General features: G+C 38.3%; 3 protein-coding genes and 1 long non-coding RNA gene across 6 annotated transcripts in view; 2 read left to right on the top strand and 2 right to left on the bottom strand.

Annotated features, from left to right (window-relative positions):
• Positions 1-7,224: 7,224 nt before the first annotated feature.
• LOC117430293 (lysophosphatidic acid receptor 4-like) lies at positions 7,225-25,226 on the bottom strand. Of its 2 annotated transcripts, none has more exons than XM_034050179.3 (2): positions 24,953-25,226; positions 7,225-10,033 (listed from the first exon to the last, which is right to left on the bottom strand). In XM_034050179.3, the coding sequence occupies exon 2, from the start codon at positions 9,804-9,806 to the stop codon at positions 8,742-8,744; it is 1,065 nt and encodes a 354-aa protein (XP_033906070.3). In that variant the 5' UTR covers positions 9,807-10,033; positions 24,953-25,226; the 3' UTR covers positions 7,225-8,741. The 2 variants fall into 2 exon arrangements, with proteins under 2 accessions (XP_033906070.3, XP_033906071.3); XM_034050180.3 differs by lacking the exon at positions 24,953-25,226 and adding an exon at positions 13,823-14,115.
• A 5,737-nt stretch (positions 25,227-30,963) lies between these two features.
• Positions 30,964-34,194, top strand: LOC131701723 (uncharacterized). The gene is made up of 3 exons (XR_009308971.1): positions 30,964-31,214; positions 31,961-32,293; positions 33,541-34,194. It is a non-coding gene; the product is annotated as an uncharacterized LOC131701723 (long non-coding RNA).
• Positions 34,195-39,065: 4,871 nt separating this feature from the next.
• Positions 39,066-42,361, bottom strand: LOC117430197 (cysteinyl leukotriene receptor 2-like). Its single transcript, XM_059001580.1, has 2 exons — positions 41,774-42,361; positions 39,066-40,230 (listed from the first exon to the last, which is right to left on the bottom strand). Exons 1-2 carry the CDS (start codon positions 41,938-41,940, stop codon positions 39,534-39,536), a joined length of 864 nt encoding a protein of 287 aa, XP_058857563.1. The 5' UTR covers positions 41,941-42,361; the 3' UTR covers positions 39,066-39,533.
• Positions 42,362-52,125: 9,764 nt separating this feature from the next.
• The window catches only part of LOC131701713 (cysteinyl leukotriene receptor 1-like), a 12,403-nt gene continuing 3,580 nt past the window's right edge, over positions 52,126-60,948 (top strand). For both annotated transcript variants that reach the window (XM_059001361.1, XM_059001360.1), the window contains exon 1: positions 52,126-52,368. The gene's annotated coding sequence lies outside the window, so the exon portion shown is untranslated. The remainder of the gene's footprint in view (positions 52,369-60,948) is intronic.

Genomic DNA, 60,948 nt, shown 5'->3' with positions numbered 1-60,948 from the left:
TACCCGAATAAAACTGGACTATTATATGTATTATATATATTTTTCCCAAGCTAATACTATGCATTACAAGATTTACTGTGTTTTTTTTTCTTTATCGGTCACTATGCTTTTACTCTGTCTACTACATGCTTTACCATGGTTTACACTTCTGTAAACTTTACACCATAGGAGACATTTATTCTGCCCCTCATCCAACACAGTGACAGTATCTTCTGTTTTCTTCCAATTTCTATTTTTACAATTGCGCTATCCGGTGCCACAGCTGAGTTTGTATATGACTGTATCACATTCGAGAGGTACAATGTATGTATTTATGTAGGTCAATTAAGTAAACGGTTTGTTTTTAGAGTGTGTTTATTTAAATTTCCTTTTTGCAGGGTACTCCCTTTACAGCTGTATTTCTATTTATGACCACTAGTGGGCACCTGTGTCCTATCCAGTACTGTTCAGGACCAGCTTTGACTGTTATGCTTGGTTTGTGTAAATGATCAGCCTATTGGGGGTTACATTTGCCTAATTGTCATTGCTGACTTCCAGCAAATACTAAAAATACCTTTATTAAAAAGGAAGCATTTACTGTGTAGCTTGTTTTGATTTTGAAACAATAGCAGTTGATTTGACAGGGAATAACAGGGAACAAAGGACAGAAGCTTCTACCCTCATTGGCAGAGTTAATATTTTGCTGAATCCACGGGTCTAAAGGACCTGTCAAAGTGAATGAATGTGATGCTGAATGTTGATATCTAGTGGTATGACACAAAGCCTTAGTGGTAACCAAGATCAGGGATATGAAACACAAGATAAGGTATAACAAATGCATTTGAGAGTGAGTGTTAATTGTTCTGGCAGTATCCCATGGGACCTTTTTCAAACAAATCTGATCCAAAAGGGGGATCAGCAGGGGGTTCACCAGTTGTTGTCTGGGTACCAGTTGCAGCTTTTCTAATTGAACTATAATACTGTATTAAATAACCATGTGGGTATGCATTTGGAATGTACATTAGTAATTAATCTAGAAGAGGATTATTAGAATCTCGGCTGGTCTGTTCTGGCAGAGTCCCAGGTTTGAGTGAATTAAGAAAGACCCAACTCTCCTAGACAAATGTTGCTGTTTTTTCACCATTTTGAATCTTTGTAGAACATACACCTGAAATCTTTGATGTTTATTTAATTAATTGTAGCTAGCAAACTAATTTTCCATTAACTATTTCTATAATAAATGTGCGTTTTGAAATAATCAAATATCAAACATTACATGTTAATTTCAAAACATGATATCTGATACTAGATTGAAGAAAGTTCTCAGTTCCCACACCCTAAGCTCAGGAAATCTGTTAAACTTGCACTTCATCGTCACTGCACCTCAGCGGTGTCCTCCCGTTCAATGCATGTTACTGGCTGAAAGCGTGTCATCAGTTGGTTGGTTAAAGACAGGAAGGGGTCATTGAAGGGGTGGGGACAATTTCACCCTCCAGAAACACTATCTGAAAGTAAGGCTTGCAAACAAAGATATCTTTAAACTGGTGTAGTACCAAAAATCACACTTTAAAAGAAAGATACATATTCACTTTAACATTTTGTTCTTATAAAATCTTACCTGAAAGGGCACAACAGGTAAGATTTATTGAAATATTTTGTAAGCTACAAACACTTGTATTCAGATTGTAAACTGGTAAATATTTACTGTCTTGCTAAGCCATTGTCACAGTACTTATTGTCCAGTAAAGTTTTTCCATTGTTTTTATTTTTTATTTTTACACAGCAGCATGTGTTGCTGCAAACTACATCTCTCCTATTGCATTGCACTGGTCCTGCGCTAAGACTGTAGAGGCAGTGTAGACCATAGTACTAGACTGAGGGGTAGGAAGAAGTACATGATGGATACAAACTCTTTGTTTGCATGTTTCTTGGAAGCAGGTTTTGATTTGAGTTTCCCTTTAAAAACAGACCAGCTGAATCGCAGTGGGAGTTCCGTAGCTTCCGTATCATCTTTGTGCCTTGTCTGTCGATGCTGTTACGCTGTTTACAAGTCACACTTATAAAACTGTTTATAGGTGGATGCATGTGACAATGATTTAGGCAGTGAAGTCAGCTGTTTGGCACCAAAGATCTTGCTAATTTAAACCCACTTTATCTTGTGATCACACAGTTGACACTATGATGCTTATGTAGGAAAAACCTGAAAGCAAATCTCCATATTTTATGACCATCCCAACCAGAGTTTCCAGCCACAAGTACAGTCCATTCCCTAAAGGAACATTAAGACATGCAAACTAGAACAATAGCACTTTTGAATTCGATCAATCTGAGTGTGACGACAGTTTATCACCCCAAGAAGGAAATCAATTTGAAGGAGGACAGCTTGGTACAGCATTGGTTTTCTGGAAGAGAATGTTTATCCCATAAACACGCTTTCCCAAGGTTCAGTAACATGGTTTACTTTGTAAAGGTAAACAGAAAGGTTGATGAGGTAAACTTCCTGTTTATAATATAACTCGAAGGGGAGTTTCAAAGCCTTCCATTTGAAGAAGAAAAAAAAAAACATCAACTGTTCATTCTTTTCATATAGCAGATTTTATCTGTACATTAAAAAGAGAAATAAAAATTAATTATTTATATCTGAATCTCCTGTTTTGCATTTCCTTCCCAATGATCTTTCATGATGATGCAGTTGTGTCCCACCAGTGGCAGTGCAGTGTTTTTGCATTGAGGGACATGGTCATACAAAGCCAGCAACAATCGAATATGCCATTGGTAAAATAGTCCTAGAGCTGTTCCATATTGTATCACAATGGAACCAAAACACACTGGGGATCCAATGCAGCACCATGGTTTTTGATAAGTCCACGTTAAGGTGCTCTGCCGAGGAGTTCCAGGGGGCATCTCTTCAGTTCTAGTCACCTGCTATATATGTAAAGTATGCTAGACCAGTGTCTTTTAATAGTGGGACCAGCACCATCTAGCACACAGCAGTGTATTGCCAGGAAAACCTCCAAAATGACACATCACTAGATGGCGCTGGGATTAACTTCTATAAAGACACTTTGGCTCATCTAGCCTAGGTTTGATATATCTATGGCAGAAAACTAAAACTGACGAGCACCTCTTAACACAGACATATACATGAACAATGGAAAAGATTAGGTTACATAAATATTAAAGCAGAAGATAATCCAGGAGAATGAGGCAAGAGTGATCAGTTTATGCAAAGAAGTGCTGTAGATGCTTCAGCTTGTCTGTAGATACTCCAGGAGCCATAGCTGATCCCAGTGCCTTTTTCAGTGGATGAATCAATCAGTTGTATTATGCAAATCGATGTTTGGGTTAATTGACAGAAAGAAAATGTGTACAACAGGCACTTCATTCAAATTAAAAAAAAAAAAGAAACGGAAATCCTTAAGAATGCAAATGGCAAAATATGCTGTACATTCTAACTTTGCACTCATCACCAGGTCAGTAACAACTACCTACTGTCTAACTGGAACAGCTGTGGAGATTACCCTGGCTTTTCTTGCAATTCTTTCAAATACACCCCCTCCCCCACACTTGCATGGTGCCCCGTTGTATTAGAGGTATTCCAAGTCTCTCCGGGCTTTGTCAGCTGTGTATTTATTTCACTTCCATAGAGCCCCTCAACTATATCAGCCTGACCCAGAAACGCAACTGCCAGATGTGTCTGTCAGTCACCTTCTGATCCCTATAAAAAACAGCTATTGAATTACAAAATAAGTAGAACCCATTCACTGGGGTTCAGGGGGGTGGGAGAGGACTGCAGCTGAGAGCAGTGTTATCTGCTGTCGCATCTAACTGGCAGTGCTGTATTTCTGAGCATCGTTTCTCAGTTTTGGATGCCTTCATGATTGATTTGAGATAACTGAGGCTGTTCTGAGGCACACTTCTATTTGTACTGTATATCCATTCAGAAAGCTGTCATAGGGTAGCGCTTTTAATAAAGGGGTTTTGAGTGTACAAGGAGACTCCTGCATGGATAAAATCCCATACCAAGTGGGAGATTCTGCTATGAATCGGAATCTTCTTTTAATTCAACAAAATAAACTTATGTGCTGCTTTAATTCTTTAATATTTTTTTACACTGTAGCCAGAACAACAACTCAATTACAGACCATATGAAAAGCTTTGGCCTCGATTTCATTTTATTCATGACTTCTACATAACTAAAGTAAATGTTCATTTATTTTCAAACTGTGCTTTTTATATGATCAGTATCAATAACCAAAATGTGTTGTAATAATATTTGAAAAGATACTGCTATGTAAACAAAAGGCTTTCCCTTCCCACCTGGCCAGTAGGTCCGTAGGCAATGACACAGAGTGCTGGGAACATGCCCATTCTGCACTAACAGACTGAAGCTGTCATTATACCCACAGTACAGTTGGGCTGTGTGTCTGCACCCTGGACGCTATCCAGTCACACACAGGAGTGTTTGTAGAGGTTTGCTGTAGTTGCCGGGAGCCAGAGGTCTGGACACAGAGACAGAGCCAGCAACTCAGCCAGGTTCCACAATTTGAAAAATAAATAAATAAACAAATCAATAAGCCAATGAAAATCCCTCACAATATGCCGTCTCACCAACTTCAGTCTAAGCCGCACCAAGATCAAGCAGAAAAGGGCAACAGGCAGACTTTCAAAGCTTTTCTTTCCAGTTGGTACATTTTTGATGTTTTCCAGTTTGTATAAAATAGTAGGCTGTCATAAACAGCTGCAGTTAAAAGACCCCCAAACTAAACTTGTGAATTGTAAACTAAATACATACGAATAATTATAATGATCTGATATTCACTCATAACCTGTGAGTTAGTTAGGAATGTTTTGATGGAATAGTTTAACTTCTATTTTTATGGAAAGGTTCTTCTGAATCCCATAAATCCCAAACTGTGCTGCTAAATGAATAGACCAGAGGTATTGTTGCTCCATGCTATGTTAGCAGTGTGGTGGCCAACAAGCTTACATCTTCCAGCTGGGCAGTATTCTTTCCAGTCAGTGGAAATAGTTACCTCAAAGTCATTCTCCTGTGTCTCAGTATCAGTAAAAAAGGACAGCACCACACGTGTTAAGTACAGTTATAACTGGAAATCTTGAAGAGGGGTTCAAATATTGTAGGTGCAGAACAACACATAGTGCTGTAATAAAAATGAAAACTAAAGTGGTCAGAGAGGGGCAGTGAACATGTCTTTTTAAAAATGTAGGGAATAAGCCTTAAAGATAAATTCTATTAAGCACAGAAGCTGGGAAGTGCTTAACTCCAGCAGAACACTCATAGTCCTTTTGGCAGCTTAGCATTTGAAATGCACAGAGGAACTCAGTAATTAAAATCCACTGCCTAATGAATAATGCTTGCCAAATCTCTCATACCAACATATCTTTAAGAATTAAACCAGCATGACCTAATTAGCAAGATTAAACCCCTCATTCAGTGCAAGGCAATGGCTGATTCATCTACTTGAAAACATTTTAATGAGTACTTGGCTGCAATGGGGTCTACAATCTAAAGCGCCAAAGCATGCTTCCAGCCGTGAAAGTAAACGCACATTCATTAGTTGCATGATTAAAATGAACTAACATCGATTACCAAGTTTATCACCCATTACACGTTAAATAATATTCTATAAAGCAAGTGGACTATTACACAGCAGGTAGAGATAGGGAATATTGGTTTGGAATAACAGGAATAAACATTATTCTGAGCACATTTCTGAGCACTTCTCTCCATTAAAGTCCCCCCTACTTTATTATTATTATTATTATTTATTTCTTAGCAGACGCCCTTATCCAGGGCGACTTACAATCGTAAGCAAATACATTTCAAGTGTTACAGTACAAGTAATACAATAAGAGCAAGATAAATACAATGACTTTGGTTCAAGCAAGTACAAGTGTGACAAAATACAATTCAATAATACAGCAGATAACAGTGACAGTGATAGTTACATCAAAATATGATTAAATACAAAATACTACAGATTAAACACTTGGCAGATTACAGTACTCTGAAGTACAGGATTAAATGCAGTAAAATAGGGGGCAGATAAGAGCAAATAAAGCGCATTTAAGGAACGATGATAGTGCCCCAGGGGAAAAACAGAGGAGTTCTACAGGTGCTGTCTGAAGAGGTGAGTCTTAAGGAGGCGCCGGAATGTGGTCAGGGACTGGGCAGTCCTGACATCTGTAGGAAGGTCATTCCACCACTGCGGAGCGAGGGTGGAGAAGGAGCGGGCTCTGGAGGCAGGGGAGCGTAGCGGAGATAGAGCCAGTCTTCTAGTGCAGGCGGAGCGGAGAGATCGAGTGGGGGTGTAGGGAGAGATGAGGGTCTGGAGGTAGCTTGGTGCAGTCTGGTCAAGGCATCTGTAGGCTAGTACAAGAGTTCCACCTTAATCCCCAGCTTTCATGCAGGGACAGATTTTCAATGGAAACCCATGCAAATTTGGGAAAAGGCTTTTTCTGTATGATGATAAAGCATAGAAATGATTTGAGCATGTTAGGATAGCTCCACTGAGATACAGCATCTAATTGTTAGGGATCTCTTGCTCCCTGTTCTCATGGATTGAAAAATTAGAAGTTTTTGTAAATTTAGCTCTGGCGTTCTTAAGCCTGATGCATACCAGTAGTATTTAATGTCAAAACAAAATAGACAGATCATCAGTGGGACGTCTCATCCAAGGGACTTTTTAAAGCGTTTTTCTTCTAAAACCTCCAAGGAAGTTCACTGGCATTTTTCATTGAATGGAAACCACTTGATAGGAGCTTCTAGGAAGAGTTTTGTTTGGACAGACCTGCTTGGAAATCAAGGCCAAAGTATATGACAGTTTAACAAATTGCAGCAATATGTATAGCGTAGCAGGAGCGATGAGTTGTAAAAACTACACTGGGTGCGTTAAGTAAGTGAGCTGCTCAGAGCAGCTCAGTGAAAGAACGCACTGAAAGGCATGCAGACACCCACAGTGTTCTCTACTGCTGTACAGGGCTAATGAGCAGCGCCTGTCCTTTATAACTTCCTTATCACAGAAATATGACATTCAGAAACCTGCAGTTTTACAATATGAATAAAATTGCATCTGTTTAATAAAAATAAACCTGCGTTGTTAAGGAAATCGAGGAGTTAATGGGCATGACAAGACACAGCTAGGTTTCCAGATAGTGCTTGTTATGAATGTACGGTTTGTTGATAAATACTCAGAAACACAGACTGTCTACTGTCACAAAGAATTTAACAAAAAAGTGCTCTTTTATTCCGAGTTTATGGATATCCACAGTGGGAAAACACTCATCTTTAAATATTTAATCTTCTGCCCGTTTATGAATCCCATTCACAAAATGTAGAGCTCTACAGCATATGCAGCATTAATGTCTTCAATACATCAAAAGCAGTTTATCTACTTTTCTGTTTTAACTTGGGGACACATCATCAACATATATACTTTGTTGCACTTTACACATGCAAATACATATACTGTATATAGCCCACATTTGCTGTTAGGTCTGTTGCTTGTGGAAATCGTTTATTTCAGTGGCAAGTAAATGAGAAACTAGATTCTATGCAAGACACTGCTCTGGGTGTGGGCTGCTGTCCCCAATCAGCTTTCACTGGTTTTGTTTGGGTGGTTCCTCCTTCATAGCAGTTGCCATGGAAACAGCCTTAGTCACACTTTAAGCCACATTGCGCAATAATGTCATGCTTATCTGTATTTCTCAGGGTGTTAACATCTTAAATATTTTTCTTATTGCTGTATGGTATAACATGTTAAAATCATAGCAAAATGAAATCCAAGTGCACTACATTATAAACACTGGGAAAGCACTCACACTGTTAATTGACCATAGTAAACTTCTATGTATGCAATTAGATATTTAATGGTTGAGTAAGACACTTTATACTGTATTTGTTGTGTAATAATCACCTGTAAAAAATACATGAATCACATGCTAGTTCCAGTGAAGTTACAACTTTACTGTACAATGCATTTATTTATAACAGTGCTCTGCAGCATTAAATATTAGCCAAGCATTTATAATCCCCCAATGTTTGTACAGAGATATAGAAATACAGGTCTTTCTAATAGCAACATACACACATGTGCTCAGGCACTAGCAAGTAAACATCTTCTGCATGAGTGGGTTAGCTTAGTACCCTGCTGGCAGCCATCAAACACAGCTCTAAGCTAGAAGGCAGGAGACCTTTAAAGACCTATAAAGTTATTTAGTAAAAAGACTGTCAAAACTTACCATAGGATTACATTTTAATAATGGCAATACCATCCTTAGAACAGCTTACAAATGAACCAAATATCAAAACAAATAATAACAGCGATAAAAGATAATTGATGGGTTCATTTTTAAAAAGACGCTGTAAGTATAGCAGTGCCATAATCAAAATGTAATCCTAGGGTTAGGTTCTTTCAGCATTGTTGTTGTTTTCTGTTAAACACACAATTCTTCAACACATACACATTACTTGGCAGTTCACACACTGCTGTGGTCTTCAATACAACTGAAACTGCATTTGTGACTCAACACTTGTCATACATGGATCTTTACAAAAAGTTAGCAGTTAAAGGGCTTTCCTCATCCCTTTCTCCCTTCCCCAAAGAAAGTTCCTTTTAATGTACTCATTTTGTTTTTGGCCAGGCCTATTTGCTTCTCAGAAAGTCCATCCTGTCTTGTTTTTAATAAATCTTTCCTGTTGTGGAAGAATGGGCCTCACCATCCCTGCTTAACATTTGGGATCAGAACTGTGACTCTAATACTAATTTTCTGCCATTGACTTCTGTCCTGTCAGCTACCACCCCTTCCTCCTGAATGGACGGCAGACTGTCCTTGCTGGAGAGGGGAACCTCGCTCCTGAACGCATTGTCCATCTTGATCTGTACCTTCCCGTGGCTGAAGGACTTCTGGAAGGACTCAGAGGTGAAGTAATAGACAAAAGGGTCGAAGCAGCAGTTGAGGGTGGCGATGCAGAGTGTGATGGGGTAAAAGGTCCGGACGAACCTCTCCAGTCTGCAGCTGGCCACTGCCTGGGAGCGCACCATGGCGTAGAGAAAGAGGATTGAGTTGTAGGGAACGAAGCAGACCACGAAGATAGCCACGTGCACCACAATCATCCGGAGCACACGCTCCTTGTTGGTTCCAATCTGGCAGAGGGTGGCAGGCTTGCGAAGCGTCCGGAGTACCATTGAAGAACAAGCCAGGTTGAGGAGCAGAGGGATAAGGAAGCCAACCAGCTCAATGAAGATCGTGATCTTGGACAGGTATGTCCGCCAGGTTGACTTGGAGAAGCCCTCAAAGCAGGTGGTGCTAGTGTTGGACACATTGGTGGTGGAGAAGAAAGAAACAGAGATCCCACCTCCCAGGACAAGCAGCCAGACCCCGGCACACACAATCCCGGCATTGCACCTGGTTCTTATGGAACGAGAACGGAAAGGGTAGACGATGGCCAGGAAGCGGTCCACACTGATGCATGTAAGGAAGAGCATGCTGCCGTAGATATTGGTGAGAAAGGCCGTCCCTGATACCTTGCAAAGCTCATCTCCAAAGGGCCAGTGGCGGTTCAGGTTGTAGAAGATCTTGAAGGGCAGAGTGAAGACGAAAAGCAAGTCTGAGACAGCCAGGTTGGTCATAAAAAGGGTGGTCTCATTGCGGAGCTTCATGCAGAAGCAGAAGACAAAAAGGGAGGCACAGTTGGTGATCAGTCCGAGGGCAAAGACCACGCTGTAGACAGCCGCGTACAGGTTGTACTTAAAGGAATCATCAATCAGGCAACTGCCACTGCTGCTATTGTTTGTGCTCGCCATCCCAGGTCTCTTGTCAGAGTCTGACTCCTTGAAACCAACCTTCAGTAGCTGTATCCAAAAAGACACCTCAAGAATCGGCACATGACGACCATCATCTTATAAAGGCAGAATATACATGGATCCAAAGCAAACAGGACTACTGTTAAACAGACATTCCTACTCTTAGATATCTTTGAAGAACAACTTTCAGCCTCTCCAACTGCTGTGGTCTGCTGGTTGTCTCTATCCTGCAAGAAAAAAAACAAAAAACAAAGCATGTTAGTAGAGGTGGATTAACCCAGCCACTTTACTGCATTTCCCGTGTTATTGCCTCTGCGAGATCAAAGGCAGTTGGGGCCACCTACATTTCTTATGACCTAGAAATGGCATGGTGGTGGATGCAGCAAGGAAAACTTTTATCATGACCACCAGAGCTAGACCACTTCCTGATGCTAGTTTTAAGGGGTTCAAAGCTGTTTCAAGTGTCTTGTTGCCTCATGCTTCTTTAAAAAGTTCATATGAATGCATTTTGTTGTAGTTTTATGTTACACACTCCATTATTTAGATTTCATACACCATTGAGTTCAACTGATAAGTCAACCCTATTGACCCAATAGCAACCCAAAACATATTCACCAATGCCAAAACTTTAAAAATGGTAAAACAAAATAAAAATATAAATATGTTCATTCATTTACTAAAACTGAAAAGCTGTCAAAACAGAAAAAGATCACTTTTACTGGACCACATGAAATTGTTATTCTAATATTACACTAAATATTATAATACAAATGTGTTAGTAATAAGACATAGTTAAGCAATCATCCCTTAAATCTATAGTTTTAAATGCTTTAATATTTTATACTGATTAAAGATCGACCTAACAAGTAAGTGTGTTGTGTTCAAGTAAATGGACTTTTAAAAAAACATAATTGAAAAATGAAACTTAATGTGAGGAAACTGTCTTGTTTATACTGTTTTGATGTCTAAAAAGTACATTTTGTTTATACTAAAAGTTCACAGTTTTTTTTAAACGCAAGCCTGTGAACGTGAGAGTATCTGAACACCTGTTTTAAGTACTCGCCCACAGGACTACTGACACAAAGACAACTAGTCCTCATTTAGTTTGAATTTGCCTCGAGCAAACTGGCGAGCATTAGTTTCTAACCCTGCATAGCACTTCAGTATCTATACCTTCGTTGATTGTACAATATGCTATCATTTATTCTGGCTGTGTGGTTGTGTATCTTGCTAAACTGTATACCGCATGTCTGTATTTGTGTGTGGTTTGTGTGTGTTGCGCTTGGCTGCATGATGTCGATGCTCACGTGGTTTGCGTGTGTCTGTATATGCATACTTATGGTCGGCCTAGATTTAGATCAACAGTAAGGACTGCAGTACTGTCTGTCCGAAAGCCAGATACTGGAAATGTGACTGTTACAAGAAATTACAAGAGTGTTTAATGAAAAGGAATGACTGCACACATCAAAAGTTTAATGAACTGCCCAGCTCCCATTTTATAAGAAATCACAGCAATTCGGTTACAAGGAGAACTGTCTGTACTAGCTTGCCTGGAACTCCAGCTAAATGATCCTTGGGGGGAAAGGTATCATTTGAAGTTGTGGTGGTCACTGACCCAAATCAGATGACTTGAACTAATCCATTCATTACTTCCATTTAAAAAAAAACGTGTTGTTCTCATGATGCTTGCTTCTAACCAAAACAGCTGTACCACAAAAACGTTGTTAGTTTGAAGTATGTACAAAAATGTGTTATTGTGTGTGATTGAGGGGAAGGAATGAAAGGAATGTTGTTACAATACTGACACAAACGTTCATATTAAAAAAAAAAACACTCAAGCTTATTATTGATATGAGTAAATCAGAGGGAACTGGAATCGGTACCACAGTAGCTATCCCCTAGGCCAGGGTTGTCCAATTACAGTCCTGCAAGGCAATTCCACTCCAGGTTTAACAAGTAAAATTACATATTGAACTACTCCAGGATCTGGATGGAAGTTTAATTGGATCAATGAAACAATTTAGAACAGGGTTGGAACTAATAAGAAAGAATATTTTTTTCTATTGTAACTCCTGCTGGAGAGAAGACAGTTACATCCACCTGTCTATATACTATTAGAATCTGGTTTAGCTAGGGAAAGCTGGAGGTGTCTCCGGTAATATAAGCACATGGAATTGAGTTAGTTTGTCAGTCCTATAGCTGTTAGGGGTGTTGATGGACACCCCCACCGGGTAATCCCATTGAGACTCTGCTGCTAGGCGCCTATACCGTGAAGCACAACAAGAGAGTGACAGAGACATTGATTATCCCTGAGATCCTAGGAATGTCATTCCCCAGCTCCCTTCTTCTACAAGCCTCCCCTCTGTCCCCTTCCTCTCCCTCCCGCTGGGTCAGTATTGCTCTTGTGCAGCTCTTCCTATTTCATACACAGGAAGAGCCACCACATCCCATTTATCAGGACAATACGTACTTATTTTTAAAACGCAAACATGGGCCATGTTTAGTTACAGCAAGCCTTAGGCTTCCATTTTCAGAATGTCATATTCTAAACATGTGCTGCAACATCTAACTGTCTACTTTTCTGTTACCTAATTGCATTTTTTTAATGTGAGGCATAGGGCATCGATGAACATGCAAACTGAATTGTGTGAATGTCTTATTATAAATGTATTATAAAATATTTAAATCATATGATAAACACCTTTGCATTAGCAATTTTAACATCATATGGTGCTGTTGCATATTTATTTTCTATGACTGGATATTTTCCCTTTAGAATGCAACATCTTAAAAACCATGTCAAAAAAACGTTTTATATATATATATATATATATATATATATATATATATATATATGCATGTGTATTTTATAACACTGCTACATGTTGTTTTTTTAAATATATGATATTGACAGGTAAGGTTTTTATTAATATAATTACAATATTTCATATTGGTCAACCATATATATTTTCAAAATGAACCACAGAAAATAATTTAGAAAAAATAAGACCCATACACACTAAAAAATGACAATAAAATGAGAACATGTGGCTGGTACCTTTACAGTTCCTTGACGTGTTGTGATATTTTCAAGTACGCGGATAAAAAGTGGTACACAGCGCACTGCGCTTGCTCGTGCATGCCTAAACAACTTCTAAACAACTTCCACTTAGAAAGCACGGAAGTGGCCATTCAAAACTGGTACGTTATGCTGTTTTCAGTCTTTTTCATCGTTGTTAATGTAATTTATCATATCTTTCCACCATTAAGAAAATAGTATGTGAATATTTATCATGTGCAATACATTGGGTCTTTTTTTTTTTGAGAAACTGATTGTGTTTCCAGTTTAAGTTTGCAAAAACATTATGTGTAATTAATGGTTTGCAAAAAAAAAAAAAACTATAACTAGTGGCAAATAATGTACCTCTGTTTGACAATAGAAAAACACTTCACATCGAAATTGATTGCACCTGTACCAAAATCTCACAGAGCTTTCAATGTGCCAGCGTACCACTTTCTAACATTACATGGGTCAAGCTTTGGTACGCGTACCACATTGTGACGATGTACCACTTTCTAACACTACACCGGTACTATTACTTTTGTCAATGCTGGTAACCCCCACAATATCACCAAACAGTACAGTACATTCTGTAGCTTTAATGTCAGTATGTATGGACAAATTTTATTTAAGGTAAAATAGTGGGAAATGTGCATATTTAACACGTTACTATTAACTATTAACAAAGCTATTAGCTATTAACTTCAACCAAAATACAGAGAAATTCAAATATAACAAAACACATAATAATACTATGTTTGAACAAAAATATAATAATAATAATAATAATAATAATAATAATAATAATAATAATAATAATAATAATAATAATAATAATAATTTTCAGACTTTCCAAAAACTGGTACTGAATCTCCCACCTCACAAAAAATAAAAGAGCGGATTATAATTTTTTCTCCAGTAGTGGTTTGGAACAGCGAAACGTCTATTAACTTACCCCTATACCATTGTTTTAATGGGTTATGGGTCGGAGTCACCGTTAGCTGTCCGCAGATGCTGTACCCTCGTCCAAGTTGTAGTTTTCCATCTCTTTCTTCAGTTAAACTTCACTTAAGCCTTTCTTACTGTTGAGGCAGGACTGGTCAGACAATTGTGCACAACTCAGGTAAATCCAAACGGTGCGCGCAATGTAAATCTATACGTTATATCCCCAGTGTTGTCAACTGTTGCGCTTTGCAACGAGTGTAGTCAACATTTAGGAGCTGTGAGATCTTGTGTGTGTGTGTGTGTGTGTGTGTGCTAAAGCAGCCAAGACAGGAAATGAGACCAGAATAGGTCAGGCGTTTCCTTGAGATGCAAGGAGGATTTCGTTAGGAGCTGGGCTGGTGGGGGGATTTTAGAGACTGAATGGAGCGGCAAAAGAAAATCTATTGGTTGTGGGTTTTCTTTTTTTTTAAATTATTATTATTAATAATACAATATTGCGTAGAGGAAGTGTTCAGTAGGAAATACAGTAACTTATTAATGATTTCTGACTGCATCAGTAGTCACGGTACTATTTTATTTATTCATTTATTTGTTTATTTGTTTAAGTTTTTCATATTTACATAACATTAAACAAAACAACACAAAATTCTATTTTAGTTGAAAAACTTTTCTCTGTCAACCTTATCTTTCAGTAACTCCTTTCTTGCCAAGACAGTGGATAGATAACGTCGGTCGATTACTAGGTAGGTAGATAGCCAATAAATAAACAAGCTTCACTGAACCACACCGGGGTCGTTATGTGGTTAGCGTTTACATACAATACTGTGTAGGTGCTACAGGACTGTTTCTTTGGCTTGCAGTCCACTCATTGTTTTTAAAGGAAGTGTGATCCAGACTTCATTGTAGTTTGTTTGATTGTCTTTAAATCTAACCCAGTTTAGTCTCAGACTCTTTGTTGCCCGTTCCTGGCATTCCTCACAATCGCACGCTATTTAATGAAGAGAGGCCTTTCCTGTCAATGTCACTACAGGTATTTTTCATTATTTTCCCTTTGTTCATCGGAGCAGAATCATACAGAATACAGTTTTGTGTGATGATGATAGTATTGTATTCATGGAGCCTCGACTGGTCTGCCACTTTGAAAACAAGTTTCCTTTAGTTTTGGTGACAAGTACTGTGGTGCACTAGATTGTCCTGTCCCTTACTAATATAACTGGCTGATCAGGCAACTAAAACTGAAGAGCAGCTCCATGATTTATCAGTCATATCCCTTCATGTCACTTGCTTTATCTTTTGCTTTGGAAACAATTCGTGGTTGGGTTTTTTTCAGTTTATATGTGCATTATTACAGGTGGAAAAATAATTAGTCATCAGTAGTCATTTATAGTCAGAAAAAAAAAATTGTTCATTCAAACCAAGAGTCCAAAGCTAGTACTCATCAACTTCATTCAATTGCTGTCTCCTCTAACTGAAGACAACTATCCACTCTTTAATTCAAGGCTCTGATATAAGCATACTATCCACAGTTATTCTAAAACTTTCTTCTCCAAAGCTGTCTTAGAGGTCAACTCCTCCCTTTAACTCTAAAGCTGTCTGGCCCAAAACATTCTATTCAATACAAGGCTGCTTTCCACTATAGTGAGATTCAGAAGCTTCCTGCTGTGTAATAAAAAGCTTTAATAATGGATAGTTTTAAACTCTGGTTTGCTGTTCTTGTTGCTAGTAACATTTTGCAATTAGCTGTACATCAAAAAGGTCAAAAAATAAATGATGTGTTTCAGATTTATCGAAAAAGACAGTAATCCCGGTGTGACTGGAGATGATCTTAATTTCGAAACCCTGTTGGCCTTCCTCATGAAAGGGAAGTTATCCTTGGACTGCAGACACGGTGCTGCTGAATGTACTGTAACATTACAATAGCGCTAGCCCACAGGATGTTCTGGTTTCTGAACACCTTGAACACACTGAAAATAAACTATTCTACAGCTACTGTGTTCTTGAAAAAGATCACTTCACTTGACCCTTTCTCAAATCGGAATGCTTCTCGTTGCTGCACACATTTTATATAACTCAATCTTTGCAATCCACCTCGCCCCCTTTTAAAAAATTAGTAAAAAATAACTGCTTCTGCAGACAGATTTGCAGAGCTCAAAAATCGTATTTTGTAAGACATAATAACCTTTTGCTTATTGTACACAATTGTGTCTGTTTTTAATTCTTTTCCACCAATGGACCTGTCGTGCTTGACACTTGTCAGATGCAATGCCAAATATACTTCCCTTGGCTATCACCAGATGACAGCAACAAGCATTATTTCTCAATAAGATGTCAAACACTTGTTTTTGTCTTAATAAGAACCAGAGACTACATTCAAACAAGTAACATGTTTCTTAACCCTACAATGAAAATACATTTAAAAAATGAAGTGTAACAAACATGTTTTTTGTCACATATCTATTGTCTTTGTGGTCTATATTTCAGAGAGCATACCACAAGGACAGATTTTTATTCTATATAGAAAACAAAGTTTAGCCAGTGGGGGTAAATGCTTAGTAAATCTATCCCAGTGTTGAGCAGTGAGCTCAGGCCTGGAGTCTAGACAGCTGAACAAGGTGGCAAGATGAGATGCTTATCCAATTTCCTTTTGTCCTATCCTTTTAATTCCTTGAAACTTAATTCAGTTTTAGTTAAATGCTTGTGCACATTTCACGTCTACTCATTTATTAGGGTAAATCAGTGGTCTGTACTTGGCCAGCTCAGACCCTTTATCTGAGTATATGTATGCAGTTGGGCTTTGGGTTTATTGGGGAATCCTTGGTGGAATGAAGTCCCGTACCAGTATTCACCAAGTGATGTTCCAGTAGTTTTCTATCAGTACCACTATGAGGGGAAACAGGAATTGAGTGTTTACGCTGAAATCAATTTTATTCATTGCAGGAGCAGGTTTCGAACTCAAGGTAAACAATGGTGAAGAAAGCTGTATCTGGGTACCCATCAAACAGCTTTAAATGATTTGCATTAAAAAGACACGTCATTTCATGTAACACTGCAGGATATTCTGCGAAACACTTTAACCCCTGGGATGCAGGTTTGATTCCCACCAGGGATACCTGTTTGAAATGAGTTTCTGAAGTCCAAGCCTGCTTTGTGCATGTAGATAACCGTCCTACAGACAATTACTCAGCATAAAGTGCTGCTTTCATCCTATGAAGTGACTTAGTATTTCAGCTCTACAGCGCTTATGGGAGACTCCCTCAGGCTAATGACCTCTTATAGCATTGTGGTTAGCGGCAATACATTAGGAAAACAGATTTTGTCCATTAGCCTTCTTTAGGAGAAAATTATTCATGGCACAGTCATTTATGGATACACATGCTTCGTACAGCCCGGCTCTACTGCATTAGTTATTATGAAGCTTTAAACCTCATCTCACCGACAGGGGACTGTATCCATACAGTGTAACACAATTCAAGTATGGTACAGGGGCTTTGTGTTCTATAGCAAGTCCTGGGGGGTTAAACGCAGCAGCACAACACTGCTTTGTTTTATTTTAGTTAGGACGAATCACCCTTGATAAAAATAATAATAATAATACCTTGTCACAGTATTCTAGAGCTCAGAATTGTTTCCTGGTCGACCACAAAAACTCCTCTAAGACATCATAAATTATAATATAAGGCTTAATTGAATTCAGTTAGAAATTCCCCTATTAAAATAAGTGGAGTCTCTCCCCTCAGCCCGGGCTGTGAATTCCTTCAGCTCAACAACTACATGGTGAGTGAGAGCGTCACTGAGGGTAAAGGACAAAGAGCACAGAGCAGGAGACAGGAACACCAGGGGGTGTCACAAACATTAGGAGTCTTGTATCTTTATAAAAACAACCAAAGAAATTTGGGTTTTAGTCATTTCCTGGTATTCTTTGTATGCCTCTGAATTTCAGCCAGCCTACTTTTGCTACGGAATAAACCTGCAGTTCTCAAAGTGGAGGTCTGGACTTTCAGGGAGAAAATGTTTTAGGGTGTCGTGAAACAACCACATCACAGGAATACCACAAGCACAATTCATAATGGCAACGGTGCTTTGTAGTAGGTCTTTTATAGACAATATCTGTCAGTTTAATACTATATGGTTTTTACTTTATTTTTACTATTTTCCTGGTTATACAATCTAGATATTCAATCTTTTTTTATTAGTAATAGTTTTTGTGGATATGTTGTGCCAGACCAAGGTCAGTTTCAAGGAAACATTAATAAAAACAGTTCTAGATATTGAGTCAAAACAATGGGCATTGAATTTACAAGGTTCTAAAGTAATTTTCATTGTAAATGTATTTAAAAAAAAAAAAAAAACACTCTGAGTGGTTTCATAGTAAAATGCTTTAAGTATTAGAAATTCCATTTTATCTGTTTATCCAGTAAATATGTACCTGAGTTGCCAGTTCAGTGGCTTGAGGGACAACTAAAAAGTGTTTTATTGTGTGCATTTCTCTGCCAATATTGGCACTAATTAATTTCTGGCGGAGGTTCATAAACCAGTGCAAAGTATGATGCAGATTTCCTGAGTTTTCTCAGTTGAATTAGTTAGAGAATTGGACTTTGAAAAAAACAAACTTTGAGCTGTTATGTTGTGAAGCTTGGTACAAGTTATCAACAGCTTTGCTTGTATTTATAGCAACTAAAACTGTATTCGTAAAATAACAAATGTATCATATATCAAACGTTTGAGTGGATTCGAGCAAAAATAAAAAGGGCCCAGTACCAGTTTTACTTTGATGCAAATATTCTAAATTGTAAAACACCTTAATAAGCACCCAGTTTGTGTCAAATATGTGCCTAAATAAGAACAAAACAGTTTGGGTCCAGTGGGGTCTCTGTCTACAATACAGGTATATGCATGTAAACGAGGACGTTATCATCACTTGTGCTGCAATCCGTTTGCTGTCCATTTGTTATTTAAACTATGAAATCCATTTAGAAGCTATTTGAAGTCAGTTATTGTGGAGGCGTGCACCCCCACCCACACCACTGCCCCCTGAGCACGCCAGGATGGAGCCTGTGAGTGTTGGAGTCAGAAAGGTTACGATTTCCGTTTCTCAGGGCAAGAATTGCATGGCCTCAGCTCTTATTGACAAGAGCAGTCCAGTCTCTTAGTCATATTGTCATAAAAAAAACCTCCTACTTCAAAAGCTTTTTAACCGCCTTGTAGTGCTTATTTTAGTTTCGTATGCTATGCAGTTCCTCCCAAACGTCCTTGCTAAGCATTTTGAATATTACCACAGTGACTCCAGCAGGGAGACGTCTGCTGATAGTAAACACAGACAATGGCAAATGTTTTCACTAAAAATCTCTCTCAGTGGAGTAAAAGAGTGGCAGTATTTCGACCTGCCATTGTTTAAGATATACCCCAGTCAGTATTAAAAAAAGTAACCTGTGCAATGTGCTCCCCAGTGTTCCTTATTGTTTAATTATTTGAACTTGGGGGTCTCTGTGACTGCAAGAAGCTGTGTGGTTCTTCAGCTTTAGAGATCTGGTGTCCTGATCTAAACCATGGAGATATCCATTTAAATCATTTATTTAGTGCTATAGCCATGCAAACAATGTCCCCCAGTGGTGTCCCGCTTTGTTTGAACCCTGGTTTGGATAGTGAGACTGACCATGTCAGCCCTGGTCTGTGTGCATTAACCACAGTTTAATACTTTTATATTTACAACAGGATTTTAATGTGCTTGTGCTATTTATTTGGTACCTCAATAACAACAAGCACACAAGTACAGTCCTACGCATCAAAAGAAGAGCAACATACACCTGTGCCAGCACAGACAGAGGTTCCTTAGAATTAGTGCACATAATAAGGTCCAGAACATTTATAGGAGTGGGTGGATACAAATCAAAGATCTGGATTGGTGTAACACTGTAGCACGGCTTGATTGTTTATGAACGTGGTGTAGCGGAGTTGTTCTGTCCTGCTTCTGTCAATACAGAACTGCTGATCGCCAAGGCCTGTGCTGACAACCAGAAGGATAAGAGCGAGGAGCTGCTGGAAAGACCGCTTCGGAGACTTCCTGTCGCTGATATGTTTCATTCAACATTTTTAGGCGAAGGATTTATTGGTGCGGTCTGACGCGTACTGTAAACAGAGCAGACATCTCCCAGCTGCAGCCTGCCTCCCCATCTCTCGTTATACATTGATTAGAGGAGGGAGGTGCCTGGCTGATACCCCTGGGTTCAAATTAGGGGAATGTTTCAGAACAAAGGTATCCCCTTCCAAAAGACAGAAACCTTAAGGTTTCCCCATATGCAATTCCCAATTTTTTTTTTTTTTTTTTTTTTTTTTTTTTTTGCTTGACTTTCTTAATCTAGCACTGGTGCTTTCAGTTTGGTCTACTGCCGAGGTTGCTGTGGCCACTGACTGTGTACGAGGTTTCTTTGACAACAGTAGAGAAGCTGGAAGCTTCAATCAGTTCATACATCAGGAAATGGTTGGGAGTTCCACGCTGCCTCAGCAGAGTGGGACTTTATGGTAAAGGAATACTGCAGCTACCAGTCTCTGCTCTAACCGAGGAGTTTAAGTGCGCCAAGGTCAGACTGGAAATGACTTTAGTAGAGTCACGCGATAAATGCGTAAGGGAGGCAGCACCTGTGTTGAAAACTGGAAGAAAGTGGGCGGCAAAGAAAGCTGTGGAAGATGCAAAGGCTGCCCTTCGAATTGGTGATATCATGGGGCAAGTTCAGCATGGAAGAGGGGGTCTTGGTTTCAGTTCAACTCCTCCTACATGGCACAAGGCGGCCCCAGCTCAAAGGAGGAAGCTGGTAGTCAACGAGGTGCAAAAGCAGGAGGAGAGGATGAGGTGTATAAAGGCCATTTCCCAGGCCAAGCAGGGAGAATGGATGAGATGGGAGAGTGTGGAACAACGCAAGATTGGCTGGAAAGACCTATGGTCAATGGAACAGAGCAGGATCAGTTTCCTCATCAGGTCAACATATGATGTTCTCCCATCACCACAGAACCTAAACCTCTGGGTAGGAGAGGATCCCTCATGTCCTTTGTGTTCATCACCTGCAACATTAAGGCACATTTTGACAGGATGTAAGGTGGCTCTTAGCCAAGGACGGTTTACTTGGCGCCATGACCAGGTGCTGCGATGTTTGGCCTTAGCATTGGAAGACAAGCGTAACATGACCAATAAGTTGTCACCTGTTCCATCAAAACATTACACACAAAAGACAACATTCCTCCGCCCAGGAGAGCAACCACCAAGAAAAGGTGTTAAAACCAATTCTCGCCCAGGACAACTGGAAGCTGCTAGAGACTGGAAAATGCTGGCAGATGTTGGTCAACGGCTTATTTTTCCACCTGAGATTGCCACCACTAACCTTCGACCAGATATTGTCTTGTGGTCTGGATCAGCACGCCTTGTTCACCTGGTAGAGTTAACAGTGCCATGGGAGGATGCTGTAGATGAGGCGTATGAGAGGAAGAGACTGCGGTATGCTCAACTAGCCACTGAAGCGGAACAGCGAGGATGGAGAGTTCGGGTTTACCCAGTGGAAGTGGGTTGTCGAGGATTTGTGGCACACTCTACAACCTGGTTTCTCAGAGACGTCGGATTCAGTGGCCAAGAGTTGCGTCGCACAGTGAAGAACTTATCTGAAGCAGCAGAGAGGAGCAGCAACTGGCTGTGGTTGAGACGGAAAGATTCTGGCTGGGGACAGGTAAGTAAGCTGGGCTGAGTTGAGTGGGGGACGGAGGGGGGTGATGCTGGGACGCCAGAATCACCGTCGAGCCCTCTTGAGGTGTCGTGGGCTAGTCGACGAAACACTGAGGATGGAAGGTGCCCACTTGAAAACCCCAGAGATGTACCCTACTTAGCTCAATCCAGACGGTTGTCATGCTGATGCGCTGGGGAGGCCGCACTTTGGTTGATCCCCGGAGCCAGCATCGCAGCCGTTGTGTGTGCTGATGCGCCAGGGAGGCAAAATAAGCTGATCCCTGGAGCCAGCATTACACTTCAGCCATTAACACCAGACAGAAGGATATCTACATCATCATATGGAAGGAAACGTAAATGGATGGAGACACATATGGATCACATTAGTTTACTGTAAAGCTACGTCTTAGTTGGTGCTTATCTTGGCGAGAGCCGAGTTCAAATCAGCATGAAGTTTTAACATCTACTCTCGTGTAATGGAAATCATTAATCATGCGTAATCTCAAAAACAAAGTACTTTTTGTCAGCTCTGGTTAATTCACAGTAGAGTAGGAAATGTACATATTTTGCTTCATTTCATGGGAATTGTGAAAAATTGATCTGTATGTGAACCATTATTATTATTATTATTATTATTATTATTATTATTATTATTATTATTATTATTATTAATAAACCAGTATTTAAGTATTTCTGGGTTGAATACTCCACATTTATTACATATATTTGAGGCTACGTCTCATGTTTTTAGTCATCCTTGCTGGAATTTGTATATCGGATGTGTTCTTTCTGATTTCAGATTGAACTACACACTGTCAAATCATTCACTCTTGTAAATATATCAGATCAAGAAAGCCAATATACAATGCTGTTGTATGGGTTATGCTTCCGTTTCAAAGATATTCCCTCTTCTTTTGCTGTGTGGTATGGCATTATTTAAGTGTGAGGCTGGCCCCTTGATGCACAACTAATCGTAACTTGACACTGTGAACAATGTGTCTCCCAAGTCCTGCAAATCTTTCTCAGAGCATCCATTTAGGGAAATACATCAAACTGATCTCCTTGTCTAATGTCAGACCTGGAATCGTGGTCAAAGGCCAACTGCCATGTTGTGAGGACGACCTGGTATTACATTGACCAGTAACCATGGGAATGAGAGAGGTGGGGGCTGAAGAATTACATGAGCAGTAAACAAGTTCCAGATTACAATCTGGGTCCCCCCCCCAGTATGGGAATAAACACAGAACAGTGCACGCTCGCATGACTATTCTCACAGCATCGGCAGCCTTTGAGACTGTAGCCCTTCCTGCATTTACAGACCATAGGCCATGTTTCATTTAGGTCTGGTCATGCTCCTTTTCCAAAATCCGGCTACACTGTACTTTCATGTTAATCCTTCCAGGTGTGTTTGGGTAACACTAATCTGATCATGTGCATGGTGTTTCAGTTGGTGCCTTGTGGGATCACTCAAGATGTGAGTGCAACACCCCACAACTTTTAAAGGTGACTTTTTAGGGTGCATTTCCATTATTTTCTGTGCTGGTTAAAAGCATGTTGTGCTAATGTTAGCACTCTGTAGCTTCACACCAAAGACGCCCTTAAAACCTCCACAGACATCCCATGACTAACACAGACCACACCTGAACTGAACTAGAAGTTCATAAATGTCTTGGGACAGAAGGGATTTTGTATAATATTTTTTAATATTTCAGTTAATTTTACCAAATATGATTAGGCCTCACATTTTCTTATAAGATTCTGACTTTATGGTAAACATGTATGTGATGTCATTTTTTATTGCAAAAAGTTCTTGGAAATAGTTCCATCTTGCACGTCCGATAAAAGTCATAGGAAAAGCAGTGATTGGTTACTTAGGTGAGCCAATGAGTGAGGACTCCCAGACAACACTGGTTCTCCTTTCCTGTAACCAGTCGCCGCTTTTCCTAATAGTTCATATTAGGTAGGATTTACTGGAATGTATTTGTTAGATCTGTGTCCTGTAAAGTCAAAGGAAACCACAGAAGAAGGACCTCATTGACCTGACCCCATGCTCCCTCAGAAAAAGTCACTTCCTTGAAAAGGCACACAACCTACAAAGGCTATCAATGACCAGTGCTTGAGCACATTCATTGCACAATACTTGTATGTACACTAATCTAATGTATTTGATCGCATTTAAGGACAATGTGACATGGGACTGTCAAGGTTTTGCACAGTATGGTTTCAAAAGGAAAGTGCTCTAAAATGGGACAAACACAGCATTGAGCAGAGGATCACTGTACAATTTGATCATGCAATCTAATTCTCAAAGGGGCTTGCGTTATGGAATGCAATGTATTGTGCTTGTAGAAATTCTATTGCACTGTTGATGCTACTGTATATCCAGAAAACTGTCTGGTTTAACAATGTATGTTTTACTTGGCTTTGGGGTATAGTACAGTACTCGGTGGGTATAGTACTAGTTTCCTCAAGATTAGTCTCAGGAGTCATGCACACTTTAGTTTAGGGATCCGTTATAAGTGGTTCTTGTGGAATAAGTTTAAATTGTTTACAAATAATATATTTTAAACAGTTTTATGCGCATTCTGTGGTATCAAGAGAAGCACAAGGCATATGTTTAACTGCACATACCAGATGGAGGCTGGGTCCAAATCGATGTCCTTGAGTTTCCCCGGGTCCCTCTGGACCAGTGTTTTTTTTATCCCATCATGCTCTGGGTTCAGCAGTATCAGTATCCACTAGCGCATCATACAACACTGCCTGTCACACGTAATGATTTATAATAGGAGCCAGATGACCCTGCCTGTTCACCACAATCCCTCCCTGCAGCAGGCACTGGTGGGCACTGCCAGCGGATAGCCTGCACCCAATCCGATCAAGCAGGGGTGTGCCAGATACGTTCTGGAGAACTTTTTAAAAAGAACTGTGGCTAAATGAGAACCCAGTACTTAGAAAACTAGGAATAAATAGTGCTGGCTAATGGAAATATACAATATATGTGGGTGTCATTGGCAAAAAGAGGTCACATTTGTGCACATGCAGAAAAATCCCTCAAATAGCAATAAAAAGTTCAGCAAAGCTAATAACTTGTAATGCTTATTATTCAGTTGAAGAGTCAGTGTGTCTCTTGGGGGTATAATTGGATTTAACTAAATGTTTTAAAATTGCAGCTGTTCAAAGATTTTTATTTTAAGAAAGGACAGAATGATATTGCTACAGGAGACCTAATCGAACTGTTTTGCTGTAGAACTGCTGCTAACCCAGAGCATAATCTTCCAGAGCTGTCTTTCTGTTCCTGCATCATCTTGGCACTATTAGGCAAGCCCACAGTTGTGCTTGCTGGCTGTCTTTCCAAAAAATAGTAAAGCAACAGCTAACACAGAATCAATTGTTTTTAAAGCTCAGGCAAAGAAAACTGAAAGCAAGACTTACCTAACTGGGATGTCTCTCTTGCCTCGCTCCATGTGCCTCAGCAGCTGAGCAGCACAGTCGGTAGCTCTGAAATTGTGCCTTCCCAGCTCTTTCTAATTCACTCCCAGAAGTTTTCAATCAATGCTGGCTTTGTGGATCCCGTAGTTTCAAAGGAGCTGGGGAAGCCAAAGCACACTGCCGGAGGAACGCTGTAGGAGTGAGGGAAGAGAACTGGCTGTCTTCATGAACAGACGCTGTGCAGGGATCCTGTGGCAGGACAGTGAGGTCATCATCCCTCTGTAACTCAACCCTTGGCCAATCTACCAGCAGGACTGGCTGCGGAACTGAACTGGGATTGGATGCTTCAAATTCCCCCCACCAATCCCGTATAAGTGCACTTATATGCACTCTTTTATCCTGTGTTTAAAGATGTTTTTAATCATTAATTTTCCCTGTTCCCAGTAGTTCACATTTTTTCCAAGGAAACCTCCACATGTTAGCACTGCACAGCTGTCCAGACAATATAATGATGGTAGCATAAACTGTTGATTTTGTTACATTTGTCCTTTGTTTAATGTCAGCTGGTGAGAATATTTCAAATAAATCAATGTAGTATCAATTATCATATATTTGATCACTTTTATTAAATACACCTATCATAAATAGGTGTATTTAATGTATCAGTAATACAGATAATATTCCCAAAACTCTGTATTGATGAATTAAGTAAACACACATCTTGATTCACAAAATGGATAGAAATGCTGTAACGCAATGCTGAGCACTGACAGCTGTTTAGCATCTGCAAAATGCTTTTCATATTTTCTTCATTGCCTCATGAAGTTTAATTTGTATTTTCTTTTAAATACAGTTTTCTACAAAAATCCATGCTGAACACAACACATAAAGGTCTTGGCATTTGCCGGTAATGACCTGTGAGCCTGTTTTCCTTGTTGTTTTGTTCATTTTCTAAATATCTGAGTTCTCAGGAATTAGCAGGTGTCTGAACAGTCACATATACATTATTATATATCTGACAAACATGGACCCACCTAAATGGAACATTTGAATGGGAGCTCTGTCTGAATACAGCACCTATAATTGCAACTGGCATTCTGGGACCTAAAAGTAAAATTTCACAGCAGAAAAGTGTCTGTTGTTTCTATTTTTAGAAATGTACATATTTTTATAACTTTACTCAGGCATGATGGGATAGGAGCAGTGGTCCTAAACTGTGGCTGATGTCAAAATAGGTTTTCATTCAAATCCATTATTGAGGCAGTTCGGGATATACTGTTTTCTGTGCTGGTCTTTGTTTGGTACACCTGACTGCAGGTATGAAATGTTTCAAGTCCGCCATACTTCTGTGTGTGCTGACATAACCCTTTACCAGCAGGAACTGGTAAGTCAACCCTGCAATGAACTCATTCCTGAGCCAAAGGGTTATGAGATAACAGCCTGCTTTAAGTGTCCCAGATATTTAATCTCAGTTTCTGATGTGGTCTGACCTCTGATGCTATGCTGTGTTGGTCTTGGTCATTACTTGAATATGGAGATAAGTATAACATGAGTGGTGTTTGTGGCTTTGTAGAAATAACTATAGAAGTCAACCAGACTGCTACATTTATATAGTTGGTATATGTGTGGAGTGGAAATCTGGCTCTTTGAGTAAATATGATTGCGTGGATGGGGAGATTCATTCTGTCAACCTATCGTCCTCTCCAGTCTGATCTTTTTACTGCATACTGAAGAGTTGTTGTTGAAACATTTGTCTAAATATATATTTTTTTTTACTTCCGATGGTATCATGTAGCCTTTATAAATCAAGGATTGTTTTCAGATCAAGATAAAAATATGACTGCTCAAGAAATCATGCGTGCCAGTCTCTCTCTCTCTCTCTCTCTCTCTCTCTCTCTCTCTCTCTCTCTCTCTCTCTCTCTCTCTCTCTCTCTCTCTCATTTATAACAATTATCAGAAACCCTTCACAGTATCCCTACTTCAGCAACTAACACTAATTGGCTGTGTATCTTAGCAACAGATTCTGGAAGGCCTAATTAACGTCACCTACAGTGAACGAAGGCCCCAGGCCCAGTCTAAATAGATGTTGCTGACCCTTGTACAATTAAGATCAGCCTCCAATACAAATGAAGCATTGTTTTTAATGCAATGAAATATATATATATATATATATATATATATATATATATATATATATATATATATATATATATATATATATATATATATATATATATATGCATATGTAGTGCATATATATGCACTGTAATGGAAATTGGGATTCACATAACATAACATTTAAGGCTAAATTAACAAGAAGTATATGTAAAAATATGTACACTTGTGACCCCATGTCTACTACAGTGGACATTTATCTAAATCACTTGTAATTAATATTTAATCTAGTTAAACTGCACTAAAAACTAAATAAATACTTCCTTAAATGTTAATGAACTATAATCAATTATAATTATGTAAAGTAGTAATTTATACATATATTATAATAAACTTACCTTTTTGACTTCCATAAAATGTGCTTGTTGACAAAGAAGCCATTTTGTTTGTACAGGAAATGGAATTTGTGCCCATGGGGAAGTAAAAACATGTGATATTATTGGAAAGCCCAGGATAGCCAACTGTGTAGGAATAAGAAGATTTTAAAAATGCAATGAAAACCAATGTCCAGGACAAAAGTCAATGGGCTTGGTCTTAGTCATATAAAAGAAGTAAAAGGAGAAAGGATATACACAGCATTTCAACAACCCAGTGTATGTACAGTGTGCATACTACAGTGCATTAATATAGCCTATAATAAATAAGTATATTCGTTTTAATTCACCAAAACAAAGATTTTCACAAAAATCAATAGAAAGACAATAATTACATTTAAAAAGTAAAATAAAAAATAAAAAGATTATTCAGACCAGCACACCATTAATACTTTGTATTTGGAGATCTCTGTTATGGCCAGTCTAAGAATATTTTTTCTCAACACTGGTCGTATCCTTCAAAAGCAGCTTTTGTTGTAAAATGAATATGCCTGTTCATTTGGTTCAGTGCTCTATCTTTGTTACTCGTGATGGATTGGATTAATTTGCTCTAGTACAATGTTTGTGTTTAAAACTTGAGCAAACCCTGTCCTGGAGTAAATGCATAGTAAATCAGAGATTATAAAAATGAAAGAAGTATTTTCAGAGCTGGTCTAGGGGTCAGTAGGTCCTGGGTTCAAAACTGAGGGCAGTCCATTAATTAAGGTTGACCCAGGGTAGGGGAGAAGCATGTCTCTTGATGTTTCAGTGCCTCAGTTCTACACCAGCCAAAGAAATGTAATCCCTTTTTAAATTATGTTCAATAGCAATGTAGTGATTCCACTCCAGTGGCTAAGCATCCTATAAATGTGCAACTACAATCGTACAGGCAATTGGTAATTCATCCATACAGTAACTTCAAACACATTAAAACTATAAGAAATGCCATTGAAAGCATTAGCCATGAAAGCATTAGCCAAAGTGTACTTGACTTTACCTAGTGTGTCTTTTGACGAACAGTACCACAGTGGTACTGTAACATGGTCTTGGTTGGTCTAGGTAATGCACTGGACTCCTGGGCTGTCCTTGATAAATAATTGCATAAATAGATAAATAAATAATATAATAAATAAATGATCATTAAAAAGTGTCTCAACCTCCACCACCCCAGCTCTCTGTGTAAGAATCTGCTCTCTCTCTCTCTCTCTCTCTCTCTCTCTCTCTCTCTCTCTCTCTCTCTCTCTCTCTCTCTCTCTCTCTCTCTCTCTCTCTCTCTCTCTCTCTCTCTCTCTCTCTCTCTCTCTCTCTCTCTCTCTCTCACTCACCCTCCCTCCCTGTGATGTGTAGTGCAGTCATTAGTGTAAGACAGTCAGGGCAGCCCTGCTCCAGAGCTTCAGAACCTGCTGCACTGTAAATAGAAGCATATGTGCGGGAGAAGCTTCATCGAGGGCTGGCAGTCCTCTCCATGGATAATCACTTCCATGTGCTGCCTTGTTCCCTCACACACCAGAGGAAGGATGTGGTCAGAAAAACGAGATTGTTGCACGCTGTATACACAAAGTGATCATGTTTTCTCTCCTTTACAAAATCCACAAGACTCAGCTCTGTAGTTCATCTATCTGTCACTATTAGCACTGAACCTTTACTTGGTTTACATTACTTCCTTATTATTACCCTTTGTCACCGAAAGCAGGAATGGAGGATTTCTATATGTGTTGTACCACTTCTTTAATACAATACATTACCTATTTTGCTATCTAGGCAAATACTAAACTGAAAGACTATGTGAGTTATACGCATGCCGAACAAGTATATCACCCCCTTGACTTGCATCGACAGCATGTATAGACTTGCATAGCATTAGAACTGGCCATGCATACTGTCTTTTCATCAAAGCTAGACTGTTTCTGAGATAGCCTTGCTCATATGCCGATGTTGCTTAGAAACAGATTTGAAATCCACATTTGAGTGCATTTAGAAGCCCAGGAGCTCCCTCCCCCTTACTCCTAATATTTTTGCATCAAGCAAATAAATGAATACAGGACTACTACATGACCACTCGTGTGTTCTTTAATAGTGATAGCCGTAGTCCCCAAACACTAAAACATTTAATAAACAGATACCAGAAGTGTTCTACGCCCCTAAGTGCCCCTGGCCTGTAGATTTGCATACTCCAGTTATTCCGGTCACATGTGTTGTGCACCATGTGTTTCTGAGTTGCGTGTGACCTCGACCACAGCTCCCTGAGCAGGAAGCCCACTCTACCTGACAATGGTCTCCTACCACAGGCTACCCTGGGAGTCTCGGATAGCTGGTTTCAGGCCAGGCCCTGGTGTGTGTGTCTGTCTCCCTTTAGAGCGTCTGGAAACTAGGGAACTCATGTGAAATGTTTTCAGGATGCTTATGATGAAACTCAAGCTGTACCACAGAAAGAGGTGCAGAGCTCTGAAACCACAGAGGTACTGTAAAACAACCCGGATGTTTGTATTGTTCTACAAGCGAACTAATTCATCAACAGCCTGGTGATAGCAGACCAGACAAGAGAGAGAGAGCGAGAGAAACACAATAGAACCTTTTCACAAAGCTGTAACTGAGTATTTAAAAGTGTAATGTTCATGAAACATTACTCATGATACAGATGTTAATGATGATGATGATGTCATATAAACAGACATCCAAATGATTGCCTTCATGGTTGACTTTTGACACGAATCTGCTTGTTACAGCAAGTCCCATTCTCCCCTTGTCTTCTCAGAAGAACCTTTTCAGTTTAATTACATACCGGTTGACTGCTGGTGCTTATCATCCCACTCAGTGCCTGGCAACACCCTGGAGTTCACTGTCCTTGAGAAGGACTGCATTCTCTCTGACATTACCAGCGCTGTGTAAACTCATCCCAGTCCCTTCTGCACACACTGACCCTTGGCAGATGAGCTGGTCCTGCATTAGGCAATCGTGATCTTCAACGACAATGCAGTGGCATTCCGATGGTATAAATGCAGTATTCAAAATGCTGTATTATTCAAAACAAAGAAACTTACACCACTGTGTTTCCAAACCACTTGCAAATTGTATATCAAACCTCTCTGACTGTCACTCTATGAAATATGTTAAACTTATGAATGAGGCTGTCTGGCCTGGGGTGATGGTATTATGAAAACCTGCCTTATAAACTTGCAGTGATATCTTATATTAAATTGAATAAATAACAGCTTGGCAATAGACCAGTGTTAACAACAATGAACAACATTGTAAACAGTAATACCGTACATCAAATAAAGCATGGCCAAATATATTAGAAAAGATCTGCTGCAGACAAAATGGTCTGCAGGTGGCTTGACTCATGTAAAGCACCCCCTAAGGTGCAGAGTGCAGTGGCCTCCTAGCATTGTGAAAGGTTTATGTCTCAGCTCATCGTGTTACTGAGATGAGCCAAAGGATTGACTGGTACATATCCCCTGAGCAGGGCTCTGTGCGGCTCTCCCCCCCTCGCTACACAACTCTCTCCTGAGACCTGCTCTGACAACAGCTCTCTCGCACTCTTCCTGTCTGGGATTCTTTCAGGAGCTTCAAAACAGTCGCCAGCCTCATTTTCTTGTAAACTGAATGACAGCGGTCAAGAGACCTGTGCAATGTGCGGTGCATCCAATCATCAGAGGAATAAGGAGCTGTTCATGGACTCTGTTTACAAACCGATGCTCAGGCAGGAAGCCAAGCTTTGTTCCTAAGAGAAGGGAGTGAGTCTTTATTTTTTCCTCTGAGCCAAGTGTCTTAATGTGTTTGTTTGTTTTTTAAATAAGTAACATACGCCTTTTTTTGTCTAAACCTGACATTATTTATAGTTGTAAGTATGTGTTGAATGTAAATGTTTTGATGGATTTAGTAGTTTGATATTCAGGAATCTGTTCTGCACTGTTGATGGTTTCTTCAACAGTCTTGAACATGTTCATTCATTTAAAGCGTTTTATACAGATTAGGAGTGGAACACATTATCGCCACCTCTTGAAAAATATCTGCAACACACCAGTGTGTACTTATTTCAAATGATCTGAAAATGAGAACAACATTACAATAGTCACACCTGCCTTAAAAAGGGGTACTTGTAGAAGGCAAAAACGTTGTAGTCAAATTATTGAGAATCACTTAAATATTCTAAATTGGACTTAATATTTTATTTTATTTTATTTATTATAAATTGCCTATAACAAATCAACCAAATACTGTTACAGATTTATCAAAATGTTATACAGTGTACAGTGTCATCCTGTGCATAGAACATACTGTATGGCGCAATTTTAAAGTAAAACAAACAAAAAATACTATTTTCTATAGTATACAGTAACTATACATACATAAATATTTAACACTCACTAGTGCTGCATTTAGTAATACTAAAAGAAACTTAATTCAATGGCAAAAGTATAGCTACACAACATTCAACTAAACCAATGTGACGTTTTTGTTTGTAACTTCTTCACTACAGATACCCTCACAGAGACTACACAGTTAATTGTTTTTGGAATAAGCTTCTCCAGTTACAGTACTGGAGTTTTAAAAAAAACGATCTTCACCATCTGTGTCCATCTGTTCCTGATGAAATACTGTATCAAACAGTCGCTCGTGAGGGAGGAGAGCAGATATCAGATATGATGGGATCTGAACCAGCTAACCTTGCTACAACATCCCGCGGCTTTAAAAAAACAACTAAAATGCCTCTGTGACCCAATGATGGAGCCCTGAAACTCCACTCAGCTGCTTTCCAAGTATCCAGCTCAGGGTACTTCAGAGAAAGCTCTGTGATCTTCTAGCCACCCAGGTTAGTTCAGCGCTCACAGGCAACAGATTATAAATAAAGTCTTATAGATAGATAATAAAATGCTTTCCTTGCTACATACTGGTATTCACTAGTAATAGGAGAAAATTAGAACTGTAAAAAGTAGATTTAATTGTGAGTTGGGGTTTATAATGTGGTGTATTCCAATTTTATACTCCTAGGGCCCAGTATCGCTGTTCTTTATTTAATTAATTTAGCCTATCAGCTTCAGTTTTAAACTTGTAGTCTGCCTGCCCCCACAGTACAACATCATACTAAATGCATAGCTCGTGTTTCAGTGGGCTTTGCAGAATAAATATTTGAATAAGCAAAACTGAATTAAAGTAAACTACAAGATGCTACTGGAGCAACAGGAATTACACATTAGACAACTCTCTCACCCCTTCACTGAGTTGATATGGAGCCAGGCTGTTCCTTCTCATCACTGCACAGGGTGTCTGTTCCACAACTGTTTACTGGATCTAATCTAATGCGCTCCCCCCCCTCCCCCCCCCCCCATCCCCTCCCAATAACAACTAACATTCCCACTCCTCACTGTAATACTGATGTGAGTTTGATAACAATCAGAGAAACACTGCCTCCTAGTGTACAACACAGTCAGGGCAGCAGTACTAAGGAGTGTAGTGGAGTTTAGAAACACTGCCCCCTAGTGTAATACAAATTAAAACACAGAGAGCTCTGCTTTTTTGCATAGCCTGCCTTATTATCTTGGCGCCATCTAGTGTGTGTCAATGTTACTGCAGGTTACTGCACAGCACAGCATAGCTTTCAGATATTAATATAAACTGTACTGTAATTTTACTTTCCCAGAGCAGGCATCATTACTGAAACCATTGTCTCATTCCCAGATGTATCTTAGACCTCAGTGTCAGAAACAGTGTATAGTGCATTGATTATGTACTAAGAGGCAATGGTAGCACAAGGGCAGCTAGTGTACAATGGTAGAGAAGAGCCATTGGTAGAATGGTATTGTTCCGCAGTGGTCATCCATTTCACACACCAGTGTAGTAGCGTATCTGGAGGACAGCTGTGCACTATGTGTTCCTAATTCATTGTGCTGCTATTGCAAGTTACGTGTGGTCAAAACAATGTTTTTTCAAGTATTTCATACATGAAGCAAGGATAGCACTCGGGCAACTTAACTACAACTCGTATTGTAGTGTTTAAAATATGTATTACTCGTTTATTTATTTTTGTCTCTAAAATAGTTTTTTTTTTTTTTTTTTTAGGTTACAACTGGATTATAACCAAACAGACCAAGGAAAGATGAAACAGCATGTGTTTGCTTCAGCTGAGCACTAGAGGGCCCCCAAAGACAAAAACTGTTACTGTTCACTCAGCTTGGCTTCTCAAATTTAGAGAAATGACCTGACCTGCTTTCAAGACAGCTTGTCATGTGTGCCAGTTTTATAGGTTTCTAATTGTAGCACGGCTACCTCTGTTGATTAAGGAGAAGGAGAGCCGAGCTGCTATCACAATGAAATATCAGTCCTATTAATACCTTGGAGTGTATATCGACCGAGTAACCTGCAGACCCACAGTTTAGAACACCGGTGCAGCATTTCTAACACAGCCTTTGAAACTGTTGTCAAAATGCATGCAAGAAAAGTAAAATATACAAATTAGCTTGAAAAACTGTAAACAGATGTACTTAGAATCCAAAAGGATTCATCAACATTAAACGTAATAAAAAAAGAATGTAACAAGAAACTTTGGGGGAGGGGGCAAACTTATTGTGCTAATTGAATGTTTTTTTGTGAAATTGTAAAACAAATCCTCTCTTAATAAATACTGAACAGAGTGTATTTCAAATACAAAAAGTGTGCATGACCTTTTTTAACTTGGAAGTTGTTCAAAGAGATATTTTATGCCACCCATCTGAAGCAAAACGTTGAATTACCCAGCCCCCCAACCCCCTACCACCACACACACGCACACAGACCAACTTTCAAAGTGAGTATTTCCTACAGCAGGCCTCATTTAATAGATTGATCTCAGATTAAGTATAATTTCCTGTAACATGACTGATTTTGACAAACTGCTGGCCCTAAATGAAGGTTAACTTGTGCTGAACATTACCTGAAATGATTAGCACACTTGTAATCTTCTCTTGTAAATATAGCCTGAACCTGCAGTGAACAAAATCACACCATTAGATTGCTTAAGTTCAGCATGAAAGACATACAAGGCGTTGTTACTTTATATAGTCAAATAAGTGAAATGACTAACTCGTAAGAAAGGGCATACACACTGGTTCCCATAGAAAAATACTATTGGCATGGTTGTCTGATATGCTACAATAGTTTGTTTGGTAAAAGGATCATGAAACTCCATTTAAGGGGTTCTGTCACAAAAAAGTAGGAGTAATACATGAAGTATTACTTTACTGGAAAGGAGGGTTGTGGAATACCAAAGTTATTAATGAATGCTGTCTTTTGTTGTTTGTTTACACTTTGTATAATTTTCTCTTTCAGTCGTGGGTGTTTTTGAAGTTTAAAGAGATGGTTTCTAAATTGATCCATTTCTGTGTTGTACAGACATCCCTTTTTCTTTATGAAGACGTTTTTCAAAAAGTTTTTGTGAAATGTATTGTTTTTTTGTTTGTTTGTTTTCCAATGAGACCCCACTCCTGCAGGGCTATAATAAATAAAAATTAACAAATGTAAAAAATGTACACGCCAATAAGTATTCAGCCAAATACTGCTGCTTTATTGCTAGGAGATTAGATAGGTCTTATAATGAATAATTATGTCTTTGTTAATTTTTCTTTGCATCACGTTTGTAATAATGTGCATATTTGTTTTTCTCCCATCGAACTGGTAATTAATTTTCTTAATGTATCTATCAAATCAAAATGTATTAAGAGTTAGAAAATGTTAGCCTACAAAAAAATAGCTACACTATGGAAAGGTTAAATGTTTTAATGATAAGTGTCAAAACAAAATACAAACAAATACAAATATACAACATCTAGCATGAGTGGTATTTAGCATATTCGTTCTTGTATTTACCAGTGCAAAGGCAGGAACTGATTTTTATCTATGACAGTGCACCCTGGAGAAAAGGCAACTGCTCCTGATAGCTGGAACACCGTTGTGTTTTATATGGCCAAGCTTTGAAAGAGATCAGAGTAACCCAAAGGTTTCAAACAGTACTGAAAGGTCTAATTAAACTGGGTCAACTTGAAACTGTCCCTCTTCCCACGAGCTATACTGTACCTGCAAATGACATGGTATATTACAGGGCTTATTGTGCACCAAATACCACATATACTGTTCTATATAGCAAGAGTTACTGATAACATCACAGAGACATTTGGTATTAAGATCATAATCAGAACAACGTATCTGAACAGTTTCATTTCTCCTCTGTGAAGCTGTTTTTTTTTAAATGTTAAATATATATTTGGTACAGATGGTTAAAACAGCTACATGCTGCGATAATTGGTTAATATTGCCATATACTGAATCAGCCCTAAAGTAATCGCTTGCATATGACTGCACTGCAGCTGTAGGCCAAGTTCATTCTATTATTTATTTCTTAGCAGACACCCTTATCCAGAGCAATTTACAATTGTTACAAGATATCACGTTATACATTATTTCACATTATACAGTTATCACATTATTTTTACATACAATTACCCATTTAAACAGTTGGGTTTTTACTGGAGCAATCTAGGTAAAGTACCTTGCTCAAGGGTACAACAGCAGTGTCCCTCACCAAGGATTGAACCCACAACCCTCTGGTTAGGAGTCCAGAGCCCTAACCACTACTCCACACTGCTGCCCTAGTACATACATGAAAAGCATGTTTGGATGTGTTTTGTTGTTCTTCCTGGAAATCTTGGAAAACAGGATGTATCTGGATCTTAGTCAAGGGAAATATTTTAAATGTGCAAATAAAAATCAATCAATCTTAACCAGACATTAAAACACTGAAATGATGCCCTCCTTCTAGTTGCTTTTTAGCCTCTGTTTATCTCACTGCTCATCACTGAAACTGATTACAGAGTACTTTGCTGTCAAAGGAATTCTCCTTAATTACCTTTTGTGGTGTGTTTTCTCTGTTTGACTAAAACAGAGAGAGACTTTTCTAGCCTCCCAGGTTATAACACAGAAAAGAATGAGCCAGAAAATCTGAAATATGAAAACATGTTTTTTAATTTAAAAATAAAGCTGCAACAATGCATAGTATAAAGTTGGTAGCAACAATAGGCCATGAGACTATGAAAACCAAGTACTAAAAAGACAGCTGGGTCTTCAATGAGCTTGATCATTCAGCAGCTTGGTACTGCCTTTTGAAACTGATATCACTTCTCCTCTGATTTCCTTGTGGCCAGTTTAAGGGGAAAATATTGATGCCCATCTGTCACAAAGACGGCCAGAGTGGGTGGCGTCAGACCAGACAGGAATTCAAAACAAAGACAGTGGTTGATGATGAGCTGAGTGCAATGGCTGCACTCAGCGTTTATTAACAAATAAAAGGGTTGAAAACAGCACAAAACACGGGACACGGCACTTCACGCCAAAATAAACAGGTAGACAAAACGGACAGACACTAACAAACAGGGACGAACAAACACGGTGAGTGAAAACACTATTTACTTTATATTTACGTTCTTCCGTTCTTATTTTAACTCTCCTTCTCCACACTCGTTCTCCACTCACCGAACACCAACCCTGAGTGCAAGAAATGTGCGTCTATATATACTATTGTGCTGGGATTCAATTACTAATTAATTATTCACTTGAATCCCAGCACGTGAATTAATTCTGTGCAACCCCGTGCTCACATATTACATTTAACCAGCACGTGAAGTGATTTGTGCTCTCCTCGTGCCTAAATACAAATCTACACTTTAAACACACGTGAAACACAGACCCGTTTATATCCCGTGTACCAATCTATACACCAACATTTACACACGCACGCATACACACATACACAGAACACACAAATGCACACAGGGGCGGGGCACTTTGCCACACCATCTCATAGACCTTGTGTCTGGGGGCTTTGGTCTTGTACTTTGTCTTAAAGAAAGCCAGGGATTGGAAGGAGGAGCTGATTGATAAAGGCAAACATGACCGTTCATTCCAGTAGCCATTGTCATTCAAATGTATTCATCTTTGAGGTATGATGAGTAAAACTAATAGGAAATCAACCTTTCCACTTGAGGTTTTGCTTAAGGCGTCCAGCATTCAGATCCATCCATCTGATATGACTCCACTTGAATCACGGCAGAGGACAGACAGGAGGGGGCATGTTCTGACATAGAACAGAAGGGTTAGGTGTCAGCTGAGGAACACCCCGATAGTTTCTATAAATACAGTAGTAAAGGACAGAAGCTGCAAACTTGAAAAAATGAAGTTCAAGTCAGTATTCTTATCTTTAAAGAAAATGACACATTGGAGTTTAACAGTGGGTACACGTTCTTCTTGAATAACCCAGCTCCTGTATTGTATAGAACATCATTACATGAGAATACAGCTCACTGCACATATAACAAACCCTGCAAGAATTGCTGTATGATGACATTTTTTAAACGTATTTTAACAATACGTAGTCATTACAGTGAGCTTCAAAACTCCCACTGTAAGGAGCTTTCATTTAACAACAATGATTACAAATATTAATCATTAAAGTTGCATCAGGTTCATTCTTATTAGCCTGTTATTTCCCTGATGCTTTGGAATTGTTAGTCTAATACAGATTTCATATGGCTTCAAATGCAATCTAATGCACTTATTTCAATCTGCCACAATATTATTCAAGGGTTTTTTTTTTCTGCTCCTGAATGAAGCACAATTTTCCACACAATCCCAGGGGCCTAGATTGTACATTCGTCGATGTATTGTCTGTCTGTCTGTCTGCCCGGGCTACAGCAATTAAGAAGCATGCTAGCCTCCCTCTATAGCCTAAATCAGAGATCATGTGGGTTCAGCTCATTTATCTCACAGACTTTGTTTAGAAAGTCATTAAAACATATTTTACATGGAAATGGTGCATTACGATCATAAGAGAATGCTACAAGATATAAGCAGTTCTGATGTCATTTATACACTGCATTAATATTAATGTAAATTCCTGGCTACATGCATTAGTTTTCTGATTGGCTGATAGACTATTTACAGAACCGCTTGCCAAAGCAATTCTACGTAGTAAATGTGATGACAATGGCTTTTACAAGTTTACCTGACAACCTGCACTATTAAAGACAATTAATTGGGAACCTGTTGTCTGAGATCATTAACCTAAGTACTGTAACAGGTTGTGTTAGGAGGTGCTATTCTACATCTTGTGGATGAAGATCACTGTGACCTTTTATGGTACTCTTTTGTATTTCACATGTTTTGTATATGTAGGTGGTGTTCCTTTTCAAAGAGGCCATCATCCCTGGATTCACGCTGACCGGCTATCTGCCCAATACTCCACATTGCAAAGAAGAACGAATGGCCAGCAGGGATCCGTGTGGCAAAAAACAAACAAAATCAATACAGAAATTAAAAAACAGTTTCTAAAAAATATTTATTGATTATGTTAATTACTTTTTATACAGGAAATAATAAATAATGATTGTTCTTATTAAAAGCATCCTCTCGTTTGTAAACTTTCTTATGTTCTTATGTTCTTATATAAAAATAATTGCTAATATATTGCAAAAGATATAAGAATGGCTTCAACAGTTGTCAGGACCATGGGGCTCCCTTTGCATTTTTCAGGTCTTGTCCAGTGTTGAAGGTTTCTCTGATTTGGGCGTTGTTGGTGAATGCAGCTACTGCATTAGAGGATAAGTCAGTTGGACCAACACCCACCATTATTCCCTTTGTGGAGTCACTGAGATCCTTCTGCTTTCACACATGGCTTCTGGGTCACGTGACACATCATGTCTCAACATACATTGTAGACTTGGAGATTTTCTAATTGTACTTGCAGTCTTACATATACTCCCATTTTATGGCCAATCAGTGTATTGTAGCCTATATTTTTTTCAAGAGGCAAAAGTTTTTTTTTTTTCTGTACTAAAATTAATATCTGTAGTCAAACTCCAGCTGAACCATTGACTCATGGAGCACTCAAGTAAATCAGAAATAGAATAAATAAATATATAAATAGATTTAAAAAAATAAAAATAATTGTAATAATAAATAATAATTCAATTAAATCACTTCAAAAAATGCTTTAGTGTAGTCTTCATTTAACAGGGCTAGTGGAATCATCAACAGCTTTTCCTCCTAAGAGGTGCTCTGTAGTAAACTCGGTAGTAAACATAGGCATTGCCAAGCCACAGCAGGACCCCTAGGACTCGGGAGACCATCTGGAGGAGAGGGGCTGCCCATACACAGCCCTGGAGCAGCGGGAAGACCAGGCTGTGGTCTCCATGGAAACTGAGGCCTGCTCGCTGGAGGCTCTCTGCAGCCTGCAGAACGGCTAACTCCCCCAGCACGGCTACCCAGATCAGGGTGCAGGCCAGCCAGGCCCAACGAACTGTCCTGAGGCCCCGTGACTCAGCTGGCAAGAGAGTGATGAGCAGGACCTCCAGACTGAGGCAGCTGAGTAGCAGCAAGCTTGCGTGCTCATTGGCGTTCAGGAGGTTGTGACAGAGGCCCTCCAGAAAGCTAGGCCCGCCAGCCAGCAGTTTGACATCCATGTAGCCCTGGAGGAGCTCTGCGATTCGGATAAGGACCAGCACATCTGCTTGAACCAGGTGGGAGATGAATACTGTGGTGGACTTGCGAGAGATGGAAGGAGACTGGAGGGCCACTGCTGTGTAAACGCTTCCCAGCATTCCAAACACAGAGGCTAAGAAGTTCGAAGAAGGCAGGATCAGGTACTGGATGTATTTCAGCAGCAGGTACCTTCGTAAAACATTTCTGGGGTCAGTTTCTGGGCGACTTGCTGAATCGCCATGGTTTCTGTGTAAAAAAAACATACATATATATACATATAGTTTCCTGCATGCATAGTTAAAATCTGAACATAGGCATATTATTCACTGTTGTGTGTCTGAAGTTTAGTCGCAGTATTTGGTTTATACAACATAAGTTGCTGAAAAGTAAACTTTTTCACTCCCTGCTTTTAAGTATTTTTTACTGCTAAAGACTTTGGCAGACATCAGCGTTTTCTGTTTATATGGACTTTGTAACGTAGTAAATTTTAATTGACTCATACAGTATTTGCTTCTACTGTTTAAGCCAATTAAACAGATACTGTAGACAGCTGCATGCACTTTCAGTAGCATATACAGCACATGAAATCGAAGCCCATTTCACAGATCCAGTTCAACCGAAGAAAAACACTTTTAAAGAAGAGATTTAAATAAAGCAAATCACTTGTACATTTGTACCATTTTTACAAAATATTATATTTTGTATTTTAAGAAATAGAAATTATCATAGATTATGCTGGAGAATAAACAGAGAAACATTAGACTTAAAAATGTGAATGTGCCGCGTGTTCAGGGGGCGGAGTGCACCAAGCAGACGTAAGACTTAATCAGGTCGTAAAGGGGTCGTAACTGTACGCATGCTAGGTAGGGGGTAGGTGTAAGGCTGGCGTAGACAGGCAAATAACATAGGGGATAGAGGCAGAAAGTTACATTTAAAAGCAAATCAGCTTCGAATATTGTAAAGTAACATTTAGTTTAGCAAAAGCCAAAGGCGGTTGGAATAGTACATTGGTTTGATGATTTAGAGTAGGGGTTTTCAACCAGGGGAACGGGCGAAAAAAAGAAATGTGTTAACCAGATTATTCTGCCTTTTATTGCAATTGTGGTACCATTCAGTGAGCGAACATTGTAAAGGGTACTTTAGCTAAAACCTCCTCACAGAAAGGGTAGTTTCAAAAAAAGTTTTAAAACCCCTGATGTACAGTACCGCTGTGGATGCGTCGAGAAATAATCATATGGGACAGACTTAATCCATTGGATATGTCTGATCTTGTGCTCTGTCAGCTCTATCGATTACCAAACCAGAACCTCCTCCGTTATAGATTAAATACGAGATGACCATCAATATATGAACCAAAGGAATGCTGCCGCCGTCTGACCAAATATTACTGTCGTGTTAAGCTTAGAATTAAGAATGCCCTTGTTCTCTTTAGAGACCGTACTTCGTGATCTGTAAAGTTATTTCCCTTCTCTGCTGCGGCTTGGTCTCAACGCGGTCGTTACTTCGCCAGGAATGATTCCTTTGGTGCACTTGGCGTGGAATTTACTTTACTTGTAAGTAGTAACGACGGCGTAAGCAGTTGCGACGGCGTAATTTAAGCCTGCTTGGTCACTCCGCCCCAGTACCGTGATCCAAACAATGATGCTGGGTACCTGTCGTGATACCTGATGTATTTTCCTACCCGTGCCTTAAAAACTGCAGTAACCACAAAAATAAATAAATAAATAAATAAATAAATAAAAAGGACACTACAAATCCCCAGTCTCATTAACATCTGTACTGTACTTACATTTGGTGATAAGAATATTTTGTAGAGAGACCCATCTTTGCATCCGTCCTAGGCAGTCGGAACTCAAATAAACCTTTTCTTTCTCTCTGTCTGTGATACCAAGCTTCAGCACAGAATAGCCTGCAGTGCCCAATCACTGCCTTCCTGTTGTGATGATTACGTCTCATTTTGGGAGCTGTTCAGGGCTCTCCTAACCCCTGTCTGATGCCAGATGAATAGGGTGAGATGACGTGTTTTGACTTTCGTAATAATTTTTTTTATGGTAATTCGAATACTCTCCAGGTTCCTGAGAAGTTTGGGCTTTTTCCATTCATTACGCAATGTTCCCCAAAACAGACTCAGAACTATAGTATATGGTCTGTCCTAATATACCTATCCATACACCTTTTCATCCAGCTGTCTGTCTTAATTCCCCTATCCGCGTGTCCGTGTGTCTTCTTTGTATTTGCACGTTCCGTTTTGCTTCTAGGGGCTACTTTAATGATCTAAATAGTGACAGGTCTAAATATCGCCACCCTTAAACCCATTCAATCTCAAACTGCTATCTTTAACTGGTTTGTTCTAATTAATGGTAATAAAATGATGAGATTCAGCTCCCTGTAGATCCTTAAAATAGAACCACATCTGCCTGTAAATGTGTTGATCAACCAGCTATAAAAAGAGCAAACCGTTTGGAACACATATCCAGCACAATGCAGCAGACACTGAGAAATGTTCACTTTAGAATAGATGAAATCCAGCATGTTTTACTGTTCTTCTTCTCTGATTAGTATCAGGGGTGTGTGTTTGTGTGTGTGTGTGCGTGCGTGTGCGTGCGTGTGTGTGTGTGTGATTGAGATGGTTAGTAACAATAATAGCAACATCTGACAATCCCAAATCTTCTGCATCTGGTTCCAGGCAGTTAAATACCAGGAAAATCACGAGGTTTGTAACTTGAGCCACAAGGCCCGTGGGCTACACAGTATGGTTTAGTTCAGTAAAGCAGGGCCTGTCTGAATGAATAAAAAGCAGCTTCTGTTCAAAACACTTACGAAGCTGGAAACTGTGAGTATAATCCTGTCGTTGTCAGTCCCATTGCATGAGTTAACATATTTCATCAAGGGGAAAGAGTTATTCCTTTGACTCATGAGAATATGTTGTAACACTGACTGTGTTTTTAGTGGCAACCACTGACATGTTTTGATACCATGAGGTATATTTGAATGATCTAAACAGTAGCAGGTCTACATATCACAGACAAAATTTCAGTTTTTAATAATTGTATGTAGTAATGTGGATAAGTGGGTTAATAAATCAACTCTTTGGGAAAATCTTGGATTAACATACAGTAAAGGTCAGAAATGTTGTAAAAATACACAGTCAGAGAAAAGCTGTGCTGTACAGCTGTGGCCAAAAGTTTTGCATCACCCCATAGAATTAACTAATTGTGCTTCACAAAGGGTTCTGATTGCCGTGTTTTAGATTTTTACTGTTTCTGGTTATATATATATATATATATATATATATATATATATATATATATATATATATATATATATAGATATATAACTGGAGAGAATGGTTCTGTATGAGCTGCAGTCCCCCTGAGAGGTCCGTGGTATAATGCCTCGAACACCAAGCCAGTGCATATCTTGATTATTGCCCCCGATGGATGAGTAGTTTAAAAGGTTTTATTCTCATGCTCAGAGGGGACCCTGGCACATACTCAAAGATGTCATCTGTTGGCTGACATATGCCTTGGCTGAAGCTATTGAAGCTTCAAAAGCTTTCAATGTAAACGGGTGATAATGTGAAAGTACTGGGGGTCAGCTGATACTTGTGAAGGCTGTGAGAAACCAGACATAAAGTCGTCTCAGTGTTGTTTGTTTACAGGGTTTCTTTGCAAGAGGCATCTGGGCTGTGTCCACAAACAGAAAACTATATCTCTCTGGCCAGCGTGTAAGAGGATATGAGCTTCCAATCCTTTATACGTCTCCCCTACTGTAATATGTATGAAGTATAACCTGGGCAGCAGTGTGGAGTAGTGGTTAGGGCTCTGGACTCTTGACCGGAGGGTCATGGGTTCAATCTCAGGTGGGGGACACTGCTGCTGTACCCTTGAGCAAGGTACTTTACCTAGATTGCTCCCCTGAACATTACTACCTTTACAGTGTTGTTGTTTTCCTTATATTAGTGGGATGCTAGTCTTAGAATATTCACCCTTGAATACATCCATATTTAAAAGAAGAACATGCTTGTCTATTTTTAAAACTTAAAACCCTGAAGAAGGCACCAGCTGAAACAATTGTCTACAGTACTTGACTTATATTGTAAATTTTAGCTTGGCATTTTCATTGAGTGTTTGGAAGTTATGGGTGATGTTTATTTTTATAACAGTGCTACTGTGAAAGTGCTTCCATGCCCAAAGGGTGTACTTCTAATGAACAATTAAAAAACTGACACACGAAACTCCTGTAAAGCAACACTACCTTTGTTCTACATTGTTATCGGTCTGTCTGACAGCCTTTAAGTTTCCTTTTCATTATTATTATTTATTTCTTAGCAGATGCCCTTATCCAGGGCAACTTACAGTCGTTCAGAACATTACTGGCAGCCGCCTCAATCTGCCACCCACTATGCAAACATGCTCTACCTGCAAAATCAATTTTAGCTTTTGTTTATAGAAATAGTAAGCAAATCAGGTGAGAACTCCTAATAAACAGCATCAAGGGGAAAAAAAGAATACAGTAAGTAATTTCAAATGTAATTTCTCTCTCTCTCTCACATATATATATATATATATATATATATATATATATATATATATATATATATATATATGGCTAATTTAGCATTTTAATGGTGTTGACTATACAAGATGTAGTTAAAATGCACTACTGGTAAACAATGTGGTACAGGAAATTACCAATTACAAGAAATGTTTAATCTGTAAGTCAAATGTTTTCCAGAGAAAATTGGAACAACAACTTGTACCACTTCCAAAGTGGAAAGAGTACTCCTACTGACTGTCAACCTTTGCCCTCTGTATAACCCCAGATTCCTCCATTCAGACCCCACAACGACTCTTCCAGATGGGACCCTTTACTTGAGTCATCTTGTCATAAGTTTTGGAACAAAATCGTTGGAAACTATTAGAAATATCAGGGCTAACAGTGGCCCAGCCTGATATTAGATACAGTAGATTGTTCATATAGACATTGGTGACTATTTTTTGTCAAAACATTTGCAGAAATCAAATGAGTTTCCTACTGTCTTATATCACACACATTCCTCATGCTATACAAAATGCACAGCCAAAAACTTGAAAGGCTGGGTCATTTGCTTTCTCACACTAAAAAACTGCAAACGGTGCAAAACTGCAAAATTGGGCACGTTTCCATGCAGGTTTTTTTGCATGGAAACATGTTTGAAAGCCATACCTTATGTTTGCGAGACTTCTACTATTGACCATAAAATGCATGTTTAAGCAAGAACTTTGCAAGGATGATACAAAGATAAGTGAATCATCCAAGCTTTCATCCAACCCTTACACTTTTTGTGCAAGAAATGCATGAAATACTTCACTATCCTTAGGTGATCTATGCAAAGTTCTTTCTTTAAACTTTTTTATGGTCTTGCATGTTTTATTTGGTATGGAGAGTGAAATAATGTTATCACACCACTTCCAATAACCAGGCAGTATTGTATTAAAAAAGGGTTTTAAGCATCCCTCCACACTATGTAATCTCAGCCTGCACATGCAACAGGTGTGCATCTCAGTGTTTTAACTCTGTATAAATAACAATTAACTGTCTTGTCTGCACCCATGGTGAAGAGAAAGAATCATCACATACTGTAGAATAATGTGTGTGTGGGTGGAGTTCAATACAAGTTTAAAGGAACTATCATCCATAAACTAATTTTGTGGGTGTAACAAGATCTGTCTAATAAAACATTTTATTTTTTTCAAGGTGGAAATATTCAAATTGTATTTCATTTAAAATGGCCAATTAAGGAATAATTGGTCAATAAAAAAAGACACAGTCTGAAAAGGCCAGTTTTGCCCATACCTCTTATACAGTATTATTATTATTTATTTCTTAACAGACGCCTTTATCCAGGGCAATTTAATTTGTTACGAGATATCACATTCTTTTTTACATACAATTACCCATTTATACAGTTGGGTTATTACTAGAGCAACCTAAGTAAAGTACCTTGCTCAAGGGTACAGCAGCAGTATCCCCCACCTGGGATTGAACCCACAACCCTCTGGTCCAGAGTCCTAACCACTACTCCACATCGCTGCCCCACAGTGCCACACTACTGGTTAGTCTCCTATCAACATGCCTACATTTACTGCTAAACATAATGAGCTTGTACTCTAGAAAACTACTTTAAAAACCCTTTCTTGCTGATTGGGTTAAAGCATTGGTTCAGGCAGCTGTTGTTTTTATATAAGATAAGTAAAAAGGTCAACACAGTCAAACAAAATACATTATTTGTCTTCACAACTCAACATAAATAAAAAGGTATGATTTTTTATTTGAAAAAAATATATATGTTTATAAAGTAGTTCACAATAACAGTTAAAATGTGATTTGTTTATTGATTAAACTTTTTGTAACACATGATTGTAATAATAGGTTTACCATTAATGTAATAGAAAAGTAATGTCAGTCATTTATTTACCTGTTCTTTCCTTCTCCAGCCCTATAAACCTCTGCAAGAGCCAATGGGATGATGTATTAATAGTGTTTCTTGTGCATGCTCATCAACTGAAACACTTGGCCTGCAGGCATTAAGACCAAAGTCCTGAAATATTATTGTTGTTCCTGCTCCTGGGGAAAGAAAAACATTGCAGAATCTGTTGTACACAGGGAATCATTAATTCACAGTTATTTTTAAAGAAGGGTATTTGCATATTATTGGTTCTGGGTTCCAAAAATGTTATTCTTTATAAGACAAGTATCCACTCCCCCTCATCACCCCCATTTTAAAGATGACTCATGTGTCAGATTACATTAAAGCACCCTGAACGCATGAATCATAAACATAACTGTTTATGCTTCATGACTTCTGAGGGAAATTACGTTTTGTGCATCATTTTTGTGCATTATCAAATAAATAAAATCAAAGCGGAAAAACAAAAGGAGTATATACATTACTGTTGAAGTTTTCACAATAATCCCGGACCCACGGTGTATATATGTCATGTAATTTTTTTATGCAAAGCTTAAGTTAAGTTCTTCACATTGAGAACTCTAATTTTATAAATATAATGACCTTGATTTCAATGAGACTTCCTATTCTGTGATAAGGAGCCAAAGGGGTTCATGGTTTACTGTAAACGCTAACAAGTTGGCACGTGCTCCTTTGATTCTGGTTCCAGACAGTGACATCAGAACAGGTTCCCTGTAAAGTAGCTAAAACCGGACACAGAGCCAACAGTTTGATAGGAAGCTCTTCTTGGATAATAGTGGAAGAGAACGTTTTGGGAAAAGCAAACCCCTTCGAAATACAACTAGGAAAGAGTCCTATGTATATATTGACAACATTCATTGAAGTTTTTCTTTTCTCACTGGAAAAGAATTCCCAAAGCCTTGTCCATTTTTTCTTGTCATGTCAACAGGACTGGAATTGCAAATACAGAAATATTACAATGTCACCTCTGTGTTTTTAGAATACAGTATTTGTTGGTCCCCAATTAAAATGAGAAACCATGCCAAATTTGATTGCATATAGGTTTTTGATATAAAATTAGTTTTTGGAATGTTGAGGCAAATTGACCACAGATAACTGACCCCTCTTGAATTATTAAATATAGTAGATTTCTGAGTCTGTTAACAATGTCCCTTTATATCTTAAAGATGCATTAGTGTTAATAGGCTAGGTTATCAAAAACTATTTGCTTGCTAGCAATCTGGGCCATAAAGACAGAGCACAAGGAGGTTAAGTGACTTACTCAGGGTCACACAATGACTCACTGTTTGAGGCGGGATTTGAACCGGGGACCTTCTGGTTACAAGCCCATTTCTTTAACCACTGGACCACACAGCCTCCTTAATTCCAGTAAAATCATCCTCCCCTGCATTCTTTTTCAGAAATCTTGTCCCAAATGTATTTTTTCTACAGGGAGAAACCTCTTAATATGGTCATGTTTGTATACCTTCAGTTTGACCACACAAAGTGGTTTGTTCTGTAAATTATCTTTACATAATGGCATGTTAATCAAAAACAGCAGTCTGTAAGTATGTTATGTCAATAGCCAGCACTGGCTACCTTAAAACAGGGTATTGATTAATCTTGATAATACTGTGACCGGGTAGCAGCGATACAGAGACTCAGAAGCCAGGAAACTGCAGTACAAGCGCACTTTAATGAACAAACAATAACACAAAAGTACAAACAAAAAGGCACAAGGGCAAAATAAAGGTTTAAACAAAAATACAAAAACTGTTCAAGCTGGACAAAAAACAACACTCTCCAAATGGCCCCCTGGGCTCTCCTTTCATGGGATGTGGCTGAAGCCTAATTAATCAATAATTAAGGATTATCTAATTAAGGCTCCAGCCACATTCTCACATGTTTTTGGCATGGAGGAATTAACCCCATCTCTGCCAACTACCACCAAACACCAATAAATATACAGAGCTCTAGCTCTGCCACAAATACATACTTGTATGTAAAAAGTTCAAAACGCGCTGTAGTGACATTTTCAAGTACAGCAGATAAAAAGATTGCAAATTGCAAAACAACGTATTGTAAAGTACATCAATAAACAAAAACATATCCTGTAACTAGCAACCTAAATCTCATAATCTCAACCTAAATCTGACAGTTTTATGCGGCAAATTTGTTTCACTCTTTTGACTTTTTTTTTATCCTCAAGGTGCAGATTTGTGTTTCCTCAGTCTAATACGGGGCCTTTAAAAAATTCTTATCTCTTCCATTTCCCCCGTTATCAGCAGAAAATGTCACATTATTTTCAGGTTACAAATGTAGATGTTTGTGGTCTTTTAGCACTTAGTATCACAGTTCAAACTCTTGGCTGTCTTTTCTCAAATTATAACTGGCAATTGCAAGCTTACTGCTTTACTAGACTTTAAAGATAAACGGTCGGTGCTTAACAATACAATACTTAGAGTAAAGTGGGGCATCTCCACACACATTAGGTTAATTGAGCAATGAAGTATTGCTGGAATCTATTAGCAAAGCAGGATAATGAAGTTTGGATTTGATTGCTTCAAAAATAAATAAGTTAAAGATAATGGTCTCCATTTTAATTCTTAGTAACCATAAGGTCAAATTTTATTAACGTTAAGTGTATAACAGAAAACATTTACAATTGAAGCTTTACTGTCGCATGATGCAACTTACATTCATTTGAGAAAAGGAAATGTGACAGATGTGTGACTCATTTTTACTTATTCCCAGAACTAATGGCCCCAATGTAACATCAGTGCATATGCCTTCTTCTCGGAACACCAATTCCTCACTAATACTTAGAGACAAAAATATATTAAAGAAAGCTTTTCCTGTGGGAAAATCTTATTTGGAAGACATCACATTTTAAATAAGAAAAGCAAATGTCACATACAGTAGCTCCTAATTATATAAATTATACAAAAAAGATGCCTTTATTTCAATCAATTAGTTTCTGTTTCAACTCATTCCCAATGAGCACAGCTGATTCCTTTATTCCTTTCTGAAGAAATGTGAACTGAGTAAAAAAAAAAAAAAAAGAACACACATACATTTGAATCAGATGTGCAGTAAGTAAATAGTGCCAGAAGCAATGTTTTCTTTTCTTTTTTTTTTTGTTTAAATCAGTACAGTATATTTTATTTCAACCTTGAATTTGAATTATTATTTTTAAAACAAACGTTCTTGTTGGTTCACTATGTTAGGACAGAGTTTATGAAACAGGTCCTGGGGGTAATTTCAGTGTCTGAACAAGAGGAGTAATAGCAATGTACTGTAATAACAACAGACTTGGCGCCTGTCTGAGATGTTAAATGTCAAAACTCTGTGAGTTAGAGTGGCTGCTTTGTCTAATTTCATTAATCTTATGAGGGCTGGAAGATGAAACCTACAAGATGTTACTGTTCATATATTTGTCATGATTGTATTGCTGTGTGTAAAAGAGGAGACACAGGACATTATTTATTTGCAGTCCTGTTTTTTTTCTTACATTTATGCTGTTCCATTCTACTGTATTTGGTTTGGGAAAATTAAATTTCTTGGAAGGAAAATAAAGACAATTTCAGTTAAATACCCCCCCAAATATTTCACAAATTTTGATTTAATACTAAAATGATGTTGCTTTCTCCATATCCTGCTTAAGATTTTGCTTCATTATTAGTGTTCTAAATATATACCATTTTCACTGTGTTTTTTTAAGTCACTTACGTAAACAGAAAAAAACCATTTTTTAAAATAAAAAATCCAGAACCATATTTTTCCTAGAATTAAAGTACAGCCTTGTAGATAAAGGTTGTAATATCTGAAGATGTTATAAAATTCACTGTCACTTCATAGAAGATGTTATCAAATTCACTGTCACTGACAAGTATAGAAAACAAACTATAACATGCACATCAGAATATAACATGCAGTCATCAAAGCAATTTCTAAAATGATATACAGGTATTGCAGAATTGTAAATCCTATTGTTTCCTTGTAAAATATCAGAGCTCTAAGCATACCATCACACTTGAGCCACTGTCTGCCTTACCTGGTTTGTTTGCTTGGCTAATGTTTGATAGGTTTGGTGTTTTAATTTGTGTCTCTAGTTAAAAAAAAACACCAAGGAAAAAAATAAACACATGAGAATGCACAATTAGGTTACATGGGGTTTAGAGTGTAATGAGAACTGTTTTATTTCAAGCTGAAGACGTCAGGAAGTGAAATGCGGAACCAGGTTTTACCCCACTTTCCCACTCGCAGACCAGGGCACTAGATATAATTAGATATCACTAACATAGTCTCAGGTCCAAAAAGAGACATCAAGCTAGAGTGAGCCACATTATTTTTCATGGAACAGCTATTTCATTAAGAAAGTTGGATATAATCCTGTACCTTGTTAATGAACCATTTAAACCTAACCAACAGATGCTATGATGCTTCTCCTAGCCTGGGGTAGAAGCGGAGGGGTGTGTTTCAGAATGACTGTTAACCACATATGCTAACATGTATTAGAAAAGTAGAAGAAAAATAACTGTCAAAAAAAGCCCAACGTCAATTATTTTACCCTGCCGTACAATACATGACATTGTTCCTGCCTGTGTTCCTGCCACAGATAGTACCTTTTTTATAGTAACTTATTTTATTCTGGTGCATAATGCAACATTAAAAACCAGTCACACTGCCATCTGTGAACTCTAAAAGCACAACACATAGCAGGTTATCTGCAACTAACATTTGATTCTGTATTAATTATTCCAAACAACAGCCTAGGAGTTAGCAAACACAAACAACTACCGGTAACTGCTCTCCATTACTTATTAAACGTAGGCATAATAGGCTAATATATATATATATATATATATATATATATATATATATATATATATATATATATATATATATATATATATATATATATATGTTTCCGGCACATGATTTATATTTTAGCCGTATCTAATCAGGTTAACTACAGACAGCTGTTGATATATTCTAATGGAAATGGCAGAGGTTTCCGCTATGCTTTAATAATGTAGTATACAGGAGAGTGGAGAGTATAATAAACTTTATAAAAATCTTTTTATGTTTCAAAACGTGAATATCCTAATAATATACAGAGGGTTTTTTATTTTTTTATTTTATTTTTTAAGTGTATGAGTTAATTTGCTCGTTTTTATATATTTCTCTGTTTGTCTGTTTATTTATTATTATTAAAATGCACAGTACTGTTCAAAGCCCACATCCACAACACGACCCATGTAACCAAGTGTGGAAATAAATGCACTAGCCTTGCATAATAACAGATAAAATCAGACCTGTTCAATGGGAGTTCTAACACAGTTAGGCTACTAGTTGCATACAAACACATCCCCACTCCTGGCGTGCCCCTGAAACACTGAGGACACTTCTTTAATGACGATACACCGCAGAGCATATACATTTACATGCAGGACACAGCGAAGACGAGCAGGGCGTCTTTAAAAATACTGTACTCATTTTCATGGTATTTTGCATTAATTAAGCTTGAGGGAATTCGGAATTATTGAGACGTGCAGCAGCATTTTGTTTACGTCTAAAAAAACACACTGATAAATAAACAAATTAAGCAACTTTGACAGTGTTTGCAAAAGATGCACATCCGACTTCTCACGGTCACTTCTGTTTAAAACATGTTCAACTCAATGCATATTCATTAGGTGGGCGTTGCTTAATTTGAAGCTTTACCCGGTAGTCGGGGTAATAAAGCATTCAGACAAGACTTACAAACAACGACGAATGCTACACGACACAGTTCTTAAAACATATTTCTTGACACGCAGCTAAATTAAACAAACAGACAGTAAACGTTTTAATTCTGTTCTGCATCTCGAGGGAGTGTGTGCAAAAAAATCATACAACGTCCTGGAAGATTCAACTAGTCGGAACTTAAGGTAAGAGGACAGTTCAACGACCGAGTTGGCTGCAGTAACTTTTGTTTTACACGTTTGATAGGAACGCCGGTCCAAATGTATGTTCAGTATAGTTTAAACAGTTTTTACATATTCAAGTCCATTGGGTGCCTGTAAAAAATGTACAGCAGACAGTGTCAACAATTCCAGAATTGTTATTTTGCAGTATGTGTACTATATGCGTTGTTTGCTGGCAAAGCACAATGGTTTTCTCATAGTTCTGCTCGTAGGTTGGTGTTATAATAAAATCACAGTAGCATTGTATGCATTGATGTATCCTTATTTTTCACTTCAAAAAAAACAATGAGGACAATGCCAGCACACTTCCCTGGGTGTAGTAAAGTGTTACACGAAACCTTTCCTGAAATCAGGTCCTTCGTGACAGTATTGAAGACTGCTGGAATAATCTCCGAGTCTAGAAGTCCCTGTGCTTCGCCGAGTAAGTAAGAAAACAACGCACCAGCCCTGACCAGTACACTATGCCTAGGATTGAAGATGCACTGAACTCCTTGAAATGAAGTAAATGGTTTTAGATTTTAGGAGTGGATACTACCAGATTCCCATGAGTCAAGCGGACAAAAAAAAACAAAAAAAAACACTCATCTGTGCATGAAGAAAGATTGCGCGAAGTGTTAACCATCACTGGACAACGAACCACAGATATGTAAACTATCTGCTACTTACCAGGAGTTTGTCTGCACTCTGACTACTCAAGAGCACCAAACGGGGTTTGGAGGCGCCCGCGGGGATACTCATACCTGCAGCCTGCGCTGCATCTAAATATTTCATACCTGATATATATATATATATATATTCTTTACTACAGTACATTGACTATTGTTTGGAACAGCTGTCATTCGAATTAAGTCAGTGCTAGCAGAAAGTGCTAGCAAAAACCAATATTTAAAATATTTAAAATTATGCCTATATAATGCCTGATTTATAGCGTGGTGGGGTATTTGTAGCCCATTTATCTGATTGATTAGTCCCATCATCCAGTCTTCAGATACCAACATAGATTATGAGTCAGGTAAATGACGACAAATCACCTAGTCTGTTTGCATTTAATTAACTGCCCCAATATGTGGGTGGATTATGTAGCAGTCAGATTGACATTTCACATTTCAAAACAGGAGGGAGAGTACTGACCAGTCTGATTCAGCGACTACCGTCCTAATGGACAGGTAATTGCTTGTTATCCGTGAAATTGAAGTGGAGCTTGTGCGGAAGATGAACTTGCTGTATAATTTGAGACCAACAGTAGCAAGATAATTGGTTATATGGCATATTACTTCCCACTTTGGTGTCCTCAGAGTAGCTGGTAAATGTTGTTTATTAAATTGATGCTTTCTAGTGACTGAGATGACTCTTAATGGTAAATCCTCCCAGCATGTTTAGTTTGTGTAACAGTGGGAGAGTGCATTTAATATCCTTTACAGTCCTACTAGCACCTCACCCTCTCTTATCTGGAAAGAAATGGGATTCCAGATACTGGTATCCACTACTTTCACATGTTATTTACTGTAACACAGCAACTTCATTTTTATGACAACAAATGTTTGCGTACAGTATGTAAAGTATCCATATACTGTTAATCGCACCATCATCATCATCGTCTATAACGAAAAAGCATACAATAGTGCTGAATTCTAAAATAAGCTTAATAAATGCAATTACGCATGTTTTTTTAATGACTTCAATGTTGAAATGAGTTTAGATTTATATACTAATTATATTACTGGGTGATGTGAAGGATTATCCCTAGCTGTGCACCAATTGACTGATTAGCAGGACTTGACGTTTGTTATATATAAATATTTTAGTTACACAGTCAGTCATGTGTAAATTATAACCGCAGTTGTGAAAAAGTATTAAGACTATCCGTGAAAGACACACTGGCAGTTACCATTGCAGACAATAAACATGGCTTTGTTAGGGAATGTGAACTCTTTTCACCGTGCCTGATGATGAAACAGTTAGTGTGTGTTTAATGCGTTGTATCTCTCTGCTGAGCCAGGCAAGACAGCTGTCTTGTTGTTCATAGTAAAACAATTTAGAGCAAGTAAAGCTCTTCTGTATTTAAGCGTGTCTGTTTATTTTAGGATAAATATTTATCTTGAGATGCTGTTTGCTCTTACTAGCTGGTCTGTTATTACTGAGGCTACATGTTCTTTGCCAGCTTTCTGGCCCTCTTTTAACATCTACTCAACAGAGAAGTTTAGAGACCAGAAAAGTTTGTTCAGAATCCCAATGCAGGCACTTGAGGATTTGAGTTTATGAAGCATGTCGGTCAGTTAATAGCATAACTGCGTTCCCTGTTCCCATGTTCCCATGTACCGATGCAGCTAATTACTGAGGGTCCTGGCCTTCCTGTTCTTTGCACTGCAAGTTAGTTGAATAACAGGGTAAGAAATGAAGAGCCACTCACAAGCCAGAACGTCTTGTTGCTCCCAAAAGCATCAGCTCTTCACAAGAATTGCAAACTTCCTGAAGCTGTACTGAGGAATGGGTTAAAACTATTATAATGTCATTTGCAGCTGTATGTACTGTAATTAAAAAAAAAAAAAAAAATCAAACTATTGACCCAGTATGCTCTTTCTTGCTTTCAATGTAACAGGACTGCCTAATAAGGAGAAAAATGAAAGCAGGCTTAAGCTTGGAGATAAGAAAATATGTTTGGTCTAAACTCTAAAGTGTGAACTTAACTTTAAAATGGAAGACACTGGCTAGCAAATCCTATCAAAATGCTGTTATGACATTGGGTGATTTTGACTCCCCCTGTGTGAGTGTAAGCTGATGTTGTATATACAGTAGATTTAAAAAAAAAAAAAAAAAGACATGCACACTTTGTGTAAATGGGCTGCTCATTACAGGGCTGATAATGTGTTAGAATGAAATCATCCCTTCTATGTATTCTTTAATATTTAAAAGTGGTGTCTTCCTGTTGAAACACATTTTTAAAAGGACCATACATGTATAGTCTGCCTTGAAGGAATGTAATGATTGTAATCATTGAAGAATGGCCGTGGGTCAGACCATGCAGACTTGCTGCCAACATCCAAGTCAAATCAAATTAGCTGTGGTTGCCCTACACCATGTTAACAGTAATATGGCAGGTCCCACTTCTGTATGTACCAACAGTCTACATTTCAACCCTCCAAATAGAAAAAAAAAATCAATATTAGTGCACGGAGCACCACATATGCTTTGTCAACCTGCACATGTTGCATAAGATTAAAACCGAGCCATTTGTTTTTTCCCATGCCTGTGCGTTTTTGCTATCTCTGATCGCATTATTAAAAATCATTTGAAAAGTGCATTCTAAAAGGAAATCATGTTTAAATTAGGTTGAAACTAAAAATAATTTAGTTATTGCTACACATAGAGGTAACACCAGCTACTCCATCCCAGAGAAGCTGTAATTGAACCCCATTACTTTCCATGGAACAGCAATTTCATATTTAGATGCATGTTGGATATAATCCTGTACCTTGTTAATGAACCATTTAAACCAAACCAACAGATGCTATGATGCTTCTCCTAGCCTGGGGTAGAAGCGGAGGGGTGTGTACTGTATGCAAATCCCGACTGCTAAATGATTATTCAAAATATGTCTCCCAGAAGAAAACAGAAAACCTGTCAGATAGCTTTGCACGTCATAGTTCTCTGGTTCAACATTCCTCTCCTTTCTCAGGCACAGGTCTCCTTTTATAAATTTAGCTTTCTATTTACATAGCACAGGATGTGTTGGCTGCTGTGTCGGCAGGCTGTTTTTTATTTTTTTATCCTGTTGGTGAAAGCATGCCAAGCATGTTGTGTTTTTCGTGAACAATTTCAGAGAACAACTCTGGAGTCACTGTCTATATATTTAATAGAATTATAATTTCTAACCTGTTTATGGTCCTAGGTTGTGTGTCTTGTATACTTGATTATTGCTGAGACATTATTTATCAGGCTTATTAACTAAAGGTTCCTTTTCAACCTGGAGGACTGTTTCTGAAATGTCTCCTGTAGGCTGAATTTCTGAAATGAGGTGGTTTTGCCCCAATGAGTCTAACATACTGTATAGAAACCAACTTAAAAAAAAAACAAAAAAAACCCAAAGGCCTCAATGGCTTTTTTGTATTCTAAGTTCAGCCTCAGCAGTGTGCTATCTCATCATTACTCCCTTTTGATTTGTATTCTACACTTTTGTCTACATAAGTAAGCATTCTGTTTGTCTTTTTATACAGTTTATAATTCAATGAAAGTATATAATCAGGCTAACCTTAAATTTGTCTACCATTTAACATTTAATGTTAAGCACTAACAGCACATACTAATAATATAATATTAGGCGAACATATATAGCTCATAACCTAGGAATACATTTTAATATGGTTCAGTCTTAAAACACTGGTGTTTGTACCTCCCAGCACAGGAAATTCAGATGTCAGAGATCTAATCTACTGAAATTACATAATGCATAATGATAACCTTATCACAGAAAAAGCACAGACTTCTTATCTTCTTTTAGGATCAGTAGATTGGTTCCGCTTATTCTTAGAAACGAAAAACAAAAACTAAAGTGAAGCAGATTGTCACAATATAAATAATTGCTTTCAATCTAGATGATACTATACACATTATTTCTCAGTCCCTGACCACCTTCCGGCGCCTCCTCAAGACACACCTGTTCAGACAGCATCTGTAAACCTCACACCTCTCGACCATACTGGACTATATGGCACCCAATTGTACCAGTAATTACACTGAACTGATCCATACCTTGCCACATTCAACTACTGCTCCTACTCTATAGGTAACCATACTCACGCTTTGAAATTCTTATCATCCATTTATTATACTTACTACATGTTCTTACTGGACTTTACTCATATATGCAAATATTTACTAAAGGTTTTAACTGGTCTTGGTCAGACTCACTCTTACTTATAATTTACTGTATTCTTTATTTTGCTCTTACTTAAATTTGATTTTATTGTATTCATAACTGCTCTTATCTGTATTATGATGTTATGTAATGTGATATTTTATAATGTGTTACTTTGTATTGTGATATTTTGTAACAATTGTAAGTCGTCCTGGATAAGGGCATCTGCTAAGAAATAAATAATAATAACTAGAACTGCCAGCCAGTTTTACGGCTTCAAGCTCACTACCAATTGGTAATTTTAGCAAGCTGTAGCATTGCAGCACGAGTGTCACAACAGATCAGTTTTATGGAGCAGTTTCAGTTCAAAATACTGCATTAGTTCATTATCTCTCAATGCTTTATAACTTTAAACAGCATAGTAATCATGACCCTGTCTACACACTGTAAGGAGTTATAAGCTAATTTTACATTTAACCTTAAGGAGAGGTCAAGGTCACAATCAAGGTAATTTTAGAATAGAGCACATATGGGTTCCTAAATGTGTTGTATAGTAACCATAACCCTTTGTGCACTGTAAGGTGTTATAAGCTAGTTTTACATTTGACCTAAGAGAGGTCAAAGGTTACAGGCAAGGTGATTTTTGGGTAGAGCATATATGGGTTCCTATCTGTGTTTTGTAGTAATCATTAACCTATATACACTCTGTAAGGAGTTATAAGCTAGTTTTACATTTTAACTTAAGGAGAGGTCAAAGGTCGCAGGCAAGGTCATTTTTGGGTAGAGCACATATGGTTTCCTATATGTGATCCATAGTAACCAGTAACCTATCTGCACTTTGTAAGGAGTTATAAGCTAGTTTTACATTTGACGAAGATTTTGAAAGGTTTTTAAAGAAATGCGTCGGGTGGCCATATTGGTTTACGCACAAACACAAGTTTTAAAAAAGTCCATTTTATTGACACAGGGTTGATGCTTGTCAGCTTTGGAGTTAATCAACTAAACCGTGCTCAAGCGGTTTTAAATTTAAAAACGAAACGTGGGTCTGGCTGCCATCTTGTTTTACAAAAGAACTCCATTTTGCCATATTTGAATTCCATTGTCCCCAGGATGATGCCTGCTAAGTTAAGAGTTAGTTGGTTAAACGGTTTGCAAACAGAAGGAGTTTGATGTTTGGGCGCATTTTGGCAAATTTGGTGGCAGCCATTTTGACAGTAAAATTTATCGCAGCAACTTCTGCTTCGCAAACTTGAAGCAGGTTTGGTTGCTGATGACGTATGCGAGGTTTCAGTTCAATCGGTTCACCGGTTCTCAAGAAGAAGATTTTGAAAGGTTTTTCCAAAACATGCGTCGGGCTGTCATCTTGGTAGACGCAGGAGCGCAATTTTTTTTGCATCTGAACTGTGAACTGTGGCTCTAAAAACTATGGTTGTGCCAATACTTGTATTTTCCGAGTAGTTATCTTTAAGAAATTTGAAGTTGTTAGGTATCCGTTAAATAGAATAACTTATGTTAGTTACTCAGCACAAAACAATGCAGTCCATTGAATCGGCTTTTAAAACACTTGGAAGTGAACTGCCATTGATTGGTGCTCAATTGTAAAGGTGATGGAAGGTCAGCTTTTCTTATTTTGAAATCAACACAATAATGAGTGGATTTTTTTTAATACCTGTCGACAAATACTTCTTAATTACTCGGAAAATAAAGTATTGGCACATTTCACTCCAAGTACACTAGGTAAAACACCTCACAGACTCAAAGAAGTGTCATATACACCATAGCAGCTGTCTAGTCAGAAACCAAATAGTTATGTTTGCAATACATGCACATGTTGCATAAGAATTGGGACCTGCCAAAACTGTTTGTGATACATACTGTACAGGGGGCTGCATCCCTCACTGGTTAAAAAGATAGTTACAGGAAACTGGGCTATAAAGTTGGATGTATATTTTCTCAAACAATGAAAAGTTTGCTTATTTTCACAATATTTTTGGCCATTATTTTACACCTCTCTTTTCAGGAGTAAAACTAGGTACTGTATTTGCTTCATGCTCCAAAAATGTTCTTCAGAATTTTATTAATAAAACAAATGCATTATGTTACAGTATAAACACAAGGCTGGCTGTATATTGAAAGCACTGGATAGGAGCCCAGCAGTGGTAAACACTGAGGCATTCTTTGGAAACACACCACTATTATGTGAAGCAGCAGTGTAAGTGTTAGCCAACCACATAATTACCATTTTTATCTTTTTAGTCGTTCCAATACACACTCCTAATAAAGCACCATTGTGCTTTTAAAAATAATGATTGACATAGATTCTGCGGTTGGAAGTTTCATCAGCTTGTTGAACATTCTGAGCCTTCTTATTCTAAAGTAAACAGCTGCTTGTTGAGGATACAATCCCTGTTATCATCTGCATCCGTAACTTCGCCTTTATTTGCAGGCAGTCCCTTGAGTTTTGGGAGGGGTGACTTAACGGTTCTGGTCAGTTCCTTTTTCAAAGGGTGGTGACTTCCTTCTGTTGAGATGCACCAGTTGGACACAAATAGCACATCGCTCACACATCTCTCACAACCCTCTTCTGCGATTAACGCATACTTTTTTTTTTGGAGATTAATTTTTTTAAAGCGCGTTACTTGCACTCCTGTTTTGTCTCTCTAGCGTACTGTAATTAATTTCCTGTAGCACCATTTTAGTGCATGTCAGGATTGAATGAGTGTAGTCATTGTTTGAATGTAAAATTAGTCATGGAACTGCATTATGTAGCAAAGCACTCAACTGAAGGACTTGTGAATGGGATGTTTATTTTTATTGTTTTAAACTTTCTGACGATTCATTGGATAGAAAGAGGGTTACTTGTATCTACTGTGAAAGTGAGTTCCAGCATCACAGAAGTGCATCTGGTCTGCTGTACCACCTGCATGCTAAACATGCTTTCAATTCGCAATACATCTGGGTCAAAAAAGCATTATGCTGCTTTAAAGAGAGTCAGAATTTCATGGGAAAGAAGAAAGACAAGCACGTCATTCTGAAATATATATTATATATTTTTTGTTGTGACTTTCTGTTATGTGGAATGTAATAAACGAGAACCAAAATGGTGATTTTTTTTCCCCATCATTTTACAACGCCATTTCCACGTTTGTTTTATTTGAAGTGTTTGCCGTTAAATTTCAGTTTTCGTTAGTTTATTCAGCTACAAAAAGGGATATTTTTCGACTTTAATGTGTTACATATTGTAATGTCTTGCTGTAAAATAAAGGAACACACACAGGGGCCAAAAACAGAACACAAAACAGGGACCACTTTAGCAGGGGACCTCTCCCAATGTATGAACAAGACTGAGTGTTCCCTGGTCATGTGGGGGATTGTTTGCCTTGTTGTGTTTCATCACACCCTACTGGTCAAACCCTCAAGCAGCCCTTACCTCCATGGTTCAGTAGCTTGATAAAGTCCAGTGCTTGGGTTAGATAGATAGCAGATAGCAGGAGCGGAGGTCTCGACTGCATTACACATTTTTAACTGATGTGCACAATGTGTTTCATTTCACAGCAACATGCTATTCAAATGCTGAAAACAAACAACACAAGCGCTAGGGAATGTGCTTGTGGGTGTTGTGTGAAACAACTTCTCAGTGCTGAAACAAGGTTTAACCACAAGACGAAAAAGAAAACGTCACTTAAAAG

This window comes from Acipenser ruthenus, chromosome 26, assembly GCF_902713425.1.
Source record: "Acipenser ruthenus chromosome 26, fAciRut3.2 maternal haplotype, whole genome shotgun sequence".
NCBI classification, from domain to species: domain Eukaryota; kingdom Metazoa; phylum Chordata; class Actinopteri; order Acipenseriformes; family Acipenseridae; genus Acipenser; species Acipenser ruthenus.
Note: the sequence above shows the minus strand (reverse complement) of the source record. Positions and strands in the feature narration are given on the sequence as shown.

What these genes read in the sequence shown, in the direction of transcription:
- LOC117430293 (XM_034050179.3), bottom strand. Translation starts at nt 9,806, where the DNA reads ATGGCGAGCACAAACAATAGCAGCAGTGGCAGTTGCCTGATTGATGAT.
- LOC117430197 (XM_059001580.1), bottom strand. Translation starts at nt 41,940, where the DNA reads ATGAGACGTAATCATCACAACAGGAAGGCAGTGATTGGGCACTGCAGG. An exon ending in AAATATTCTTATCACCAAAT is followed by an intron (nt 40,231 to 41,773) that starts GTAAGTACAGTA and finishes TTTTTTACACAG; the next exon opens with AAACCATGGCGATTCAGCAA.